At 44.0% G+C, this 72,089-nt stretch overlaps 3 protein-coding genes across 3 annotated transcripts in view; 2 read left to right on the top strand and 1 right to left on the bottom strand.

Moving 5' to 3' along the window:
- The window catches only part of si:dkey-27b3.2 (Golgi phosphoprotein 3), a 5,855-nt gene extending 5,800 nt beyond the window's left edge, over positions 1-55 (bottom strand). The window contains exon 1 of the mRNA XM_027030504.2: positions 1-55. This exon is cut by the window's left edge and continues 342 nt beyond it. The gene's annotated coding sequence lies outside the window, so the exon portion shown is untranslated.
- Positions 56-2,405: 2,350 nt separating this feature from the next.
- isl1l (islet1, like) lies at positions 2,406-4,715 on the top strand. The gene is made up of 5 exons (XM_035535747.1): positions 2,406-2,490; positions 2,690-2,879; positions 3,183-3,459; positions 3,949-4,152; positions 4,449-4,715. The coding sequence occupies exons 1-5, from the start codon at positions 2,475-2,477 to the stop codon at positions 4,713-4,715; spliced, it is 954 nt and encodes a 317-aa protein (XP_035391640.1). The 5' UTR covers positions 2,406-2,474.
- A 13,929-nt stretch (positions 4,716-18,644) lies between these two features.
- On the top strand, positions 18,645-55,629 carry itga1 (integrin, alpha 1). The gene is given in 32 exon segments (XM_035535879.1): positions 18,645-18,742; positions 31,113-31,233; positions 32,308-32,389; positions 32,391-32,434; positions 33,913-33,956; positions 33,959-34,002; positions 35,425-35,539; positions 37,209-37,330; positions 38,065-38,213; positions 38,720-38,870; positions 39,276-39,450; positions 39,740-39,813; positions 42,313-42,457; positions 43,149-43,291; positions 43,375-43,518; positions 43,596-43,856; positions 44,011-44,141; positions 45,060-45,226; positions 45,344-45,489; positions 46,688-46,795; positions 48,342-48,418; positions 48,960-49,086; positions 49,545-49,625; positions 49,714-49,790; positions 49,878-49,961; positions 51,435-51,543; positions 51,842-51,955; positions 52,039-52,143; positions 52,755-52,865; positions 53,060-53,155; positions 53,808-53,921; positions 54,306-55,629. Coding segments are annotated over 32 exon segments (3,564 nt in total). The 5' UTR covers positions 18,645-18,699; the 3' UTR covers positions 54,366-55,629.
- Positions 55,630-72,089: the final 16,460 nt, after the last annotated feature.

Here is a 72,089-nt window from a genome sequence, read left to right as displayed (position 1 = left end):
AAAGCCTCCTCTACTGCGCCTCCGTCAATATGGCGGAGAATGATGACGAAAGAGATGGCGCGGCTGACGTCAGAGGCGACGTCACAATGCCAATGTGAGCCTGGCTCTGATTGAAGTGTCTATAGCTCCGCCTCTTGCGCTTGGTGTGGTTTAGGCTTATGGTAAGGCTTGATTTTTTAAAATTTATTTATTTAAAAAAAAAAAAGATAAGATAAACGTAAAACATGGATTGGTATATAACCCACTGGTGGATTGCTATATAGCCCACTGGTGTGTTATTAGGACGACTCTGTATAATTCCAGTTTCAATAAGGCATGCTTAAGGAATGGTCCTTGATTTCATAATTTGTTCACTTGATTGAATAAATCACGTCCCAACTGGCGCTTGTCCTTAATTTTACTAGTGTCTCTTTTTATAACTACGTGACATTTCAGAAATATATGATATTTCTTGCATAGAAGACTGAACGACTGGCACAATACAGGATAGAGTACAATACCATTATACATTATTAATTATGCAACATTACAACATTAGTGCTTATTATTAGTTGATATATTTGACAAGCATTAAGCGCTCTGGGCCTAGTTTTGTTGATCAAATAGTGTAATAGTAACTGTATAGAACAAAAGGCCATCTCTAACATGTAGAAGTGAATTATTTCTGTCTACTATGATTCTGTAGATTGAGTAATTAATCTTCATCCCTAATAAATTCTAATAATAAATTCTACAGATGTGAATCTCATAACACACACAGGCCTACATTTGTAAGAAGATCCTTTCCGAACAAAGACCTTTTTGACTAAAAACAGTTTTCATTTAAAAGTCAGCAACAAAATGGGGCTTTGAATGATTAGGAGACATGGACTATTTTGGTCATTTTTTTGAATACTTCTGATTTTGCCTTTATATACCACCTTAAATTATGTTTACTGTACCAATGTTTGCAAATGTTTGCATATGTGCATATGTAAATGTAAAACTGAGGTAAAATGAAACTGTGTTAATGTATGTTGGCTCTACTTGGTTTCTCAGCAGCAAAAATAAAGAAAAAAGAAAGAAAGAAAAAGCGTTGAAAGTGTTTAAGCGTTGAAAGCGTTGAAAGTGTTGAAAGCGTGTGCTTTTTCCACAGCGTGACCGCAATGACTGTGTTTGTACGCTGTGACATCTTGAACCAGTCATGTGATTTGATCATGCCAGCATGATCGGCGCCTCCAGACGGCTGCACATAGAAAACTAACCAGGTCTGTAACACCACATTTTTTAGAATACACATTATACAGTAATTTATTTTTTTTTACATAAATATACTAATATGAACAACAATAACACAAAATAATGTGTGCATTTGCTCTTATTCAAAATATTAAAATTTACCATCTGGATGAATTATATAGCATTTTTTCTACTACTTGCATTATTTGTCTATAGGTAATTCTTTAATTAGCCCTGTTGCCTGGGTCTTGGGTCAATGACAGTGGGAACAGTGGAAACCCCAAACCCTCTTTTGTGTGCTTAATTTTCATGTTCAGGAGAAACAGCAGGTCTGATAAGAGATAAGAGAACTGATAAGCTGATAAGAGAACCTGCTGAACACCATCTCTCCTGCAGGTTGTTCACCCATACCCAGAAATTAATTCTCACCAGTAAACTGAGTTCAGACATTTTTTGCTTAATCTTAAACCACTCCTTAATCCCACATTTACATTTTTTACATTTGCAGCATTTAGCTGATGCTTTTATCCAAAGCAATGTACAGTTATGACTGAGTCATACTTGAGTAATTGAGGGTTAAGGGTCTTGCTCAGGGGCCCAACAGTGGCAACTTGAACCAGCAACATTCTGACTACAAGTTAAATACCTTAACCACTGAGCAACCACTGCCCCTAAACCTATTTCTAAACCTCTCCTTATTCTTATACCAGTCCTTCTGTTTGGTCCCTTTAGTGAGCTACTGAGGTCTAGAGCAACAGACTCATACATCAGGTGAAGCAAAATTATTCAAGCTGCCTTATAGTCAGTCAATCATTTAGTCAGTCAGTTTGTTGGTAGACAGGCAGCTCTCAGCAGCCGTTTAGTGTAGTTTTTGCAAATCCAGTTCATGAAATTCAGTTGTCTGCACAATTTAGATCTTCATACACAGTCTGCTGTTATCTGTGCAGAACCGTTGTAAGCAGTTATTTTAAAAACTCGCGCGGATACCTGAACAGTAATGGGCGTGGCAAAGTGGAGCATGGGCGGGGCTTCACTGGGCTTCACCTGCGCATGGCTCGCTCACACGGCAACGTCCCGGCCACTCACGGCGCCCTCGAGGGCGGGACGGCTCGGAATCTCGTGTCACGTCAATAGAGAAGCGCAGGAACTGCAAGAGTTTCACGAGCAGCACGGACTGAGGATACACGTCATGCACTCCCGAAGATGCTATTTGTTTGGGATTTGAACCGATACTCCAACTTTTTCTCTTGATAGCTATGGATTCACAGAAGCGTAAGTGGATTTATAAAAAACAACAACAAAAACCCAACTTGTTTAAAAAAAATACAATTTTGTTGTTGATGTTCTTGATACATAACTAAGATTAAATGAGAACTATTCTGTTAGAGTCCATTGCTTTTGCAACGCGATTATTGCATGTGTTTACGAATAGGTTGCTGGTTTTAGTAATGTGTGCTACTGTGCTCCGCAGGGACTCGGCTGGTTTCACTGTGCGCGGGCTGTGGCCATCAAATCCTTGATCGGTACATCCTGCGCGTTTCCCCAGACCTGGAGTGGCACGCGACCTGCCTGAAGTGCGTCGCGTGTCAGCGGAACTTGGACCAATCTAGCACCTGTTTCATCAAAGACGGAAAAACCTTGTGCAAAGACGACTACAGGAGGTACACGCCCTGTGCTGTGGATAGTTGTATGACTACTTAGATTTCCAGTTTTGAGGTTTTTCCCTTCACAAATCGCTAAACCGTTAAGTTTTCTTTAGGTACCATATGCGTAAGGCCATAAAATTGTCAAAAAAACATACGCAAGTTTCATAAATATAGATTTATGACAAATCTTTATATATTATTTAATGCATAATGCCAGAACATCCAAATTTAGCTAGTTAATAATATATGTAAAATGTAAAAAAAAAAAAAAGTTTGAAAAACAAATGCGTTTTCCTTTTCCCATTTTTTTCCTTTCAGATTATACGCCATTAAATGCGCAAAATGTCATAAACCCTTCACCAGTCTCGACCACGTCATGCGCGCTCAGTTTCATGTATATCATGCCCACTGTTTTCGGTGCGAGGGCTGCGATCGACAGCTGCTGACCGGAGACGAATTTACCTTTCGCGAGGGCTCTCTGTTCTGCACCGCCAGTCACGAACTCTCAGGTTTGCTAATGGCATCTTCAGGTCACGCACTGCACCGGACTCCCCCAGAGAAGTCTGCCAAAGAGGCCGGTAAGCACACTACAAGAGCATGTTTCAATGTTTCAATGTTTCACCTCACCAGGGCTCTGTGTGGTCGAAAACTACTCTTGTGTTTGAGCTACAAGTTAGTAGGTTGTTTAATACTCAGGGAACTTTTGTGAATTATGCTATAGTAAAACCATTTTAGTATCCACTAAAATGGTTGAAAAATATTGTGATAACACACACACACACACACACACACACACACACATATATATATATATATATAATATTATATATATATATATATATATATATATATATATATATATATATATATATATATATATATGGATATATATGTACACACAAAAAAAACAACATATAAATCTATAAATATAAATATTGTATATATAGTTTTATATGTTTTTGTATGTATATTTAAAAAAAAAATATATATATACACACACACACACACACACACACACACACACACACACACACTGCTCCATGTGTGAGTAGACAGAGCAGGTAAGGGTTGGTTGCTGGGAGAGCAGAGCAGACCTGCGAGGACGACCCGCGTGAGGACTGTCCTCAGTGAGTCCCAGCTGCACACGTTACAGGCCTGCTACAGCGCGAATCCTCGGCCTGATGCACTCGTAAAGGAGCAGCTGGTGGAGATGACCGGTCTGAGTCCGCGCGTCATCCGTGTGTGGTTCCAGAACAAGCGCTGTAAAGACAAAAAGAGAAGTGCTGTGGTGAGACACATGCAGGCAAGAGTCGAAACACATGGGCTCTTCCCAACAGCCCTTTAATTAGGGTAGCGTTATCAACTAAGATAACATTTTTATTGTTGTGATTTTAAAACAGACCATAGTTAGATGATAACATTAACACTGTCACCATTATTTATTGAACATACATTGCTTTGGTGCTCCTTCATACAGCTTGCTTTGGAAACCTAACATTCAAAAAAATTTGAATTTCTTAATACATGCAGGTTTTTCATATGAATTTGTTAAAATACGTGTTGTTCATATGAATTCCATGTCAGGTGGTGGAGGAGCTGTTTCCAGCTCTCAGCCCAGAGAGCCCAGGCGTGGATGTACTGATGAGTTCGCTGGATTTCCACAGTTTCTCTCCATGCTGGAAAATGCTAAGCAGTTTTTCTGTGTATTCGGATGCCGACTGCATGCAGGATCAGCACCTGGCCAGTGCAGCCCATGTCCAGAATTTTGGATGGGAAGATGCACCAGTTCCCAGCGAGCTGCCAGACACACCCTGCATCCTCACCAGCAATCCTGTACAGGGAAACAAATGAACTCTGATTCCATACATCTCATTCCGGAATGCTGATTCCGGAATTCTGACTCTGATTCTGGAAACCTTCAGCATCATTACAGATGTGTTCTGTGATCACTAACTGAATCCAAGCACCATTCTCAGTAGTGTTGTTATTTGTAATGAAACAGATAACACGATTAATTGATTGATGTGAGATGTGTTGATGTGCTTTTGTGCCATTTGAGACCTGCCTTGTGGCTGTTGTGTGTAATTCTCTTACAATACATTTTTTCCAGCTCCCTTTTAGTTGATTTTCAACACTTCCAAAGATGGAAGTTTTTTTAACTCTACACTTCTTTGAAGATTTTGGTGTTTGTGTCAGAAACGTTATTTACTGTTAATTATACTATGTTGTTCTTTATCTATGGCTATTTGTATAATATTGTTATTTATTTACATTTTACTTTAGACCAGAATAAGAATCTGTTTTGTCAAGCAAGGCATTAAACTCCAGATTTATGACTGAACTGTATTAGCAAAAAAAAAATGGTAAAACATGTTTAACTTATTCTGGAAATCGAGCACATATTCGTAGACATGTTCTGTAGTTATATTGAGCAGATATTCGTAGACATGTTCGGTAGTTATATCGAGCAGATATTCGTAGACATGTTCGGTAGTTATATCGAGCAGATATTCGTAGACATGTTCGGTAGTTATATCGAGCAGATATTCGTAGACATATTTGGTAGTTATATCACACAGACAGTCTGCATGATGCTACATGTGAGATCCATGCTAAGTGGATTCACATTGTGATGACAATTATTGACCAAACCCAGGACTGTGTCCCTCACAATATACAGAGAGCATGCCCAAATATAACAAGCCCCTGCAGCATCCCAAGATCCTCTTTAAATGTTCGAAAAGAATGTAAGTACATGGGACGTTTTTGCTCTGCACTTCAGCAAACTGAAATTAAGGAACTGTGACATTGAAATGTGTGATGTGGAACGATCACGAGGAGGACGTGTACGCTGAGAAACGCGAGATTTATTAAGGACAAATCCAGTCAGAATCGTTACAACAGTCCAGGGTCAGTGAGCCAACACGTAGAGTCCGCGAATACATAATAAACCAAACACACGATGACAAACAGGGACCAGGAATAACACAGGGAAGCTAGGAATCACAAAGGCTAGAATTAACACAATGTTAGGAATCACGAACAGGGCATGGATTACAGTAACCAGCAAACACACAGGCCGCAAGGTAGGGTTTACATACACAGGGTAATGAAGACTAACAACGCACAGGTGATACAAATGAATTGAAAACAAAAACAAGAACTGGACCAAGAATGGAGAAAATGAACCAAACGACATGAGACAGGGAAACCAATCAGAGCTCAGTGAGCATTCATTTCACCTGCTGGAGTCCCTGTCCAGTAGTAACGGAACACACAGTACTCTTCTCTGATCAACTTTGTTGTTGTGCCTTCTCAACAAAGATGCGTTAAATGAGGCTCAAGTACTCAAATGCCACCTGTTAGCACCCATAAGATAAGAACCATGCTGTTGTGTTGTAAAAGCACCCAAGAAAGTTTGTAAAATTTCTCTTTCTTATGGACTGGATTCTGAATTCTTATTATAGTGTTACGATCCTCTTAAATGAGAGAAAAAGAGAGAAAAATCTTAATCCATATATTTTAGGATTAGCTAAGCATGTGAAAATCACAAGATACTTGTAGCTGTTGTGATCCCCTCTGTTCTAGCTAACATCACAGAGACAGATTTTTATTTTTCTCCATAGAAATTAATGGGATAAACACTGCATTTTGTAGCAATAAATGGGGGTCCAGTAAAATTCAGCTCTGTTAGGTTAGCTTTCTTGTTAGTACGTTTCTACTATACTCGAATATAAATGTTTTTTGTTGACTTTAACTTTTCAAATGGATACTTTTACAGCATTACATATCCTCGTATTAGTTTCGTTGCTTCAAAAAAGTAAAAGAGGCAGTTACACGTCTTCTGGTCTCTGAAGCCTCACACACTCGGGTTACCACGGCTCCAATCAGCACACGCACACTGCGTGGTTGTTACCAGTATTATTGCAGATTTGTTTCACCCCTGACTGTTCACCTTCAGAGTCACTGAAGTAGGTTATGGGGGAAATACAGCAAACAAACAAAATAACAACAACAATAATATAATGAAACAACAACAATAATAACAGCAATAATAAGTATAACTTCACCAGAATTTTACAGTGGCCTGCAACGACCTGGCGATTCCACCACACCTTCATTTGGAGCAATGCTAGACAAACTGATCTCTTATTATAAACCTGTGATTAGGTAGAATCTTAATATGATCTCATCCAGCCTTTCTAGGGTTACCTTCTTAATTATTTATGTAATTTGCATGTAATTTTCCTCATGGGTTACTTTAGTTTTTAGCTACTTTAGAGTTATTTTTGATTAAGATTTATTTCCTTAAAAAGTAAGTGTTACTATTTAAGGTGTACACCTATTACCAGAGAATTGAAATAAATGGGTTAAGCAATTTAATTAATATTATTAATATTATTATTAAATACCTTGATGGAAGGAAAAATACCAAATCTTGTGTGTCCAAGTGCAGAAGTGTCTGTGCCTGAAACCTCCTGTTTCAGCTAGATGTAAAGTGTGTGCGCTATTTAGGGTCAACAGTGCCCCCTCCTGCACTGGTGCGTTAGTGCGGTGCACACACTCCGCGTGTAAAGATGGTTCCTCATTGTACTCTGCACAGCCCTTATTCACCAAGCTTTTGTCCTCCAAATCAAACAATGAAAGAGGCACAACACTTAATGACAGCAATTCATTCACACCAAAAGAGACTCATTAATTTCTCAAATCTCTGCTTTTTGCTCTGGTAGCGTTCATCTTTGAACTCTGCGACGGGGGTTGTGAAGTTGCTCTAAAGAGTGAGAAATACGCACCGTCGGGTTTAATTGTGTTCGCCTTTGACCAGGCGAGGGGTTTCGATTAAAATGGTGATTCAAAAGAACCTACATCTGGAGGATTATTAGCATGACACAAACAAACTCAGGGTCACCTGTTTCCAGGGTGATAGGCAGAGGGAAGAAAATACATACAGAACCTTCATAGCGAGAATTCTCTTACGCCTTTGTGCTAAAACCTTTAACATCTCTTTATATTTCGGCTGTAGGCTTCCAAAAAGTGGATACCCTTAAAAGGAGAAACAGTTGGTCAGTAAGAAAAGCAAGCAACACAATTTTCTCTAAAGCGTTTTTATCCTCTGTGGCATTGAATGAAGCTGTGCATTAGATGACTGAATATCTGAGGAACAGACAGTGAGACTGGACTGGTACAGGGAGAGGGCTCATCATAACCCATTGCTACTGAAGCTACTGACAACACAGGATAGAATGAAATTTGGTCTATAAATCTGTCATGGCCTAAAGAGTGTTTATTATATTATAAACCCCTAATCCAATTTAAGATGCAATAGTTTCATGCTTTTGCTCGAAGAAAATGTGGAATTGTCATTTCGACATATGTTTCAGAGCTTCATCTTCAGAGTATCTGTCACCTTTTTTGATTTGATGTCCGATGACAGGAACTGCGCAACATCGTGTTGTCATGGCGATAATATTCTTCCACATAAAAGACAGGTGGACCTGGTGCTATAGCACTTGTCCGTGATTTATATGTTAAACAGACCTTCATGCTTCTACACGTGGGGTGGGCTTAAATTCAAAGCGGACGGGAGCTTTTTAAAAGCGCCATGTTTTCAAACACCTCATTAGCATCTCTGCCTGTGTCCCTACGTCCTTTCAGATGGAAGACACTGGTCTGGAGGAGATGAGGGGGTCCTCCCCTCATGCCGGGAACTTGAGAAGCCTCTGTGGAGAGAGAGCCTCTTTGTCCTATCAATGGCTGACAGCGCCCAGGTGGAGAAAGGCAATACCCGTGAGGTCGTGTGGCAGAAAGGAGCGTCTTTATCTCCGTGGTGCTTCAGCGGAGGAGATGGCGAACGTGAATGTGAAAAGCCTCTCGAGTCTAAATGAACGCAACATGCTTGGAAGGGATGCTAATACTGGAGTATATGCTAATTCAGAAGGATATGCTAATATTGGAGTGTATGCTAATACGTGGGCTTCATTAAGGCCATAAGGTGGGGGAAATAAGGTCAATAGCCAATCATTAGCATCTTAGATAGCATCTTAAATGAGTTGATTCATGCATGAATTACAAGGGGTGTAGCTGTTATAGTGTCTGAACAAGGATTGTCTTAAGATGGTCTGGTGTCTTAAACTGTCTCAAATCGAGCACTATACGTTATTATTCCTACACTATAGACTACGTATCTGACTATATAATATATGAATTTTTGTAGGCTTGAAACATCTCAGATCAAATGCACCTTTTGGAAATTACAAATTACCACGGGGCACTTTTTATGGCAGTTCAACCTCACCCACAACAGCACCCACAGGGTCAACACCTCTGCCGTGGAGAAACACAGTTACATCGCACCCACATTTGCACTGTGGCACTGGCACGTTCACTCATTGCGTTGGCCATTTGGAACTCTGGTGGCCCCCTCTGGTGGCCCCGCATGTGTACTACGTAGAGCAGGCTATGACTACTGAGTGCAGAAGGTTTTCCACACTTCATCTTTCTAGCTAGAACATCAGGGGATGAACATGCACTGTGTCCTGCTGCAGTTCCCAGTGTGAACATGTTTTACTAAAAGTGGCTGGTGGAGTGTGGAAGCATGTGATTGTAGACACGCCTGATGTGCCGGTTGATTGGCAGTGTCTCAGTATATGTTTAGATGCTTTTTTTCTCTACCATTGTTGTGCATCTCGATAATCAACTTTCCAAACTAAGTTATAAATGCAATGTAAAAATTGTTTTTAGTATTTCATTGCAGTTAGATTTATATATATATATATATATATATATATATATATATATATATATATATATATATATATATATATATATATATATATATATATATATATATATATAATATTATATTACAGAACTTAGATATGTTCTGTAAGACATCTACTGCTGCTCAGCTTTGAAAATTTAATGTTTTGTTGCAGCTGCCAATCTATGCATAAATGGTTTGTTGTGCCCGTCTAAAATTTACTGGGCTAAATACTGTGTAATAAACAGCAGAGACCACTAGATGGCAGAGGAGAGGTTTGTAAATTCCATTCATTAGAAATTACTCATGTAAATACAGTGTTGAATATTTATATGGGCCAATTTCTGCTGATCTGCTGCCAGAGAGCCTTACATGGGTATCAGAGACATCAGAGATATCCATATCACACAAAGAATCACAAAGAAACAGTGAACACACTCTGCGTTTATAGTGCCTCAGCACTGAGGAGACAACAGAGGGAGAACAGAGAAAGAGATGCATTTTTTATATATCTGCTGACAGAATAACTGCAGAAACATTTGTAGCAGCATACATCACAGACTCGTCTGGGTATTCCCACAGTGGGTAAATAATCTCTGTCCGTGGGCCTCTTAAAGTCAACCCAGAACAATGAGAGCTCCTGCAGTTGTGTGAGAAAACGGTACAAATTCCCTCCAGTACAAAAATATACTGTGTCCAAGTTTTCCCATTCTGAATGTGTGAAATTCAGTGGAAGCTGTTCCTTGGCTGTTGAACAAGACGATGATGATGAAGATGAAGATGAAGAAGATGATGAGAAGAAGAAGAGGATGATGAAGATGAAGAAGATGATGATGATGAGGGTGGACTCTTTAAGGGTTGTTGATTTGCTTGAGTCATGATAAGTAATGAGTCTAACTGCAGAGCTGTTTGAAAGTCCCTAATGAGGGGTTTCAGAGCTCAATCTGATCTGCTCAAGGACCTGTGTACACGTGAGAGAAAAACAGAAAGAAAGAGAGAGAGAGAAAAGGAGGGATACAGAGAGAAAGAGAGAGAGAGAGAGAGAGAGAGAGAGAGGGGAGCGATAGAGAGAGATGCATGATCCCCTGAAGGTACTGAAATATGTGGTATGTAAACACAGTCCTACACACACACACACACACACACACACACACACACACACACACTTTGTCTCTGTGACCATTTTGGTAACATAGTTGTACACAATCCAAGTGAACGAGATACACAGATGTGTCTTCAAATGATTGAGACGTAAGGCACTTCCTGGACAAAATGCCCTTTAATCACGTGCCATTCTCAAACTGGTTGTAATTTAAACTCTTTAGTTCTCAGGTTTGCCACATTTGTTGTCCAAACAGCATCATATCATAACTGCTTTTTGATACTTGTTATACTGCATATTTGGGAGAGTGTGAGCGTGCTAATTAATAACTTTCTATTTAGTCATTTTAAGATAATAATTTATTTCCTGACAGCTTTACAGATACAAAAATGGAGTGATTGATGTGGATTTAGTCTCATTTGTTCTATGACCCTCAACAGTAGGTTAATATTCCCCCCCACTCATGTCCACACACACACACACACACACACACACACACACACACACACACACACACACACGCACCCACACACACACACACGCACCCACACACACACACACGCACACGCACACATGCACGCACGCACGCATGCACACACACACACATGCACGCACACACGCACCACACCACACACGCATGCACACACACACACACACACGCGCACGCACACACCCACGCACACACACACACACACGCATGCACGCACGCACCCACACACACACACACACGCACGCACACACCCACGCACACACACATACACACACACACGCGCACGCACACACCCACGCACACACACACACACACACACACGCATGCACGCACGCACCACACACACGCACGCACACACACACGCACACACACATACACACACACACGCGCACGCACACACCCACGCACACACACACACACACATGCACGCACGCATGCATGCATGCACGCATGCACGCACACACACACACACACGCACCCACGCACACACACACACACACACTCACACACACGTGCACACAATATATATAGGCTTGGGGTATATGGTAGGTATAGTCTTGGGGTATAGAGTTGGGGCATAGGACTGGATATAGGGTTAGGGTAGAGGGAAGGGGTATAGGGTTGGGGCATAGGATTGGATATAGGGTTAGGGTAGAGGGAAGGGGTATAGGGTTGGGGCATAGGATTGGATATAGGGTTAGGGTAGAGGGAAGGGGTATAGGGTTGGGGCATAGGGTTGGATATAGGGTTAGGGTAGAGGGAAGGGGTATAGGTTGGGGCATAGGATTGGATATAGGGTTAGGGTAGAGGGAAGGGGTATAGGGTTGGGGCATAGGGTGGGGGTATAGGGTGGCATATAGGGTTGGGGCATAGTGTTGGGGTATAGGGTTTATAATTAGGCATTAGCGATCAGGTATGGGATAGGCTATGTAATAAACACATAGCTAAATGTTGATTAAAGTTTTACACCACTGCCTGAACAGCTCATGCATGACATCCTCTTCACAGCCATTCAGACTTACACAAACTTCACTTCCTGTTTTAATCACCAAAAACGATATCCTGTCCATGGTGGTTAGCTGCATGTTAATTAAACATCCTCAGGAATAGCTGTACCGCCTGTACCACACACACTCCTAATACTGCAGTATCACAAACACACTCCTAATACTGCAAAACCACACACACACTCCTAATACTGCAGTATCACAAACACACTCCTAATACTGCAAAACCACACACACACTCCTAATACTGCAAAACCACACACACACTCCTAATACTGCAGTATCACAAACACACTCCTAATACTGCAAAACCACACACACACACTCCTAATACTGCAGTCTCACAAACACACTTCTAATACTGCAGTCTCACAAACACACTCTTCTCTGCGTGAGTACTGCAGGGCTGTGCAGAAGTAGGCCTGGGTGGTGCTCGGAGCAGCACATTTCAGGTTCTGTTGGACAATGGCTGGAAGTGCCGTCTGGTCGCTGCGCCTTTGAAACTACGCACAGTGACAACACCCTTGGGTCAGGACAACAGCATGACGCAACCTGACATGAACATGTCAGTGACAAAGATCACACCCCAGGAAGTCCACAGGAAGTGAGTCCAGTAGCACAGATCAGAAGACAACAACAGTTATGCTGTGCAGTAACCGACACACCTCACTCCCGTGACTGGCCCTTCTGTTAGCCAGCCTTTGATGAAGATGACACTTCCCGCTGCATTGTTTATATTCCACAGTGATGTATGGATGGTACCCTCCGTTCGTATCCGCAGTGTGATTCCCTGGGAGGGGGACATAGGGTGATATCAGTGTTTGAGCATATTGTTCTACACATCTGTAGCTGAAAATGAGTGTTAATGGTGTTTGCTTTAACTGGCCTGTTGGTGGGAAGGCAGGTCATTACCGAGAGATGCGAGATCCAAATACTCCAGTTCATCATCATGACTATGTTAGCAGCTGCTTATCCCAAATTCTAAATTCCCTTTTCCTGTCCAGCTGCCCTGTCTGATCCTGTGGCCCAGGTCAAAGCACAATGCAGGGTTTTTTCAGGAAGCGCACTTAACAATAGCATTGCATGCACTCCAAGCAAAAACTCTTAGGAGCGGCAGGGTCTGCTCAGTCCAGGAGCCATTCACTACATGGCATCCATTGTGCATCATGGCAAGGTGGAGGCACAGGGTGGAGGCACATTATGGCAGGGTGGAGGTGCATCATAGTAGGGTGGAGGTGGATTATGGTAGGACGGATGTGCATCATGGCAGGGTGGAGGTGCATTATGGCAGGGCGGAGGTGCACCATAGCAGGGTGGAGGCGCGTCACGGCAGAGTGGAGGTGCATTATGGCAGGGCGGATGTGCACCATAGCAGGGTGGATGTGCACCATGGCAGGGTGGAGGTGCGTCACGGCAGGGTGCAGGTGAGCTGGCGGGCTGACTGGGTTGAGCCACCTACCATGGGTCTAGCCCTACCATAGGTTCATCCCTAATTTGACCCTAGGAGAGGTCATGTTGAGTGAGTAACAAGAGTCATGAGTAAAATGAACCACATGGGCCCCAAGATGTGAAAGCAAAAATGTGTTGCATGGTGGCTGGTCAGGGGTGAAAGGTCAGCCATTAAGACCCACTGTGACCTGTGTTTATCACAGATGCTCAGAGAGATTAGTGTTAGTGTTTAAGTGGGGGTGGGCTGGATTGTCACCTGAGACACTGTGGAGGTCAGGGGGCAATGGAATGTGACCCGTGTCACAGGTCAGCATTTGTCAACCGACATGTCGATATTTGAGTCATGGCACAACCCAAACAGGGTCACGAGCTGAGAAAGGTTAACATTTAAAACTAGCTAGCCAGTGCTGGGACTTTAGTGCATGTTCACACAGTCATTTGGTAGAGACTGTCTCTGCTGGTTCTGCTCATAACTAGCCATCCAACCAACCTCAACTAGAGTACAATACAAGGAACAATCTGAAATATGGCACAGCATACTGTCAAATTTCACCCTGGACAAAAATGATCATATTTATAGTGTCTGTAGTGTGGATGCTCATCTGCTGTTTTCTTGGAACCACTGTATGTTCTGTGTTAAAATGATTTCCAATGGCAAGTTAGCAGTAAAACATGAATATCAAAAATGCGGCGTGAAAGCCAGAAGGGAGAGAACTCTTTAAGAGGCCTCTTCCCTCTGTCTTAGTCTTTGTCTGCTTCTGTCTCACTCCCTTCCTGTCATTCTCTCTTTTCTCATGTGATGAGAAAACATTCACATCCAGTATTACAGCAGAGCGTGGAGTGTCTCAGCAGTGGAGCCAGAGACGAGCCTGTATCAGGTTCACCTCCATCCCTTAGGATCCCATCACATACAAACACTCACACACAACACACACTCTCTCTCTCTCTCACACACACACACACACACACACACACACACGCACACAAAACACAACACACACACTCTCTCTCTCACACACCACACACACACACACACACACACGCACACACAAAACACACACTCTCTCTCTCTCACACACACACACACACACACACACACACACACACACTCACTCACACACATTCACTCACTTACACACTCACTCACTCACTCACTCACTCACTCACTCAGGCACCAGGGTCTCCCTGCAGACAGGCTTTCCATGTGCTTCTCATTCTCAGCGGAGATCTGTCAACAACAATCTGAGACTAAGAAATGGATACTTGACTTCTTGGATTTCCATCAGTGTGAGTGAAGGGCTACTGATGGCGAAACAGTAGAGTGGAGGTTTGTCAGAGTTTGCAGATGTACATCACAGACTGTTAGCCACCCCTGACACACCTTTAACTCTCACTGCTAGGGTTTCGGGCTTGTTTCTGGTTGGAGTTTCCATGGTCTCCCCGTGCCTGTGTGAGTTTACTTCCACAGTCCAAAAACATGGAGGTTAGAATGGATTGGACACGCTAAATTATCCAGTGATAGATGGCGCTCTGTGCTGGGGGTTTCCCTTTGTCCACCTGCCAGGGACCGATGCAGTCCTCGCAGGGACTGTGGTTTCTGGTTGAGGGTAACCCGGTGTGTGATTGGGGGTTGTTTCTTATCAGTGTGCGTGTGTGTTAACTGGATGTAAAAGCCAAGTGTTGATTGTAAAGCTTCCTTGTGTATGAAAAAGAAGCTATATAAGAGAATATATAAAATAATCAAGAACTAATTATAGTAAACAATAATAAACCAGCTGTGTTTATGTCACATCTCATTGTGTCATTCTCTCAAACACTGTTTCGATAAATCCGGTAGAATTCGATGATTTAAGTCAGCGATGTGCAGAAATGCAGTCACGTGTTGCAAATCAGTTGTATGGCAAAAACACAAAGACAAAACAAGCATGAGACATAAAAAAAGACAAGCAATGGGTGAACTGCACGTAGTCAAGTCACTCTGGATCACTGTTAGCACACGAGTGAATTATCCCCAAGACCAGCAGTGCTGCAACACTTTGGAACTTCAATTTCCCTTGAAATTACTATCACTATAGCCAGGCACATGCCAAATATTCCCAGATATTCCCACTATGCCGATGTGCAACAGCTTGGAGTGTTTTCATCCATATGTCAGCAGTTTGGTTCAGGAAGTTCAGAGAAAGCCGGTGGTAAGCCGAGCAGGACAGAACATTGCGGACACATGGATTCCGGATATCTGCCCAGGTGCTGGGTTACGGTGCACTAGCCGTAAGAAAAACCTCGACCCTATAAGCAACTTATTTGTGTTCATGTAAATGTATGGGACACCTGCAAGGCTGCTGGTGCATGCGTGCACATTCCAGGGTGGAATTAAACCCAATCAGACGTAACTGTCTGTGATTAACATGACCTGCGCAGGAGTTACATTTTTTCCACCTCTGCAGCGATACTCCCCTGTATTTTCACACCACGAGAGTCCCAGAGCATCACTCCGGCATGCCTCTGCATGGGGTGCACCTCTGCGACCTTTGTGACCTGTGCTGCTAGCTGCTATTTACCAGTCACTCAGACAAACAACAGACACACTAATGACAGACCTCCAGTGCTGGTGAAAAGTTCTCTTTTCCTCTGGTCTGGTATTTTTTTGTGGTTCCTCTCATTGTAGATAACTAAAGTTGATTCTTCCTAGATAGCAGATGGTTGTAGATTCATAAAAGTGGCATAAAAAAAATCAGGTGCGCTACGTTATGAGGATCTGTCTTATTCATTGCTGTTTAATTTCACTGCAGGCGCTGCAGAGGAGCATTACGACTAGGCACAGTGTGCATACAGGAAGTGTGTAGTGACACATTTGTCTGGGTAGATAATTAATTCCTTACAAAGGAGTTGACCTGTTCCTCAATGGTTGATTCTGTTTGTCAAGCAGACAATGTTGCTTAAGAGTCATGAGGAACATGAGAGAGAAACCAGAAGTGTTAGTCAGTTTCTTGCATAGGATACTATAAAAGTCAGATCAAATCTGTAATCCCAAGCGCGCCAGAGGAATGAGGGGACTCGTTTGCGTCACTCTGCTCTGACTTGCCCCAGACGTCTGGAGGGTGTGTTTGCGAGATGCACTTCCTCCTTACAGTGCCTGTGAGACCTACGGAATCGTGCAGGCCACAGCAGATGAGTGCTCAGGGAGAGGAAGACTTCCAGCTGGGTGTGGACAAAGAAAAGGATTGGCAGGGATGAGGGAGGAGGACTCTTTAATCAGGACTTCCTGAAGCGCAGTCCTGGGAGATGTGGAGCGTGGTGGACACAGGAAGGCCTGCTGTAAACTGTGTTTCTCTCACATAGAGACTGAGGGTGGTACCGTGTTGTATGCATGTTTGCCTCAAAGGCTCAGGAACAAACAAAAATCTAGTGTTTCATATATAGAATGTGAGTTATCAAATCAAATAATACAGACACTTTTTAAAAATGCACAATTACATATTTGCTTACATGTTTGCTTTCTCATCACATGACCACTGCTGACTGGTCTTTTGCTTGGTGGTCCAGTCTCAACACAGCACTAACACTGGTTCTGGTCTGCAGGCTGTGGTTTCGCCATGTCAGTACCACTGCTAGGTTAACAGAGTTATTCAGACCTTTGGTGAGAAACTGAATACTGATGAAGAACTAAAAGACAACTAAAGAAATTTGTGCGTGGAAACAGTTATGTATACTTACAAGGTAGCTATGATTAGTTACGACCGCAGTTACAGTTATGGTTACGGATGTTACGGTTATGGCAATTGTAATGAAAAATTGACATTATATACGAACGATTTGACATTCTGAACTTACCTAACGAAAACAAAGCATAAACACACTCAGACTAAAGGCTAAGTACACAGTAGCAATGCTTTCTTACACGTTGTTATTTAGCGTGCTACGCTGTAACGTATTAACTATAACCAGTAACACTGGTGGTGTAATGTGCCGTAGATTGTGTAATCGATTCAGTGAATCTGCTGTGTTTTGTATTTTCTTTTACACCTCCAACTGTGTCTCGTCGTGATCTCGTGATTACATTTAACACCTAATTAAGTAACCGCTGCCGCACATCTGACCGCGTGCTCTGTGTGACCCATTTGGCGATCGCGTGGGCGAGCTGCGCGCCGCGCGCAGAGAGCTCGAAATACACGACGTCGACGAGAGCACGCGACACCCTGCTAACGCGGCCTCCTCTGCCTGCGGGGATCGCGCACTAAACTGTGCGGCCTTATTATTGGATTGATCTAGAAAGGCCAGGCTTGTTGAAGTCAATGTTGTGTTACCACAGTTTTTCCACAAACCATTTAGCCAGAAGAAGCGCAATTTTTCTGAAAAGCCGCTAGTTTCTGAATATTCGCCCTGCGGCCCGTATAATGAGAGGACAGTCGGTTGGACCTTTGGCCGCACAACGGCTCACCGATATTTTTCTCGCCGTTTTCCGGCCGGTCCAATTGGGGTTCACATAATTGTGTTAGTGTATAATTGTGCTCGTTCTGTAATTAATGTCCTACGTGAGTGGCAAACCCTGTAAAAGCCAAAATATAACAGTTTTGCCTGTTCAGAGATTGAACTCGAGAACCTTCTCAACTTTGAGAATAATCGGTTGCATACACTACTAGTAAGAAGCCTGAAAATAAATGTTTTCAGGTTCATTGCAACATAATGATGTCGAGCCACTATCCTTAAGATTGCTTGGTCATATTGCCCCGTGTCTTTGCTGCTGTTACTCTTGCACATTTTCTGTTAGACTAAACAACACCACTTTCCTCCCCAAGCCGAAACGTTTATATGAATAAATGATGGAATAAGGTGTTAAACTACACTAAACCGCGGAACTTTCGCGCTTGTATTTACGTCAACAGCAACAGGACGTGCCAAGCTGAATTGTCGAGTACGTCAATCACCGCCTCGTCTCGAGCGCTGCAGCCTGCTCAGTCGGTCAGTTGCGCGCTTGACGGGAAACAGCTTTAGATGCGTGCTCGCGAGCCTGCTAGGAGTTATACGAGATGTGTCCTGGACTGCTGGCTTTAAGACTCGCGGCACTGTTCGGTAAGTGTATTTCAATGCTGCAGTTCTGTCACTTTATTTGCTGTACAAGATTTTGCACGGTCCGCGCGAAATCATTTCGAGTCCAGAACATGGACATGGTATAGTATGGTATTGTATTATTAATGAGTCAATCCCATTAAAGAGCATCCATTTAGTCACAAACCCCCTCTGAATGCTGTAGTGTTTTAGGACGGTATCGATTCGTAGTCAGAGATCTTCAAATCGTTGGATATTTAACGGTGCTGTCATAGGGCTTCTGGATGTACAGGCAACCGAAGACTTTGAGAGTCGGCACGGTTGGTGCTCGTCTGAGACACTCGTACCGTTTTCTTTCAGTCTTAGTAGGGACTTTTAATCTTTTTATTGGCTTCCTTTTCCGTATTTGTACTCAGGAATATAGCTGAAGGGCACTTGATAGGCAGCAGTGACTTATTATTACACATTCCGGTCTTATTCATGTACTCGTTTGTGACGGTAGACTGTGGATGATTTAAAATGTGTGTGTGTGTGTGTGTGTGTGTGTGTGTGTGTATATTCATTCTCTTCTCTCAGTATCTTTATGTTGTCATTTTCTCTTCCTCTTCCCACTCTTGAAACCCCATCTTCTTTTCTCTCTCTCTTTCTGACTCTGATTCTTGAACATAATGAAACTGGTTAGAGAATCAGGTCAGAGGTTGAGCTTGTCAGGTTTCTCAGAACTCACACACACACACACACACACACACACACACACACACACAGACAGACAGACAGACACACACACACACAGACAGACAGACAGACACACACACACACACACAGACAGACAGACAGACACACACACACACACACAGACAGACAGACAGACACACACACACACAGACAGACAGACAGACACACACACACACACACAGACAGACAGACAGACACACACACACCACACACAGACAGACAGACCAGACAGACAACACACACAGACAGACAGACAGACACCACACACACACACACAGACAGACAGACAGACACACACACACACACAGACAGACAGACAGACACACACACACACACACAGACAGACAGACAGACAGACACACACACACACACACACACAGACAGACAGACAGACAGACACACACACACACACACACACACACACACACACACACACACACACACACACACACACATGCTCCGCTGGCCTTCAGTGCCTCTGTATTCACACCACAACCATCGCCTTCTTTGATACTCTGAGCTTGAACTTTTCATACTGTTGACAAAAGTGTTACTATGAAGACAGCAGCACCTTCTCTGTTTGAGTGATGCCTAAACATTATCATTCTCTTTACTGCTTCCTGTACTTGGTCTCTGCGTGGGGTTTTCGTTTTTTCTTTATAGTTCCATAGCCGCGACTATGGGATGAGGCGGCGAGACCTGGAATGTTGCTGTGGTAAACGTTTCAACACTGAAATACAGATGTGGCTTTTGCTATAGTGATGCTCAAGGTGAAGGAGGTGCAGGTGTTTTTGGTTTGAGGGCAGAAAGCAGGCATCTGGCTTCAATCTGGCACATGCTACATGTTTGAACACACTCCCAAACACACACCGGGTGAGACTGAACACACAGAGTGGACGTGGGCAGCACTTTACCCATCTCTTTACCTTGCAGGTTGTTTGTGATTTATTTGTTTGAGATCTGCAATTCTGAAATACATTTCTTTAGGTTTTCATTATTACATGAGGACCATCATTCTGGTTCATAATATTTCAGTTGCATTCAGTAAAAGATTTCTATGTTACAGCTGAATTTTAGTGTATTTTTGTTCCACAGTGGCACATTGCAACAGTGCTAATGGCTAGCAAAAATTCAGACATTGCAAACTTACTAGATGCTAATGAAAATGTTCATTTGAAATTGTTTATTTGAAACTGATATAACTATATGTAAATGTGACATGTTAGACCCTTCAGGCACTAATGTTCTACTACATTTAGATGTTTACCTTTACATTTTTGGCATTTAACAGACACTCTTATTCAGAACGACTTAAAAAAGTGCTTTGTCATTTACTCATAGAATACATCATACTACAGTACAGTAGGTTAGAGTCCAAGATACCAATGAACTAGAAGTGCAAAACATATATAAGTTCTATAACAGACAACAATCAGTGCAATAAACAATAAGTACTAGAGTACTAGAGTTCTGGAGCAGTCAACATCAGTGTAATAAACAATACTCTACAATAAGTACATAGAGTTTCAGTTACTCAACACAGGAGCAGGGTCAGTGGTCATTTAAATATTTCACGAGTAGATGGATCTTCAATCTGCGTTTTGAAGACTGCAAGGGATTCTGCTGTCCAGACAGCAAGTGGCAGTCCGTTGCATCGTCTGGGAGCCAGGATGGAGAACAGTCTCCATGCTTGTCTTCCATTAGACTTGAAGCATGGTGTTTCAAGCCGAGCCATATTGAGGTTCAAAAGTATTGAGATACAGATCGGGCTTTGACCGTTGCCATCATGTATGGAGGGACTGGTCCATTTTGGCTTTGTAGGTGAGCATCAAGGTTTAAAATCTGAATCTAAACTATGAATCTAAACTGTGATTTCGTAATCTTGGATTAATCCTGCTTCTTCATAACTGTATGCGTGCCTAAACATGGCAGGGCTGAGATGATCTGTCCATCATACATCTGCTCTCTGTATGCGCTGCTTATCTCCAAGCCTGATAAAGTGTTCTTGTGTGTGTGTGCGCCGTGCGCACTGTGAAGAATGCTAGCTCTGGTTTGATTCAGCTGGCAAATGTAGATCCTGCTTAAGGATTCATTTCTATGGTGACAGAACAATGTCTTTTTAGCTATACCACCCCCACAGCCTTAGTGAATTTACAACTTCTCCAGTGTGAACTCACTGAACTCACTTATTTCGATCTCCTTCATTGAACTGATTCTTCTCTCGTCTCGTGGCTGCATTTACCTTTGGCTGGAGATTCACCATCATCTTTTATGGGTAATTTCATAATGCGATCCAGAAATAGAACAAGAAAGGGATGAGGAAGATGAGTGGAGAGAAAGAGAGAGAATGTCAGACACACCCCCCCTCCCTGCTCTGACATCAGAGCAGTCTCACTTAGAAATCTAGAACAGACTCTGGCAAATGCCCCAGCTCTCCCAGTAGACTTTCTCTTAAATGCCCCAGCTATCCCAGTAGACTTTCACTCAAATGCCCCAGCTCTCCCAGTAGACTTTCTCTCAAAATGCCCCATCTCTCCCAGTAGATTTTCACTCAAATGCCCCAGCTCTCCCAGTAGACTTTCTCTCAAAATGCCCCATCTCTCCCAGTAGATTTTCACTCAAATGCCCCATCTCTCCCGTAGAATTTTCACTGAAATGCCCCAACTCTCTCAGTAGACTTTCACACAAATGCCCCAGCTCTCCCAGTAGACTTTCACACAAATGCCCCAGCTCTCCCAGTAGACTTTCACCACAAATGCCCCAACTCTCCAGTAGACTTTCACACAAATGCCCCAGCTCTTCCAGTAGACGTTCACCTCAAATGCCCAACTCTCCCAGTAGACTTTCTCTCCTTCCATACGTGGATATTTATAAAGGCCATTCGGTAATAAACTGATGTTCTCCAGGACTCCGGGAAGAATCAGCCTGGCTTGTAATTACAGTCCATTAGCGTGAGATGGGTACGTCAGGGCACCATAATTGGGTTGCTATCGTATTAAGACCAGAGTACTTCCAGAACCAGAAAAGACTTTTGGTTTGCTATGGTTCATTGACTATGGTTCTCTAGGCATTAGGCAGCAGCTGGGTGCGTGCAGATTAGATGTAGCCTACCAGTGCACAGTATGTGTGTATGTAGGAGAGCGTAGCAGGAAACAGATCTGATAGCAGAACCAGGGTCAGCTCCACAGACTTCGGGTTGTGGAGTTGACACACTTCCAGTGATTCACTGCCTCATGAACAAACACAATGGAATTTAATTTATTTAATATAAAACTTTCGCCAAATACAGTACAAAACACACAAATACAGGATATATAGCCTCTGTGTGTGCACAGATACGCATATGTACACACACACACACACACACACTCTTTCTCTCTCTCTCTCTCTCTCTCTCTCTCTCTCTCCCTCTCTCTCACATTCTTACAGAGACATATACACAGAACACTAAATGAACAGTGTTAAGTCATATTGGGCCAACAGGCATGGAGATTAAAACATTGTTACAGTCATAACAAACTAAATTGCTTGACTTGTAGGGCTTTATCAGTTTTATTTTCAAACTTACAACAACAGTGCAAACAATTCTCAGTAAAAAAAATATTTATGCTGTAGTGTGATACATGGAATTCTGTTGTGATTACAAGTGGAGAGTTATTTTCATTCTTTGTAATGGCTTGATGACTTGAAATGGTTTTCAGCTCAAAATATGTTAAATATGTTTCCATTGGGGGGTGGGGGGTGGGGCCTCTCTGTTGCTCGCCCTGTGTACCAGCTGCCCGTCTGGCCTGGGAAAATAGTGCTGCTTGGTGTTTGGTAACGCACACTGTGGCTCAGTGGTTAAGGTGCTTGACAGAACATTGCTGGTTCAAGCTCCACCACTGCCAAGTTGTCACTGTTGGGCCCCTGAGCAAGACCCTTAATGCTCAAGTAGTACTCAGTCATGATTGTAAGTTGCTTTGAATAAAAGTGTCAGCTGAATGCGATAACTGTAAGCATGTGGATTGTGGGTTTACATAGCTGATGTGTGTGGTGTTCTTTGGGTCATTTGTATGGTTAAATGCTTTGAGATTTTAGTTTTGGGAAATATGCGTGATGTTTGGAGAAATAACCAATCAGAAAAACCTGTTTATGTTCTCTTCTATTACAATATAGACAGCAACTGTTAATGTTCATTCAAAACATAAAGACCATTCCCATTGAGTTTCACTGTACAGTGTGTTTGGACTGAATATGTATGTGATGCCTGCATTCTTGTGAATACAGGATGTTTATAGCAGGACTTGTACTGCTACGCCCTGCAAAACACAAGCTAATAGTTTTTTCAGTTTATCATATGAGTGTGTAGTTGGCATGTGGAAGAGCCATTCATTTCATATTTGTGTGTAGAGTTTTGAAAAATACCATTTTGACAAGAGTTGAAATAGTTTTGGATGAAGTGTTTGCTTTCTTGTGTGATGTTTTGCATGCTTCTTTTTTTGTGTGTGGCCTTGGGTTTTGTGTGTTAGGTTTTGACATTTTGACAAGCGTTGTTAAAAAAACTATTAATCATGATGGACTATAATAGACAAAAAATAAAATCAAATAGCTTTGCTTTCAAAATTAATATAATCTTTACTTTGACAGGAATGCACACAGAACACAGGAGGGGACGTCTAGTCTAACAACAAACAGAAGGTCCTTCAGACCTCCAGTCCAAGTTATCAGAGTCTTCTTTCCTTTTCTAGCTCATTATAGACCCATAAAACCACAGTGTGGTCATGAAACAATTAATTGTCTATCATGGTGTATGTGGGCTCTCAAGTTTTAAACATGAATAAATAACCGCTTAAAGGAAATAAACTGCTTGAAGCACTAATGTACGTGCACAGGAACTCTCACCCCAGAGGCAGATTCCGGGAGCTTTAAGGCACTTTCTGTGTAGTAGAGGACATGTGTGTTCTATGAGTAAATGACAAAGCACTTTTGTAAATCACTCTGGATAAGAGCGTCTGCTAAATGCCATAAATGTAAATGTAAATGTGTAGTGGTGTACATACACAGGGCACGGTTGATACTCTGACTGAAGTGCACTACAGGGGAACTTCTCAAAGGCCAAGAGTCTTCAGGAGTGTTCATCCGCTCCTCGTCTGGCCCAGTCAGTGTGAAATAGTTCAGTCTTATCTGGACAGCTCTGCAATGCAGGGTGGAAACAACTTCCCACGCATACTATCTGGCTTTCGCAAGGGGCATGTGGTGTTTAACAATGTCCTGCACTGTAAGTTCGACCTGTCCTGAACTGGGGGCTCGGTGGATCCAGTCTGACCAGGCAGAGGACTGAAGGCCTCTGAGTGAGGGAGACTCGAACTTCTTCAGTGAAAGGGGGAGGGAGGCTGAAATAAGGCGTGAAGTGAAATGTAACAGGAAAGAGCAGTTCTGCCATAAACCAGGGAGAATAAACCAGGGAGAATAAACCAGGGAGAATAAACCAGGGGGAATACTGAGGCCAAGCCTCGGAGGGGCATGGTTGGGCCATCCGTGGGGAGCCTACTCAAGTTATGAGCCCAGGGGCTTGACCTTTTCACCTCTTCCCCTAGTGTCATAAACCCAGACAGCTACACACACACACACACAGGGATGGAATAGATTCAGTATAAAGGAATAACTCGCTGAATATCACACTATAGACATACAGACAGACACAGGAATCTAGAGAAACACTATAAGAGAGAGACCAAAGAGAGAGAGATTGCTCAGGAAGGGATGGTTTCTATCTTATGACTAATCTGTGCAGAGTGTAGTTGTTTCTGGATAACTGGCATCTAACAATTAGCATTTTTACCACAGCACACAGAATTCTCTACAGCAGTAATACACTGTAATGGCCTTCAAAGTTTCACTAAAGTTTCTCACACAAGACTTCCTGTTTGTTACACTGGTGATTTTTTCTCTCTCTCTTTCTCACACACGCACACACACACACACACATACACACACACACACACACACACACACACTACAGAATTGCTGACTTTTGGGGTTTGGGGTCAGTCGTCCAGGGCATAGCAAAGTGGCATCATCTGCTGGCCAGACGGAGCAACCTTGTGCCCTCAACCCCAACCCCCCCCCCCCCCCCACAAACCCCACACCCCACCTGCACATCACGCCATCTCTTTTTCATTAGCGGTGTGTGTCTGGGGGTGGGGCTTGTGGTGGTTGGTGGCTAATGTTCTGAGGGAAAACCTTGTTTGGGTGATTTCATTGGCTTTTAGAGTAAACAGAGCTGTGGACCGCACAGCTGAGCCAGGAGCCATGAAGAAACAACGTTCCCAGTCTGACGTTATATTTAGCATGAACTTTGACCCCTACAGAGTTCTTTTCCCAGGACTTGTATGAAAATTTTACACAATGTTCTAAAATTCCAGCGTATGCACCACTACTGAATTGACAAAATTATCATGTAAAACTCTTAAATAGGTTAAAAGAAAAGCATATTTAAATATGTTAAAGGTGCCAATCTTCATAGTGCTAAGAAGGGGACAGATTTTAGGTCAGTGCATTTTTAGTGTGAACTTGTTCCTTCCTTTGAGACACACGATATAGGCCTGTTTGAACTTTGCATGTGACATGTCACTGAAAAACAAAGCTGGGAATATTGTGTGGGAATGTTGGGAATAATGTGTGGGAATGTCAAATGCCTGCGTTAGGAAGTGCACTGGGAAACGTGAGCCAAAGCACCAGCTCCTGCAGAGAAAAGTCAAACTTCCTCACTGAAATAAACCCATGTGACAGCAGTCAGCTGCAGGAGGAAGCTGTCTGTTCTCCACACACTCTGGCTATGCTTCCAGTATCCATGCAGATTGAAGACACATGTACACAGGAATGTATGTACATACTGCAGTTCTGATTTATTGCTACATGTGCAGTGTTATGGGAGAGACCTGGAAGGACAGCGGTACAGTGGCATTGGTTGTGGTACAGGTACAGGTTTGTGGCGTTCTGGTACAAACGAAGTGTCTGCTTCACCTAGTGAGGAGCTAGCTGGTGAGGGAATTAACTGTGCAGGTGAAGACTGTGCTAGAGCAGACTTGTGTAAAGGCAGACTGTGCTAAGACAGACTGTACTAAGACAGACTGTGCTAAGGCAGACTGTGTTAGAGCAGACTGTGCTAAGGCAGACTGTGTTAGAGCAGACTGTGTTGGGGCAGACTGTGTTAGAGCAGATTGTGCTAAGACAGACTGTGCTAAGACAGACTGTACTAAGATAGACTGTTAGAGCAGACTGTGCTAAGGCGCCCTATGTTGGGCCAGACTGTTAGAACAGACTGTACTAAGACAGACTGTGTCAGAGCTGACTGTGCTAAGGCAGACTGTGTTGTGGCAGACTGTGTTAGAACAGACTGTGCTAAGACAGACTGTGCTAAGGTGGCCTGTGCGTGTCCAGGATATCGATGGCCACTGGAGGTTTATCACCCCAGGCACACTTGTCCTGGTGTGGGAGGTCCTGCTGGATCTTACTGACCAGCACAATTATTATTATTATTATTATTATTATTTTTGGCACATGCCCATTTTCTGAGATCACCGTTTAGACACATCGTGAATTTTTTTTTCTTTTCCCATTGTAGGAGAGATTGCACAATGTGAAAGTGACTGTCATTCTTATGAGAGGATAGTGCTCACTAACCAATCCTTCCGGCCTGTCAGTGTGTCACCGCACATGCTCTGATATTTCCTTTGTTCACGACACAGGAAGTGCTCTACGTGAACGTGTATTTTTGGTCTCTGTGTGAGTTGGTCGTTTAATCACAGTCCCCCACAGTCATGTTTGTTCAAGTGTGTGTGTGTGTGTGTGTGTGGGATCAACACAGATGGGGAAGTGTCAGGGTGTGTATGTGTGTGTGAATTCGAGAGGTGGGCATTGACAGCAGGTCTTGTCTGCTTTCTGTGGAGGTTGCGTAGATGAAAGTGCCTTAAGCCGCAGGGGAGCATGATGTCATCGTCCTGTGGGTGGACCCCGACGTGTTTCCTAGGACCAGCGCAAAGCTGGGCCTGCAAGTATACATCCGGAAGTAGGAGCTCTGGGTTCGGTTACAGGCAGTCATGTTAGTGGGGAATGACAGAGACGCGAGCTTCTGAGATGACCTCCATGGGCCTTCCCGACAGCAATGCAGAAGTCTGTCTCCATCCATACACCCGAGTGTCCACACGTCTGAGTGTCTCCATCCACATACCTGAGTGTCCACACACCTGAGTGTCCCTATGTCCAAGTGTCTTCATCCACACACCTGAGTGTCCACACGTCCGAGAGTCTCCATCCACACACCTGAGTGTCCACATATCTGAGTGTCTCCATCCACACACCCGAGTGTCCACACGTCTGAGTGTCTCCATCCACACACCCGAGTGTCCACACGTCTGAGTGTCTCCATCCACACACCCGAGTGTCCACACGTCCAAGTGTCTCCATCCATACACATAAGTGTCCACACATCCATGTGTCTACACGTCCGAGTGTCTCCATTCACACACCTGAGTGTCCACACACCCAAGTGTCCATGCATCTGAGTGTCTCCATTCACACACCTGAGTGTCCGCACACCCAAGTGTCTCCATCCACACACCTGAGTGTCCACATGTCCGAGTGTCTCTATCCACACACCTGAGTGTCCACACGTCCGAGTGTCTCCATCCACACACCTGAGTGTCCACATGCCCGAGTGTCCACACGTCCGAGTGTTTCCATCCACACACCTGAGAGTCCACACGTCCGAGTGTCTGCATCCACACACCTGAGTGTGTCCATCCACACACCTGACTCTCCATCCACATACCCGAAGGTCTCCATCAATCGGACAAAGCCCTGCTCATCCTCCCGTCTTGCTCAATATCTTTATATCTACTGTACCCTGAGTTAGTGATCCATCAGATCACACACGCCCTCCCATGGAGCCATGCGAGGGACACATACTTGGTAACTTATTCTTCTGTTGCAGTGTGTATTCCATAGATGTAATAGGAATATACTGGACATAATTCATTACAGGAACTCTGCATGAGGTTTCTCTGTTGCTGATTCAAAATTGTGCTAAAGTTCTAAAAAGTATTTGTTTGTTGACACGTAGCAGAAAACAGCAAGCTGATCTGCCACGTCAGTCAGAGTTAAATGGAGAGAGAGAGCGAGAGAGAGAGAGAGAGAGAGAGAATGAGAGAGAGCAAGTGTAGGAAAGACACAAAAGGGAAAGACACATTTCAGATACTTCTATTAACTTGATTAGTCTGAAAGCTGCTTTGCCGTTGCGCGCACATGTGTGTGTTTGCGTAAGCCATGCATACCAGTGCTGCAGTGTCCTCTCTCACTCCCATTAGTGGAGTATTGCAGCTGTTCTGTCTGATTTGCATGAGTTGTAGCTGTGCTGACACTGGGCCACTTTAACACAACACTGTAAGTGCAGTTAAACACAGCACCAGCCTGCAGTGACAGTTGGCCAGTGTGACCCCTGTGCTGCCCTGTACTGATATTGGGTCAGTTTCAGAATTAGTTTTGTTTAGGACTGGATGACTGAAGGAACTGCCTGTTTGTGGACGAACGTGGTAAACATTTCCTTTACATCTGATCTTCTGAATGTGTTTCTCTGAAATAATTGTTTGAATTAAGGGTTAGTTTAAGCAGTTAAAGCAGAAGGGCAAAGTCTGGTCAGTGAGGTGTATGTGTAATTTCAGTATTATTTCAGTGGAGCTGATGTCATCTCTGTCTTCACAGTGAAGGAGTGGCCTGTGTTTGTGTACGTGATATTGTCTTTGGCTGCCTGGACAACCTCATTTTTTTTATCAATGTAAAGGGTTCTTTGGCTGGTGGCCATCCTGAATCAGCTTGGGGAGGTTGAGTTGCCTGGCCAGCGTTCCGACTTCTGCTGCTCCCCTCTGGATGAGACATCATCATCTGCAGCTGTTATGATTCAGAGTGAAAATAACCCTGGGCTCCAGCAGAGATCACGGCACGTTGGGATGTCATGGTGTGTTTAGGTTCAGGCGTCTTTTTCCATGTCCTGTTATTGCTCCCACGAGTCTCTGTCTTCAAATTATGTGTGTGTGTGTGTGTGTGTGTGTGTGTGTGTGTGTGTGTGTGTGTGTGTGTGTGTGTGTGTGTGCAGACACAGTCTCGCTACATGAGTGTAATCCTTTAATGCATTTGGGAAGAGTGTATTGTGTATTCACCTCTTGGACTTCATAGGAGTTTTGGATCTGCCTTCCATGCTGAAACTCACCAGAGGAGCTTATAGACACGCACTTCATTACGGGGAGATTAATAGTATGACGTGTGTGTGTGTGTGTGTGTGTGTATGTGTCTAAGGTAGGCCTACATTTGTGCCTCTAGTAATCTGTGTCTGTTTATAGGAGGAAGTTCAGTTTACCTAGGTCCCAAATCTGCCCAGAAAAGAGCTGCAGATCTTTCCCAGGCATGTTTTCATAGAACTTTTTAGACTCTCTATTGCCTCCTCCTCTGTAAAGACTCTTTGCTCATGTCTCTTCTCTCTCCTCCTCTGTAAAGACTCTGTTCATATCTCCACTGGCTCCTCCTCTGTAAAGACTCTTTGCTCATGTCTCTTCTCTCTCCTCCTCTGTAAACATTCTGTTCATATCTCCACTGGCTCCTCCTCTGTAAAGACTCTTTGCTCATATCTCCACTGTCTCCTCCTCTGTAAACACTCTTTGCTCATATCTTCACTGCCTTCTCCTCTGTAAACACTCTTTGCTCATATCTCCACTGTCTCCTCTGTAAAGACTCTACTCATATCTCCATTGTCTCTGTGCTGATTGCGTGGGCTCAGCACTAACGGTGTCCCACTGGACTCCCACTGCAGACCAGTCTTGCTCCACGCACACACAGCCATGCTCCGCACACACACAGCTCTGGTCTACACACACACACTCACAGCTCTGGTCTGCACACTTCCTCCGCTCAGACACAGTACAGAGGCCACTGGAGTTCACACTGAAGCTCCCCAGGCTATAATGAGCATGGATTAACCTCCTTTTTAGCGGCGAAATGTTTGCTGTGGTCAGTGTCGTCTGTGTTCTCTGTGTGGTCTTTCTGTTTGGAATTTTTTTCTGGACACCCTGGCACTTCTCAACATGTCTGAAATTGGTTAATGTTCACCACAGCTTTAGAAATACAGAAACTGAATAAATGATGAGTGGAACTCAACAGTGTGGTGTGTATGAAGAGGCTCTCTGTAACCTGTGCACAAAGACCCATTTAAACGTCATATTTAGTGTCCTTTTTGTCCACAGTGCTGGGGGACTGGCTGTGGTCCACTTGCTGAAGGATGCCTTGTCCAGGCTGGAAGCCAAGTGCGTGGCAAGGTCCAAGACCTTAGCATGGCTTTGTGAAATTCCTCTGGCACCCAAGCAGAAATTCCTCTCTGCAGAATTCCCATAATTTTCTGCTCTTATGCAGAAGTCGGATAAAATGGAGAAATTGTTTCCCTTAATGTTTTTAGTGTAAAAGACTTCTCATTTGTTCCCTTGTTTCGTCAGTAAAAAAATGTGTGATGTATTCCTAACAATGTATTAAAAAATGACTGTAAACTCTTTCCATCTGTACCCTTTCAGAGATGAATTACAGTATCGCTAGCTGACATTTTGACATTAAAGAGACATGTTCTTTGTTTTCCTAGTGCTGCTGCCCTGTTTGCTCTTCTTCAATGTGGACGAGAAGAACGGGATGTCCTTCACCGGCCCCGTGGACGACATGTTCGGCTACACTGTGCAGCAGTTTGAGAACAGTGAAGGGAAGTGGTGAGTTTCCCAGACGCGAAGTCCCGCACTGCTCCTGGCGTGACTGCGGGGCGCAGGGGAATCAGGCCCCTGACTTGCAGGACAGTCCCCAGTGCTTGCGTTGACGTGAACCTTTCTGATGAGTGAAATCAAGTGAAGCAGACATATCCTGGTCTGCACCTGTGTTTAGCTATCTGTAAAGCATCAGACTACCTTGTCTCTGTTCCTCCCCAACACACACACATACGCACGCACGCACACATGCACACACAAATTAACTCTTGTTTCAAGATTACATGCAGGACAGATACGAGAAAGAGAGTGATTCATAAAGAGGTTGGTATTTATTATTTAATTACTGCTACTGGTCTTGCCTGATGGCAGTATATTCTGTTTAGATTGTATCTTCAGATGAACAGACTGAAGTATACTGTACACTTGTGTATATGTGTAGTAGCAATAAATCTGAACTGAACTAAACTGAATTCATTTTAAACAGTGAGTTTGTTCTAAACCCAGACTGAGAATTTGTCTGATTTATATTTCTGAATCCTTTGCATGTAAGCTAAACTTAAATGAAGGCCAGTGCCCTTTGGCTGATGGTTAGAGATTTGCAGCCTCTGAGCAGAGCGCTAAAGAGGAAGTGTAGCGTGTGTCTGGACTCCAAGGCCTCGACTGAGCTCTGAATGTTAAAGACTTCTGAGCTGTTTACATGTTTTCAGTGTGATAGGGCAGTTTTAATGACAGTCAGAGATGGCAGCAACTGCCAGGTCTGATAGGTCAGAGAAAGCTAGCCTGCAGACCTTGGGAACTCACAGCCCTGGTGATGGGAGAAACACAAAAACAACAACAACAGCAGCAGCAAACAAACAAACAAAAATAAATCTCCTTGCTGACTTTAGCCTATAGAGTTACAAATTACATTAGTAACAACATTTTCAACAACATTTAGCACCATTAGTGTATAGAGCATTCAGCTGTGTGACATTTGCTTTTCATTTCAACTGGGAAAATAAAGAATCAATTAGGTCTACTTTGCATGGAATTTGAGTGGCATTTGAGTCAAATATGTGCATCTCTCCCCCCGCGCCGTAGGGTTCTGGATTGGTTCTCCTCTGAAGGGACAGCCGCCAGGCGGACTGGAGATGTCTACAAATGTCCAGTGGGTCATGGCAGTTTCTTCTGACTGTGTAAAATTAAATTTGCCAGGTGAGATCCTTGCGTTATTTCTTATATGTGTGTGTTTGTGTGTGCGTTTCGTGTTTTATGTTGATTATTTTTCAGAGTAGCTTTGTTATTTTGGTGGAATCGCGTGTGACTAGGGCAAGACTCTTTTTTCTTTCTACAGCTATTGTTTCAGCTTGCAAACCTCTCTGTATGTGCGTAGCACATGACATATTGTTGCCATGGTAACCCACTGATGACTGAAGGTCAGAAGGTTCCGAATGAATCTGAGTTCTAGAGGCTCAGTGCATGCGAGAACATCCTAGACGTGCAGTTAGTGGAAAGCTGCTGTAAACCCTTCCATGAAGAAGATGAAAAGGAAAAGGTTTAAAAGGTTTGTGTGTGTGTGTGGGTGTGTCCTGTGTGAGAGAGAGAGCGAGAGTAAGAGAGAGAGAGGCTTGACAGTGTTGGAGTGCTGACAGAACCAGATGTTCTTTCTACACAAACAGCACATTATGACTAATGACATCATGACACTGACATGTTGGTCCTAAGATCTCCAAATCATTCGCTGTTACCGGCACATCTGGTCTAGTATCCTCCTGGTACACGTTGCATTTGCCTGTGTCCTGGTTTCACACAGGACACTGTAGATGCCCAGTCTGGAGAAACTACACTGTTCTCTGGGTTTGCAGAAGGTCTCTCATTGCAGTTCTCAACCTGCCCTACAGATGCTGGGTAAAACACCTGCCTTATTGGCGCTGGGTAAAAACACGTGCCCTATTGGCGCTGAGTTAAAACACCTGCCCCACAGGCGCTGGGTTAAACACCTGCCCCACAGGCGCTGGGTTAAACATCTGCCCTATAGGTGCTGGGTAAAACACCTAATCTATAGGTACTGGGTAATCACCCTAACCTATAGTGTTGGGTTTTCAACCACCTAACCTGTATGTGTTGGGTTAAATGCCTGCCCTACAGGTGCTGGGTAAAACACCTAACCTAATGGTGCTGGGTAAAACACCTAACCTATAGGTGTTGGGTTAAACCCTAACCTATACGTGCTGGGTAAAACACCTGCCCTATATACATGTTTGGGTTAAACACCTGCCCTATAGGGCTGGGTTAAACACCTATCCTACAGGTGCTGGGTAAACATCTAACCTACAGGTGTTGGGTTAAACACCTAACCTATAGGTGCTGGGTAAAACACATGCCCTATAGGTGTTGGTTAAACACCTGCCCTATAGGTGCTGGGTAAAAACACCTGCCCTATAGGTGCTGGGTTAAAACACATGCCCTATAGGTGCTGGGTAAAACACATGCCCTATAGGTGCTGTAAAACACATGCCCTATAGGTGCTGGGTAAAACACCTGCCCTATTAGGGGCTGGGTTAAACACCTGCCCTATAGGTGCTGGGTAACAGGGTTTTTTGTTCCTTTTTCTTTTTTTGTTGTGGTTGTGGTTATTATTAATTGCTGGTATACTAGTTATTTTCATAAAACTGAGTTGATATCTATATTTATTCTTTCTCCCAGACCACACGACATTCCAGACATCCATGAAATCAAAGAAAACATGACCATGGAACGACGCTGGTCGCTAATCCGGATGGGAACGGATTCCTGGTATGAATATGCTGTGGCTGTCTTTAATCCTCAGTCACACTGCTTCACACACTCTGATCACACTAGAACCAGATTCTGGACCTTCTAAAGAGCTCCAGTCAGTTGTGTTTAGAAGCTGAATTATTGAAAGAGCAGATTTTCCACTCGTCCTTTGTAATTATGAAGCAGCAGGGTTTCTGGCTCAGCGTCTGTCTACTGTGCGGTATTTAAGGAGCTGTATTTATGACCCAAAGAATCTTTTAATACAGTACAAATGAGCACATTTTTCCATTACCTCTACTTAGGCCCTTCAGAGATCTCCTCCCTCTCCTCGTCTTCCCATCTCAGTCCCCCTTTCTCCCGGTCTCACTCTGTCTTTTACATCACTCCTTCTATCCCTCTTCTTCCCTGTCTCACTGCCTTTTCATCTCTCCTTCTCTCCCACCTTCCCCCTACTGTCCTCCACTCCTTCTATCCCTCTTCTTCCCTGTCTCACTGCCTTTTCATCTCTCCTATCTCTCCCACCTTCGCCTACTGTCTCACTCCTTCTATCCCTCTTCTTCCCTGTCTCACTGCCTTTTCATCTCTCCTTCTCTCCCACCCTTCCCCCTACTGTCTCACTCCTTCTATCCCTCTTCTTCCCTGTCTCACTGCCTTTCATCTCTCCTTCTCTCCCACCTTCCCCTACTGTCTCACTCCTTCTATCCCTCTCTCCCTGTCTCACTGCCTTTTCATCTCTCCTTCTCTCCCACCTTCCCCTACTGTCTCACTCCTTCTATCCCTCTTCTTCCCTGTCTCACTGCCTTTTCATCTCTCCTTCTCTCCCACCTTCCCCCCTTCTCCCTGGCTCACGTCTCCTCTCTCCCTCTTTCAATCTCTCCATCTCTGTCTCTTTTTTGCCCTGTCCCTATCAGTTCAGTAAGTTTTATTGTCATGAACATATGTAGTAACAGTTTTGCCAAAGCAGTATTAGAGTAAAACAACAAGAATGAACCTTTGCAATTAAGGAAATTAAGAATTCTGTGTTTGAATAATTAACTTGAAAGAAACTGTAATTGGTACAAAATAATATTTGGAAGAAGACAAGATGAGAAAGGTACAGAAGAAAATAACACATACGAACAGGGCAGGGTGTGTGTGTGTGTATGTTTGGGTGGGCTACTCTCTGTCCCTCATCTTATGGCAGGCAGACATGTATCGCCCAGCTAAAGCACTGCTTTCTTTTTTTTTCGCCCAATAGGATGGGCAGTTTGTATTAGGTATAGTTGGGGGGGGATCATCTCAAATTTTGTAAAGTAAATTTGACATATTTAGTCAAATGTTTCACATTCAGTGAAAATGTGCAGTTCTGTCTCTACTGGACAGCCATGATTTCTTATATCATCCCTCTCTTCTTCTCTTTCTCCATCACTTCCTCTCTCTCTCTCACTGTCTCTCCTGCAGGCATGTGGTCCCCAGTATGGCTACATGTGTGGAAAGTTGCAGTACACAACAGGCATCTGCTCCAATGTTAGTTCCTCCTTCAAAGTGCTGAACTCGATTGCCCCAACCATTCGAGGTACACATGCACACACGCACGCACGCACACACGCACACACACACAGACACACACACACACAGACACACTCACTCGCACACGTTGTACAGACGAGTGTGTATATTAACACATTCTGAAGCATGTAAACCACAGCCTGGCTGCCCTGTCTTGTATGCCCAATTTAGGACAGGGTTTAGCAGAGCTGACATTTCAGCCTCCCAGACGCACACGCACCAGTGACTCATCATAAATATTGAGTCTCTTCATTTTATACAAACTCATTCAAACACACACACACCTCTTTATGTAATATGCTTTTAGGGTGTTTCTGAGTCTCTGCCCCTCACACTGGATTTCTTCATACATACTGAAGATGTAGTCCAGAGAACACCTGGGATAGCTGAATACCATAGTCCAGAGAAAACCTGGGATAGCTGGATAGTGCAGTCCAGAGAAAACCTGGGATAGCTGGATACCATAGTCCAGAGAAACCTGGGATAGCTGGATACTATAGTCCAGCACACACTTGGGATAGCTGGATACTGTAGCTCTGAGACAACCTGGGATAGTGGGATATTGTAGTCCAGCGCACACTTGGGATAGCTGGATACTGTAGCTCTGAGAAAACCTGGGATAGCGGGATACTGTAGTCCAGCGCACACTTGGGATAGCTGGATACTGTAGCTCTGAGAAAACCTGGGATAGCGGGATACTGTAGTCCAGCGCACACTTGGGATAGCTGGATACTGTAGCTCTGAGAAAACCTGGGATAGCGGATACTGTAGTCCAGCGCACACTTGGGATAGCTGGATACTGTAGCTCTGAGAAAACCTGGGATAGCGGGATACTGTAGTCCAGCGCACACTTGGGATAGCTGGATACTGTAGCTCTGAGAAAACCTGGGATAGCGGGATACTGTAGTCCAGCGCACACTTGGGATAGCTGGATACTGTAGCTCTGAGAAAACCTGGGATAGCGGGATACTGTAGTCCAGCGCACACTTGGGATAGCTGGATACTGTAGCTCTGAGAAAACCTGGGATAGCGGGATACTGTAGTCCAGCGCACACTTGGGATAGCTGGATACTGTAGCTCTGAGAAAACCTGGGATAGCGGGATACTGTAGTCCAACACACACTTGGGATAGCTGGATACTGTAGCTCTGAGAAAACCTGGGATAGCGGGATACTGTAGCTCTGAGAAAACCTGGAATTGCGGGATACTGTATTCCAGCGCACACTTGGGATAGCTGGATACTGTAGCTCTGAGAAAACCTGGGATAGCGGGATACTGTAGTCACATACTTCACATCACATATAAAATTACAGCACAGACCCATATATGAAAATATGACAAGTGAAACTGCCTATATATGATAATGGAGTTTTGTTGTGTGGGGGTAGACATCAGTATGTCTACTGGAACTGCATAGTTCATGACTTTTTCATTTAATGTCCTGTGTACAATGGCTTCAGTTTGACATGCAACAGCTCACATTATATATATAAAGCACTATAACATCCTCTCGTGGACACAGCCTGTCTAAACTGATTCAGAGGACACAGATCTAAAGGATATATTCCAGAACATTAGAATATGTCATGTTAATATGTCATGAACTTGCATCACACATGCACGGGTTGAGTCTGAGGTCTGAGTGTGTGGTCTACTTTGCCTCTGTTCCTTTACAGAGTGCCAGCAGGAAATGGACGTTGTCATCGTTCTGGATGGGTCTAACAGCATTTACCCGTGGGAAGAAATCAGAAGATTTCTGGTCAAGTTTCTGAAGAACATCGAGATCCCCCCAGCAAGGGTTAGCATGCTCTTTGATTGAACCCTTCTGCTGATGAGCTGACGAGATGTGCTGGGATGAGTGCAGCAGGCATAGCAGTGCAGCCGGACTAATGTCTCAGCGGAAAGGACAGCGGTTTGCCATCTAAAAATATCCAGCTAAGAGCAGCGCCTGATATAATTACTAAAACTCCTACAGGAAAGTCCTTCCACAGTCAACTCTCCAGCCTGGCTTCAACAGGGTCCTTTAGGAGAGCTCCAGCCTGGCTTCAACAGGGTCCTATAGGAGATCTCCAGCCTGGCTTCAACAGGGTCCTTTAGGAGATCTCCAGCCTGGCTTCAACAGGGTCCTTTAGGAGATCTCCAGCCTGGCTTCAACAGGGTCCTATAGGAGATCTCCAGCCTAGCTTTACCAGGGTCCTTTAGGATATCTCCTGCGTGGCTTTACCAGGGTCCTTTAGGAGATCTCTAGCCTGGCTTCACCAAGGTCCTTTATGTGATCTGAAAACGTGATTGCCTTGAGGGAATTCCAGAGTGGGTCAGAGATGATGAAATCAGTTTTCGTGAAAGTGGCCCTGGAAATTGTGCAGTCCAGTGGACGACCATGTTACCCAGTGTTCAGAGAGTCTGTTCTGAACACATGACGTTACATAACTGTGTGACTCTTTCTGAGAAATATGTATGTTGGTGGGGTACAATGGACAATGGCAGTGTGTCTGTATGAATCTGTCGTGTCTCTTTTTTTTGCTTCCTCAGGTGGGAATTGTGTCATATGGAGATGATGTTGGCCATGAACTTAACCTTAGCCAATTCAGCAACACCCATGACCTCATTAAATTTGCAAGCTTAATTCCACAGAGAACTGGACAGAAAACCATGACTGCTCTTGGCATTGACACAGCACGGTACCTCAGCCTCACCTTTACTTCCCAGTTTCTATTTCAGCCACTGTCATTAAAGTTGTCACATTTATTAAAATTAAAATTAAACTGCTGCGAACTACTAAAACTGCACAACACATCCAACAAGGAAGAAACATACACACAATGAGAGTCATGTAATTCTCTTTCATAACTGCAGACTCTCACTCACTTTCACTCTGAGTGAGGCAGAGAGAGCGAGTGTATATCTGATTTGACTAATTAACTCTTTAATGTTAATGGTAAGTAACATTAACATGGTAATGAATAAATTACAAAATGAACCTTCAAGTAATTGAGTGAACACGAACTCAATTAATGAAAAACATCTCTTAAATCACTTTAAAGATATTAATTACATGCTCTCTCTAAAGTGATTTTAGAAACATTTCAGAGACAATGAGACATGTGATAACATACAGACGTGTCACTTCTCGGCTCTGACTTCTGACCTGATAAAAACTCTTGATTGGCTGTGTGGTCACTGACAGGAGGGAAGCTTTTACCACGGAGCGAGGGGCGAGACCAGGGGTGAAAAAGGTCATGGTGATTGTTACAGATGGAGAGTCACATGACCACTACAACCTGAAGAGTGTCATTAATGAGTGTGAGAAAGATGGCATCGAGAGATTTGCCATTGCTGTGAGTCTGCCTCTCTTGTTTGTTGGTTTCTCCTTTAGTTTGGTGGGTTGTGCTCCTCACACTCATGTTTAACTCTGTAATCCACTGCTGTAGCTAAAATGCTGAATAAATGTTATGAATAATTATATTTGAAAAAAACAAATATTTTTGCTGTCAGCTTTATGTAGTGTATTACCATCCATTTAGTATTGTAGAGACCGGCTCTGCAATATTGGACAGGCAGGCTTTACATTATTGGACAGGCAGGTTTTGCAGTATTAGACAGGCAGGTTTTGCAGTATTAGACACGCAGGTTTTGCAGTATTAGACAGACAGGTTTTGCAGTATTAGACAGGCAGGTTTTGCAGTATTAGACAGGCAGGTTTTGCAGTATTAGACAGACTCTGAGTTTGTGTTCCTTGGCAGGTGCTTGGTGATTATAACCGACAGAATAAAAGTGCTCAACAAGTTCAGAATTTCATTAACGAAATCAAGCTCATCGCAAGTGAGAAAAAAGAAGATCACTTCTTCAATGTGGAAGATGAGCTGGCCTTGGTGAACATTTCGGACACACTTGGAAGAAAGATCTTTGCATTAGAGGGTAAAAAATCTTTTCAAAATGACCCCAGAGCTTTCTTAAGGACATTATATTACTTTGTGAAGCCAAAGTTCCTTCTGTCTGCATTAGGAAGAATGTGATATGTTGTAACTGGAGATGTTGAAATTATCTGAGATCATAAAAACTTTCTTACAGTACAGATTATGATATAAACAGTCAGAATTCATAGCATGGTTTACACTGAAAACAAATACATTTATATATATTACCAGCATAATTGAAACACTATATCACAAACAGAAATCTCACTCTGTGTTTTGTTTCTTAACAGCTACCTCTGGGAATCACACCTATTCATTTGAGATGGAGATGTCTCAGGCAGGCTTCAGTGCTCACACATCTAGAGTAAGTGCTTTACAGTCCTAAAGATCTAGAGTAGGCACTTTACAGTCCTAAAGAACTAGAGTAAGTCCTTCACAGTCCTAAAGATCTAGAGTAAGTCATTCACAGTCCTAAAGATCTAGAGTAAGTCCTTCACAGTCCTAAAGCTCTAGAGCAAGTCCTTCACAGTCCTAAAGCTCTAGAGCAAGTCCTTCACAGTCCTAAAGATCTAGAGTAAGTCCTTCACAGTCCTAAAGATCTAGAGTAAGTCCTTCACAGTCCTAATGATCTAGAGTAGGTACTTTACAGTCCTAAAGATCTAGAGTAAGTTCTTAACAGTCTTAAAGATCCAGAGTAAGTCCTTCATAGTCCTAAAGATCTAGAGAAAGTCCTTCACAGTCCTAAAGATCTAGAGCAAGTCCTTCATAGTCCTAAAGATCTAGAGCAAGTCCTTCATAGTCCTAAAGATCTAGAGCAAGTCCTTCATAGTCCTAAAGATCTAGAGTAAGTCCTTCACAGTCCTAAAGATCTAGAGAAAGTCCTTCACAGTCCTAAAGATCTAGAGCAAGTCCTTCATAGTCCTAAAGATCTAGAGTAAGTCCTTCATAGTCCTAAAGATCTAGAGTAAGTCCTTCACAGTCCTAAAGATCTAGAGTAAGTCCTTCACAGTCCTAAAGAACTAAAGTAGGTATGTTACAGTCTTAAATGTCTAGAGTAGGTACTTTAATATCTAACATGTTAACATTGCTAGAGAAAGACTGCTGTCTAAGATAAAATAATGTATCTATAGTTGTATTTTACTTAATGTACAAATGCCTCACATGGATGAATATGCCATGACTACATAAAGAATAAACTGTATAGACCTGCTGACTGATTTTCATCCAGTGAACAAACAGCTACACAGTAAGTTACAATAAGCGGAACTACCATCATCAAGTGTAAGAAGACTGAGGGCTTTAGAGCTGGAGGCAGAGATCGTGGGAGATGAAGAGGGCAGGGCAGAGGGTACGGTGAGGATGGGAAGCCCTGGCCTAGTCCTGAAATTCAGTCGACACTGTAGTTTTGACTACGACAGTAGGGTTAATATGTGCAGTCAAGTTTGTGATGCTTTACTGTAGCCTCTGACATCTGAGGGTATACACATGAAAATGGCTACATTTATTCAGTGGCTTAGGCAGGAATTCATTTTAAACGGGATGAGTAAAATACTAAATGAAACCGCAAGCAATTTCTTGTTGACCACAAAATGATGGATTCAGTTATATTTCTCAGTTCCCGCCTGTTTTCCTCAACCTGATATTTTCTCATTTTTGCTCTACAGAATTGCCTTGAATTGTTCAGTTTGAACAGTATGAATCAGTGTAGTCCTTTTACTTCTATGATCTCTGCTGTCAGACTGAAAGTTGCAGTTTTTCTTACATGTATGTGACTGACCTCCTATTGCAGTAGCTAGCAATAGAAAAAAGAAACAAACCAGAAGCATGGTCCTTATTGGTTAATCCTTCTCACCCTAGCACCTGGTAGCCAATAAAGTGTGACCAAACTAACTTTTATGAACATCACTGTAAGCAATCACTGCATAAACCATGTTTATTTGACACAAATACAGTACCAGCTGTACTTCCACCATTTAGAAACGTCATTTAATATATATCAGACAGAGTTTATAGTAGTGGATAGAGGTGGTCTCTCCTGGCTATGCCACTCTGGTAAATGGAACCTGAGTCCTAATTTTGGACATGTTTTACCATGAGTCATGAAATTTTACTGGTACCCAACCGAATATTTTTCCCTCTTGAAAGGTCTATGACCATAACCCTTATTAGTGATGTTACTTCAAGTCCTCTTTCGGTTAAATAATTGCATCCTGTTCTGGGCAAAACCGGCCGAGCAGATTAGAAAATGGTACTGACTACTGCTGGACTCACAGGGTCATAAGTTGGGACATTAATTTTTACTGCATCATAAAGAACTGTAACTTTTGAAAGCGGTAGCAGCTGTGCAGTAACATGCACATATATTTGTGCACATAACTGGAGGAGTTTCTGACTGTGGTTCCGACGTCTACCATATTAGGACACCCTCTGTCATAGCCAATACACAGAAGTCACTTCTCAGACTGCACATGCAGCACGCAACTATACACAGCATGATGAATTCATACAGTGTCTGAGATATGAATAAGTCACAACCCATCTTTAAATAATACATCAAATAATTGCACACTTTCGGATCATTCTCTTCTCTCTGTATTCACCAAAGATGCAGAATATAGCTATTGATGTTATACTGGTGCATTGTTTGTTATAGACATTCATATTCAAGTGGGTCTGGTATTTTGATGTCAGTATTTAATTTTGAGGTGAATGTTTATGGTTTGAAGAGAGGGATTCTTTTTGCTCGCAATCTCCAAGTGTTCTTAAAAAGTGTGTAACATTCTTGGAAATGTGTTCAGGTCTGTTTCCCGGAATGTTCTCAGGCAGACGAGGAAAACTAACAAAACTCCCTGGCGTTCTGCAGGACGGAGTGATGCTGGGTGCTGTGGGGGCTTATGACTGGAATGGAACCGTTGTCATGACGACAGGGAGCGAGGTCGTGGTTCCTGGCAAGAACACCTTCCACGACCCGCAGAAGCAGAAGTACGAGGGCATGGCAGCATACGTGGGTACGCAGTGGGCCTACCTGCCTACTGGTGGCGCTGTTTCCCTGAGCAGGGCTGCCTCTGCTCTGCTTGTGGTAACGGTGGCAAGCTCCCCTGGTCACCAGACATGGCATCATGTATCTGACCTTCTCGACCCTTCGGGCGAGTAACTGATGCTGGAACATGTCTGCGTGAACAGCGAGGTCTTTGTGATTATTATCCAGACAGGGCAGTTGTTGTGTGTTTTGGAGTCTCAGTCTAAACACTGTAGCAGATTCCGTTGTATTTGCGTGTCCTGCGAACCAACGCGGCCCAAATTTCTGCACATCCCCTTTTAAGGTGCCTAGCGCCGCTCAGCACAAGGAACATGTCAGTGAGGTGCTGAGATGAGCTGCACTTGGAGTTGCAGCGGGGGGGGGGGGGGGGGGGGGGGGGGGGGGGGGGGGGGGGGGGGGGGGGGGGGGGGGGGGGGGGGGGGTTGGCTTATGAAGAGAGGTTGATGTTAATAAGAGGCCAATAATGGGACACTGCTTCTGTAATGAAATGATGTCCACTGTGTGAAATGTGTGTGTTTGTATTGCGCATGTTTTTGCTGAATCGTGCTTATTTTATTTTGCTGTAACTTTGTCATCTGTCTTGTGATTATATTGTGGGTGATGGGTTTCTCGTGTTTGTTACGATCGCATTGTTTTCGATGTGTCGTGTTTGGCTGCAGGTTACGATGTACAGTCAGCGTACACACCTTCGGGAGTTCTGTACATCACTGGAGCGCCACGGTTTAACCACAGTGGCCGTGTCACTGTGTACCAGCTCCATGACAAAAGCATCAGTGTTACACAGAACCTGAATGGAGAGCAGGTACCCTGCTGCTGACTGACGCTATTGCTGCTGTAGGCCATGCTACAGGTGAACGTGCTGACCTGCAGTTTTCTGTCGGTCAGATTGGCTCCTACTTTGGCAGCGTTCTCCAGACACTCGATGTTAACGGTGACTCCTACACAGACCTCCTGCTCGTGGGGGCTCCTATGTACATGGGGCCAGAGAGGGATGAACAGGGACAAGTCTACGTGTACAAGCTTAATACGGTACAGTATGTGTGTGTGTGTGTGTGTGTGTGTGGGACTGGTGTTTGTAACTAATGCAGTACCGCACATGTCCACAGGAGGGCGTGTTTGACCATCACATGACACTGAAGCCGGTGAATCAGTCATGTTGCCGAGCGCATTCCCACGGTTCCTGTACAAGCGAGAACGTAAACGAGCCGTGTGGTGCTCGCTTTGGCACGGCCATCGCAGCTGTTCCTGACCTCAACCTGGACGGTTTCAACGACGTGGTGATTGGCGCACCGCTGGAGAACGACCACCGCGGGGCGGTGTATATCTACCATGGCACGCAGGATACAATACGGGACAAATATGCTCAAGTAAACACAAGACATTCTCAGTGGAACATTTATAAAATCTTGGAGTTGTAGACTATGTTGGAAAACAAATGAAAAGAACAGGGACTCACCTACATTGCCTGTGTGTGTGTGTGTGTGTGTGTGTGTGTGTGTGTGTGTGTGTGTGTGTGTGTAGCGCATAGCAGCTGGAGGAGACGGTAAAAGGATGAAGTTCTTTGGCCAGTCCATTCATGGGGTCATGGACCTGAATGATGATGGCATTGTAGACATCACTATTGGAGGCATAGGAGGGGCTGCGCTGTACTGGTGAGTGTGTGTGTGCGCGCGCGTGTGCAGTCATCCCAGATTGTCCAGTGTGAAGAGGAGAGGATCATGTCTGCAAGGATGATGTATCGTTACATGTGTCTACCTGGGTTATTTGGCAGAAAACAGAAGAACAACACTGACATTGTTAAAACAATCACCAATATTGAGAAATCTGTGATACTCTTCAAAATTAGTGATTTTTGAAACAGTATGTGTGTGTTTCTGTTTTACTCCATTGTTAATCATCTGCATAGCCTTCAGTCTTCTGTTTTAGTGCCAAATTCACTTGCAGTTTTAGTATTGTGTTATATTTGTCACTGTTTGGTCCTGTGTTCGGTTGTTCCAATTCACCTTACAGACTCATATTCACATGTAAACACAAGTGAGCTTGCACAGGGACTTAACCCTGCAGCTCTGGGAGAGTGAGCACGTCTTCTCGGCTCCTGTAGAGGAGCGTTTTAACCCTGCAGCCCTGGGAGAGTCAGGGGAATGCCAGGCGAATGTCTGGATGGGAGTGTAGCTGCTTTTGGCCTGAAACCAGCTTCAGATCTGCAGTTGCTGTTACATTATGCAACACATCAGAGCCTCTCAGTCAGTGTGTAAATAATGTAGCGTTGTGCTCTCTCTTATCCAGCAGCGTCCTGTTGGTCTTAGAGCTCCAGATACATTAATTGACTGCATACAGATCTTGGTAATTCAATTGAGGTCAATTCAATACAATTCAGTTAATTCAGTGCAGTTCATATGGACGTCACTAAACACAAAATAACTTAACCAAAGTCCTTTTAATGCCTCTGGCTTCACAGAGCTCCGAGGGAGCACGCACCTAATTAGCAAGACAATGTTAATTAACTAATTAGCTAATGTACTGAATTAGTTGTGTTACAGGTCTGGGTGTTACAGTTCTGGGTGTTACAGGTCTCGGGATGTTGCAGAGCTCCATGCAACTATGACCTTCAATGTTACTAAGATCAACCTCCAGCAGCCGTCTTGTGAGATACGGGGGAAAACCACAGTGTGTGTGCATGTCACAGTGTGTTTCACATACAATATCAAGTCTGAAAAAGAGACACAGCCAGAGACTGGTGAGCCCCTGCAGTTCCCTGCTGCTGCATATTAAAATGCCTTTGAACTGTTAGAACAGGAGCATGCTTTTGTCATCAATGGTTAAAGGGGCACAACTCTCCCCCCTTTCTGTCCAGTGATTAGCTACAATTTGACTCTGGACTCCTTGAGGGTGATCGCAAGAGGAAGGTTTGTGAAAACAGATGAAAAGAGAATCCAGCGCAACTCCACCATCACAGATCACCTGTGCACCGAACACGAAGACCTTGCCTTCTACATGTCGGCAAGTAAATTAATTCTCTCTCTCACGCACACACACACATATATATACACAGTATAAACATTGCATAGAATGTATATACATGTATTATATTCACATTGTACAAATACAGGTGCACAGTACACACACACACACAAACACACACACACCTACCTATCTGTCTGTCTGTGTCTCTATCTATTTATATATAAATACACACACACACACACCCACACACACACACCTACCTATCTGTCTGTCTGTCTCTATCTATTTATATATAAATACACACAAACACACACACACACACACACACACACACACCTACCTATCTGTCTGTCTGTCTGTCTCTATCTATTTATATATAAATACACACACACACACACACACACACACACACACAGAGAGAATATTTTAATTTAACTTGGATAACTTTGTAACTTGTAGTGACGTCCACAGTTAAAACTTGGACTGAATTACTCTCTGGATTATCTATTGAAAAGTTCTTTAATGTTCAAACTACACATCACTGGTTCTGGGAAATAACTCTGGACATGTTCTTTTACGTTTAGCCCATGCCAATTAAGCCCAAACATCCGTATTTATGCCACATTAACTGATGCTACAAAGGTGTGGATGTTCTGACTCCAAAACCTATTTTCACAACAGGTAGCATCATATGAATGTCTGAGGTCAGAATACAGAAGCAGGTGTAATTCAGGTGTAATATGAAACAGAGAGCATGGCTCAAAATCAGGGCAGTATGCATGGGGGTTTCCGTGAAATTAAACACAGCTCATTTAAAGAAAATAGCAAGCTAGTTTTGTGGACATCCCAGAAACCCAGGGCACGTTTAACTCAGCGTCAGCATGGTGGACTGGCGAACACATGCTGTCCATGAGATACAGTGGCCAAGCACAGAAGCAGACTAGACTGTTCCACAGAACCACACGGTGGAGGGCAGATAGACAAGACAAGTCCAGATGGAAGAGGCTAGGTACAGTCAAGATTACAGCAAGCCCAGATCAGTGTAAATATGCACAGATGCTGTCAGTGTGGCAGGTCTGTACACACACACACACACACACACACACACACACACAAGAAAGGATGTGCAGCCTGTGGTTGGGAGAGAATGGCAAGTGTTTGTCAGGACGTTAGAGGTCTGTGGGTAAGGCTAGGACCTGACACATTTGGCTGATTTGTTGTGATCCACCTGTAGGACAAACTGGACTTCAGGGACCCACTCATGGTGTTGCTGGAGTTTGGACTGGTGGATGACAGTGGCCCGGTGCTGGACGGGGATCTACCGACATCAGTCAATAAGACGGTGAGCCCAGGCCTGTGTCTTGCTCCAGCGCCTAAAGCCTCAAAGAGCATCTTCAGGGTTCAGCCCATGCAAGCGCATGCAACATTGGTGTCAATGAAATCTCGCTTCACGGTTTTCCTTATTTATGCTCAGTTAAGCTCGTGTTTAAAGCTCAGATCTTCAGTGTTCATTTTTAACCAAACAGCGATACAATAAAATACAGTAAATGTAGTTAATATGCCACAGTCCCTCATTCAGGAATGTTTCTGGTAGATATCAGGTGTTTTGTAGCCTCTTATGTGTTCCGAAGTTCTCTGGGCTGGAGTAGAAGTTAAACTACACTAACTCCAAAGCGTTATAAGTGGCCCACAGGTTGTGAACAGGTTGTGTGTGATGAAATTACAGCATGAGTTGTTCCATCACAGGAGCTTCACCGCACTAACATGGTGACATGTAAAAGGATTGGTTTTTTCATAGTGACTTTCCATGATGATAGTAAAGCCCACCCACCCCCACATGTACACGTCCAAAAAATTTACATTTACATTAATGGCATTTGGCAAACGTTCTTATCAAGGGACTTAAAAAAGTGCTTTGTCATTTCCTCATAGAACACATCCTAGTACAGTACAGTAGGTTAGAGTCCAACATACCAATGAACTAGAACACTGTAGAATACAGGGATCAGTGGTGATACCTAGAAGTACAAAATACGCACACACACACGCGCACACACACACACACAGACACGCGCACACACGCGCACACACGCACACACACGCACACACACGCACACACAGACACACACACACAGACACACGCACACAGACACACACACACAGACACACACACAGACACACACACAGACACGCACGCGCACGCACACACGCACACACACACAGACACACACACACACAGACACACACAGACACACACAGACACACACACACACACACACAGACACACACAGACACACACAGACACACACAGACACACACACACACACACACACAGACACACACACACACACACACACACACACACGCACACACACGCACACACACCCAATGGAGAGACGACCATGCAGGTCCAATAAGGTTATCATCAGGAATTTTCCTGGTGTCCCATTCCCTCCAGGTCCTTCATTTGTCTCTTTACCAGCCCTTTCCCTGCTTTTTCTTTCTCTCTCTCTTGGTCTGTTGATCTTGTCCATTCTGTGGAACAGCTCCCAGCCCAGACCCTAGAGGACAGAGGAGTTTAGGACTCCTGAAATACTCTTGGAGTACTCCTTGCTTCTCAGGATGCTTAAATGTTTAGATGAAGCATCAGTGGTCTGTTACAGACATCACATGATGTCAGGACTTTCTGCTGATTGGTTAATGTGCAAACGGTATTAGACCTTTGGAGGGTTTTTTGGAGTAGAGGGCTGACATGGGAGGACTCCCCTCTGCTGCACTGGAGAAGCTAAGGCTGAAACTGCACATGTGATTCCATGTGCAGGTCCGTATTTGCACATGCTAACAGTACTGCGGACCTGTTTTTTGTTTCTTCATTTTTTTTGCACCAGATTGCTTTGGTCGATTGCGGAAGCCATGATAAGTGCATCGCTGATTTACGGCTCAGAGCAGAGGCCAACATCAGCAGGTAAATACACTTTCATTCCACTGTACAAGGCAGCAGATGGAAATATTAATGCCCACCTCTCCACCTGGTAGACCACACCACTACACCACAGTGCAGTTCCAACACATCTTACTGGTATCAGCATGTAATAATAATGTTGAATTATAATGGAATGTTGAAACCCTTTAGGTCTTAATTCAGGTGTGACAGAGATAGCATAAAACATTAGTCCTACTTATAGCAGCAGTCCACAGTGTTCTTCCCTGCTCTGCCCCCTTGTGTTTAGCTTTGGTCAGTACAGTTTTACAATAATTTTATTTATTTATTTATTTTAAAAATGTAAGAATTTCTTAACCTCTCAACTAACTTATGATAATGCAGAACAAAACATACTAAAAGTGCTTTTAAAAACTAAAACTAAACTAATAAATGTTCTGTAAAGGCATCTGGGTGTTCAGAAGTGGTCTATATTTAGGGCCAGTTTAGGCTCATTATTATAGCAACAGTGAGTTCTTGTAAAGGCCTTTTTCTTTAAAGGCTGAGTCCTTCTCTGCTGTTACAGCCTGGTCATCAAGGCCAGCCAGGAGAAGTTCCACATCAGCATAAGTGTGGAGAACAGAGGAGACAGTGCCTACAACACCAAGGTCGTGCTGAGCCCCACAGAGAACATCAACTATGTCAAAGTGGAGGTCAGTTGCAAGCTTGTGCAGAGGTGGAGGGGTTGCATGAAGCACCAGGCTTTGGCAGGAGGGGCATCTGAGGCTACTGTGCTGGTGCTGCATGGGACCAGCAGGCACCTGGGCACTGCACAGTCCACACACACGCCTGACTCGGCTCACATGCTAGTGATCAAGGCCTTCACAATCGAGTGTGCTGTGATGGAGCAGAGAACACCTGGGAGTACTGCAGCAGTTGGAGGGGACCTGCTGAATCACACACACAGGATGTTGAAGAAATATGGTCACATACATGCACACGTGTGCATGCACAAACATACTGTTGAGGACACATTGAATCGTGTGGTGCTTTAGGTCCCTCAGGTCAGAAACTCTCACTTAGACATTCTCACTAGCAGGATAAGCCTGAGTGATGAAATCGTCTAGCAGCAGTATTTTTTCTTCCAGTCTTAAAGCATCTTTCTCTCTAGTCTAAAGATAAAGAGTGTGAGCCAGACAGCACGAGGGTGGTGTGTGCTGTGGGATATCCATTCCTCAAATCGAATGCCAAGGTACGTTTAAATCCCACCTTTCATGCTGCTGGTGTCATCGAGCTGACCAGTGTTCAGCTGTTTCCTCATACACCTGTCCACCTTACAGGAAAACTTCAGTGTAATCTTTGAGGTCAATCCTATGCACTTTCGTAAAGATATTGTCATCAACATCACTTCGAGCAGGTGAGGCACGTACTCCCACGGGTTACTGTTAACAGCTGAGCTCCGTGGTGCAAGAAAGTGACACTTTGGTTTTTTTATGTACTGCAGTGACAGTGAGGAGTTTGAACTCAGTGATAATTCTGAGCACATCTCAATCCCTGTGAAGTATGAGACCAGACTGAAGTTCACTGTGTGAGTCCAGTTTCCTGTCACAACCATCGCATCCATCATATCCATATATCCATCACTTTACATATCATTTTTGCACAGTAAAAATGCAAATAGACATGGAATACTCATATGAATTATACAGTAATCTCGAAAAATATTAGCCTTTCAAATGTAATCAAAGATGATTGTATGTATATACATACATATATGCACATCACATATGTGTGTATATAACTTTATATATATATATATATATATATATATATATATATATATATATATATATATATATAAAACACAGTTAACAGAAAAAGTGATGTGCATTTTATGTAAGAAACATTGTTATTTATTTATTATTATTATTATTATGTAAGGTATTAATCTACTCACCCTGTTTCACATGTGCAGTTTCCATTAGGATATGGTTCTTTTGCTTATATATGGTCACCCAAGCGTCATACACCTGAACATTATTTGTCATTTTTAACTTCCTTTTACTGTATTCCTTTTGTAGTATCACACCTAAACATAAAATTATTTGAGTTTCTGTATCACATCAACATTGCTATTAAATCTGAGGCCTGATATTCTACCTTGTTTACAAGTATGAGTTAACCTTAGCTGCCGTCAGTTAGCCAAGGCTGCTAGCTAACTTAAAGTAGCAGGCATTTCAAACAAATTTCGTATTAAAATAGCAACCATTTGTTGTTTATTAATTATTTTACCATTTTAAAGAAAGAAATCCAAGCTGTACTGACATTTATATACTGTTCACCTGCAACTGTCGTCGCCGAACCATCTATGCTATCTGCCATTTTTTTCAAAATTCTCCAGATGCCAGTAGCTCCTCCTTTTCCGTTTTGCATTGCATTATGGGACACCAGTGTCCATTCAAACCATACTCGAATACGAGTTCTGACTATCCATCTTGGATTTGTCAATGCACTCAAATGTAACAATTTTGATTATACTGAGTACTATTTACTCAAAAATGAGTTAGTATTAGTAAATCATATGCAATTGAGACGCACCTCTTGTCTTCGACTGAGTAGAACATATGACTTCAAGATGCAAAATTCTGGATTTATGCCATATCTGACATTTTGTACATGACCACAGAACACAATTAATTTGAGTCACATAGGGACCTTTATTTTGAAGGACCCTATTAAATTGAAATGCCTGTTTATATGAATCATTGCATAAGGATAAGAGTGCCGGAGTGCTTTGACACACATATATTTTTTAATTGATTGATTTGGCTTTTAAAGAAATGGGATCAACACTTGACTGGTGGCACACTTCCGTTGCCAACATTTGCATGTATCTTTCTGGTTACACTGCTCCTGAAACCCTCCATTCCCGAGTTCCATATTCCACCTGCTTGCTTAAAAATTGAAATGGTATCAAAAATGCATTTGAATTGTATTCTATTGTATTTCTAAAATGTTATATTTATGAGGTTTTCACACAGCCTTTTCTTGATTTTGTTAGTCATAAGATGATGAAAGAGGACCACATAATCGTGAAGGAGGGGGATACCTGGCCCAGAGTAATCAGCAACACCAGTGCTATTGGAGATGAGATGAACATTAGCTACATGGTGAGAGTTAGATGGGTGAAGGGTGAGCTTCATATTCAGTTATGTGGAAAGCATAAGGAGGTGTTGGACATAGGCCCTGAATTCAAGTAGAGAGACTTTCAGGTACCATGTTAAACTCTGAGTCTCTATTTGTCTCTAAAGTCTCTAATTGCTTTAATTATACTGTAACTGCTTGTAAACAGTTATAGTTTTTAACAGATCATATGCTTAGGTATGAATCTAGGTTTGTCTGCAGTCAGTCTCACACAACATTCTGGAACTCACGCTAATTCCAGATGAATTTTTACATGTTTTGTAGATAGAGCAGGACACTGAGGTTTGGCAGTCACCCTTGCAGTTGACTGTGACATTCCCGTACATCACACCCAGCAACAACAAGCTTCTCTATCTCACGCATGTCGCCTCCACTACCGTGAGTGTTTGCGTCTGTTAGCATTATGATCTGGTTTCCACCACGGGCTCTCTCTCACTGCTGGGTTCTCTCCTCCCTCTCAGAACATCATCTGTCAAACACACAACCTGGTCAACCAACTGAACATCAGCCCACAGAACCCTATGACTGACACACCTAAAGCAGAGACCCTTAGCAACTTCCTTGTGGTGAGATTGCATTTAATCAGACAGTGTTGTGCATTTATGTCTCTCTTAATCCATCTCTCTGAATATCTCTCTTAATCTGTCTCAGTCTGTCAGTCTCAACCAGTCTCTCTTAATCCATCTCTCTGAATATCTCTCTTAATCTGTCTCAGTCTGTCAGTCTCAACCAGTCTCTCTTGATCCATCTCTCTGAATATCTCTCTTAATCTGTCTCAATCTGTCAGTCTCAACCAGTCTCTCTTAATCCATCTCTCCAAATATCTCTCTTAATATGTCTCAATCTCAGTCTCAACCAGTCTCTCTTAATCCATCTCTCCAAATATCTCTCTTAATCTGTCAGTCTCAACCAGTCTCTCTTAATCCATCTCTCCAAATATCTCTCTTAATCTGTCTCAATCTGTCAGTCTCAACCAGTCTCTCTTAATCCATCTCTCCAAATATCTCTCTTAATCTGTCTCAATCTGTCAGTCTCAACCAGTCTCTCTTAATACATCTCTCTGAATTCCTCTTAATCTGTTTATTTGACTTTGTCTCAATCTCTTTCTCAATCTGTCTTAATCCATCTCTCTAAATCTCTCTCTCTCAATATGTCTATCTCGATCTTTCTCTCTCAGAGCTGTCAAGAGAAGGCGAACCCTTGTAAATCGTTTAGCTGTTTCATTCCTCCTAACAAGTTCAACCAAATTAATGCAACCTTCAGAGTGTGGAAGTCGACATTCATCAAAGTAAGATTTACAGAGCATTTGGATTCTTCAGTCCTCTGTTAGGGATCAGTGTCAGCCAAGCAAGTCTGTTATACTACAAGACAATACATTTTCAAGTAACATCAGATCACTATAAAATGTATGTAATATACTGCCTAAGGCAGTCAGTGATTGGTTACAGGCTGTGCATGATGTTATCCGCTTGTATTCTGTAGGGAGAGTTTTCCCAATTCAATCTGACCGTTCACGCAAAGCTGGAAAGCAAAGATACAGACCTCTTCCAGCTAAGCAGAGGGGATGAGTATAGAGAGGTGGGACTTCATCTTTGAATCTACATCGTGATTCAGAATTAAAAGAGATTTTACATTACATATAATGATAGAGGTTTTTCTAGTGTTTATTTTCTGAAATATTAACTAACATTTAACTTAAGGACCTAATGAGCCAAGCATTTTAAGATTTTGATAGGAAAGGATAAATTTGTAATTTTTTTTCAGCGATTCTTCTTGACATAATGAAATAGCCTTTATATTGACAACTAGTGGTTTCAGAGATTCTGTAATAAATCTATTTTAAACATGGCCGTTAGACTGTGGATACATAAACTGGTTCATTTGAGGACTACAAAGCAATCATCTCATGTGAGCTGCACATTCTAGAACAAATGTAAAAAAAAAATCACTTTCATTAATATTTTCTACTGTTTGGTGGTAAACATGACTTATTGCACCTTTAAATATGATAATCAGTTACCTGATGCTTTTATCCAAAGCAACTAGAGTAATTGAGGGCTAAGGGTCTTGCTCAGGGGTCCAACAGAGGCAACTTGGCAGCATTGGGGCTTGAACTGGCAACCTTCTGATTACTAGTCAAGTACCTCAACCACTGAGCTAACAAAGGAGATAATTATTAATATCATAATTTAATGGGGTTGTCAGTGCCATCTGAATTGTGTTGTTGCAGGTCCGTGTTGAGATCTTGAAAGAGTTACGGAGTGGAATTCCACTCTGGATTATTATTCTGAGTATTCTCATAGGACTTTTGATTCTGGCACTGGTCATCTTCGCCCTTTGGATGGTGAGCACCACACAGTTACATACAGCAGCCCACAACACACCCACATCCTGATGGTGCTGTAGACAGTGTGCTTTGAGATTCCGATTCAGTTAAGTATAGACAAAGGTCACACATATCCAAAGCTTTGATATACTGAATGTTTGAGTACATACACTGACAAATATGGTTTAAAAAGTTAAAAAGAGGTGATATTGGAGCCTTTGCAGTGTATAAATTGTGTTTCCAGGTGTGGTAGAGAATAAAAAAAATGTAATCAGGTATTAAAACTCATCATTTGTAGGATTCAGTACTTGATTAATCTAGTTCTGAATTAATCTTAAATCAGATATTCAGTTGCATGCGCAGCACTGTAGAGTGTAACCCTCATTATTCCTTCATCTCTAGGCTGGATTCTTTAAGAGAAAATCAGTGGAAGAGATGAAAGAGGACATGAAAGATGAGTAAGCATTATAGTCAGTAGGTCTGCAACCCAGAACCCTCAGGTCGAACTTGCACTTACCCCCAGAGACTACAGAGGGCACTGTCTAGCAGCATGGCTGTGATGCATGAGTGTCCCTCACACACACCTGACAATCAGGGCCCGGAATGTCTAGTATTCCGTAATGTCTCCAGAAACACTTCTACTCCAGGACTACTCCTAAGGCGTGTTGCAAACACCAAACTGTTGCAAACACCAAAGTCACATAACTGAACTGATCTCTGTGGTTGGCCCTGACCACTGTCAAAGGATCAACAGGCCCGCAGAGTATATTACTCAACCGTGAAAAGTCTTCAGTGCTGGTATCTCCAGTCTACCAGGGCTAGACACCAAGGTTTGTGCATAAAAACTAAACAGAACCTGAAACCACACACCACCACAGCTGAGGAGAACGCACCACCATTTAAAAGCATGACCTTTATGAAATGCCCCTAATGCCCTGTGGCTGTGCACTGATAACTCCACCTCCATACACACACCCTCAATGACCCCACCACCGCTCACACATTCGTGTAGGTAGCAGTCACCATGCAAATGGAGGCTTTCACAAAAATGAACTGCATGTTTTAAAGGTTGTTGTTTTTTTAACCCACTGTAAATTCGTTCTTTGAGCTCATTATATATAATTTGTTTTCTTTATTTTTAAGATAACTTCGAGCACATCCTTTGGTGGTATGAAAAGTTTTTTACACAGTTATTCCTCGTCTCAGTTATGAGGAATGTAATTGATCGTACTGTAAATGTATATAAAGCTAAAGGTGTATAGAGCAGAGTTTACAATAATGCTTGTCATTTAAAGCTTTTTTCAAAATGAGTAATACAGCCGCAACCACTATTTCTTGTTTGGAAAAGACTTCCATTGCTGTGAGGTTACTTGGTGTTTAAGGTAATTTATCTCAAAACATATTTTCTTAAAATTGATTGAAAAGCAAATGTTAAATCATTTGTTTGGTGAAATTTTAACCCTAACATTTTTAGTTCCTCTTCTTTGTGTTTCACTGTTTCTTTTTTGTCTGTTGTATTATCATAACATCTAGACAATGTCTAGTTTTAACTGTATAAATAATGCAAGATAAAGTATGATAATGTTGGTTTTGGGGAATTAAATTTTGCCTGGTGCAGACATGGTATTTACAAAATGCAATTTTGACAAATTTTGACAAATTAAGTCAAGTTGAATTAATTTAATACTCTCTCAATGATCTGAATAAATATTTATATTATTAGTTATATTATTAGTAAATGGATAATTTAATTAATTACAAGTAGGGTGGCACAGTGGTTAACATATTTTGTGTGTGTGTGTGCATATATGTGGATGCATGTGTGTATGCAGGCATGTGTGCATCTATGTGCATTTATGTGTGTGTCCAAACATGTGCATGCATTTGCATCTGTATGCATGTGTGTGTGTGCATGAGTGTGTGTGCGTGTATATGTCTGTGTATATGTTTGTGTCTGCATATGTATGCATATATGTGCATGCATGTGTGTATGCAGGTATGTGTGCATCTGTGCATGTGAGTGTGCATTTGTATTTGTGTCTGCATGTGTGTGTGTGTGTGTGTGTGTGTGTGTGTGTGTGTGTGTGTGTGTGAGAGAGACTGACAAACACAACCTGATGTGTCCAGGGTTGGTCCTTGCTTTGTGTCCTGTTCTTCCAGAATAGGCTTAATGATCCAGACTTGGATTAAGTTGTTTAGATGAATGAATAAATAGAGTTAATTCAGTTATTAGCCTTATTAGTGCTCACCCACCCAGCATTCACTGCTTACAGTGAAACTCTCCTAGACAGAACAACCTGTATCTTAGTACTTCTTAAAAATTTCATTCAAGTTGATGCTGGCATGAAATATCTCATTATTTAACAGTGACAAAAAATGCCTAATTGCTTGCAGACTGGTACAAGAAGTGATGTCTTCGATTTCATTTTAGTTTGGATGTTGTGCTTTATTGATGTGTCTAGACTACACAGAGTAGGTTCCCCAATAAAATAATTTTTGCTTAAAAACTAGTCTTGGATTTAAATGTGATTTGAAAATGTTAATCCATTACATAATTTTTTAACCTATTTTTTAAATTTAGTGTCAATCGACATATGTTTACATGCAAAAACAGTTTGTCCTTTATCAGGTATATCTAAACATTGTTCATATTGAATTTTACACAATAAATAGCCAACCAATAAGTGAATTTGATTTAAAGGTTTTGAAAGATGCAATGAACAATTTTATCTAGAGAAAATAAGTCTTTAGTAGATCATCTTGGGATAACCATGATACAAATTAAGGTACAAATTAAGTTTGTCATAACTGCATTATTTCCTGCATTATTTTATTTTTTATTTATCCAGCACTCTTTCTTTTGAAAATACATGTTCTTCTAGCTTGTGAAACTATATTGCTTGTAAAATAAATTCTCAATTTACTGTCAGCACTGCACTGCAGAAAGCACATGAGTTAAAAAAAAAAAAAAGATAAAAGCTCCTCACATCAGAGTACTGGGTGTTAGGAACTGAAGCTGTTAAAATCACTGCTGTGAAGTATCCATCTAATGCACTGGTTTTGTCCAACTGTACATATCTTCTTTTCTGCATGAGTTTAAAACATTGCACATGCTGTCCAAAAAAACAAATGAAGCATAAATAAATATTGGTTCTGTAATGAACTCATGGATGAGTGAGAAGCTTGTCATGTTTGTGTGTCATGAGAATGTTTGCCTCTCAGTGGAATCACTAAACAATGAGTGCACTTCAGCATAGGAATTCAAATATGGACCCCCATTCCACAATCCTTGTAGTTGTTTAACTGATTAACATAACTGGTTGGCTACTTTGATGTCATACCTGATTCCCAGGTATAGGGTGGGTAGAGAAGCTATTGAACATAGATCTTGAGGACTGTGATTTGTATGTGTGATATATGGCTTCCTAAACTGACAGACGCTTTAGCCATGAGCCAGCTCAAATTTTAAAATGACAAAGGCCAATTCTCTCCCAGCCATCAGGACAGACTGCCCAATCCCAGATGGGGCTTCTGGTGTGACCTCCAACAGCCAGAATATCAGTATTCATCACCTAGCAACACTGACTCAAACTCATTGCTGAGCTTTTTCTTTGGATAATGCTCCCTCTAAAATAATGCACATTTCAAAAAGGGTTATTTGTTTAAATAAATGGAACTTTAATGGAAAAAAAAAAACTTCATTAAACAGGGTAACCATTGAGAAAGGCCAATATCAAATTCAGCACATCACATCCAGACACTATAAGACATACTCTTAATGACTGAACCTCTGGCTTAACCGGGCAGGGTGCTATTGGGTTTTACTCTGGTGGAAATTGGCCCAAGCAGATACTGCCAGTTATGGATTCCTGGCCCCACCCACTAGACTATCTGCTCAGATGCACTTTGGACAAACCATATATACTGGAAGAGGTTGAATACTGGGCTGAATTTATTGGCAGTGTTGGCATGCATGTTCAGCATGATTTTGGACATGCTATAGGACAGACAGGTAGTGCCTCCACCCTGGGAATACAATTGTTCATAATAGCTGCTGCTTTTTTGTGCAGAGTCACTTATAGTCAGCTGGTCGTCACCATCCGAAGCTGCCCATTCCCAAATGTGGGCTTCTGGCGTGACCTCTACTAGTCGTCGGTCTGAAGGGAATGATGCACAGACAAGCCACAGGTTTCCTGGCTATCTGGATTCTCATGTGCCCCAAATCCAGGGCTCAGGACAGGCTGCACGTTCCTCGAGCACTGTCCAGGGCTCAGGACAGGCTGCCCATTCCCAAATGTGGGCTTCTGGCGTGACCTCTACTAGTCGTTGGTCTGAAGGGAATGATGCACAGACAAGCCACAGGTTTCCTGGCTATCTGGATTTTCATGTACCCCAAATCCAGGGCTCAGGACAGGCTGCCCCTTCCCAAATGTGGGCTTCTGGCGTGACCTCTACTAGTCGTCAGTTTGAAGGGAATGATGCACAGACAAGCCACAGGTTTCCAGGCTATCTGGGTTCTCATGTTGTACCCCAAATCCAGGGCTCAGGACAGGCTGCACGTTCCTCGAGCACTGTCCATGGCTCAGGACAGGCTGCCCGTTCCCAAACGTGGGCTTCTGGCGTGACCTCTACCAGTGTTCAGACTGAAGGGGGTGCTGCGCTTGAAAGGCAACAGTTTCCTGGACCTCTGAATTCCCATGATGTCTCAAAAGGCCATTTCTCCAGCCGCTAACAGCTTTGAGTACAGGCTGCCCAATCCTAGATGCAGAAGGTCCGTCTCCTCACAAATCCAATGTTCTACTGGGTTTTAGAGGTTGATCAAACCTCATCCAGCATATGGATTGACAAAGGGCTCTTCAGCATTTACTCCAGTGGGTGGGACAAGGATTCCTTATTGGATGCAAATATAGAACCACCAGCATCTGTTCCAATTTGAGGCTGTTTGATGCAATCTTTTAGATGGGATACTGAGTGTAATGGTCTTTCTCAAAATGGTTCTGCTTTGGTTACTTTCTTGAATAAAATGTTTCTAATGTCTGCTTCAATTGTCTGGGTTACTTGCAGTCTGAAGGGGCACAAGGGTCAGCATGAATTCAATCTAGCTTTGCAAGGTGATAAAAGCGGTGATTCTTTGGGTGTGGTGACAAGCCCTGCCACACAACTTCTCTGCTGAGAGCCATGATTCTTTATTTGATGGGTATTTGGCACAATTTTCACAGGCTCTTTTATGGTCCAGCAATGGTGGTGTTGGCCTCATTTTCACAGCTACCCACAGTCTCTGGAAGGAAGCTGAGGGGGAGTGGGGGGGCTTGTGGGTGGCAAGCCCACACCAGCCATCTATCCTAACCTCTTTCTACAGCAGGGTGAGGCTTTGGACCATGGCTCCAGCCCCTCAAATTTCTGCTCTGTTCATGGTACTGGGTGAGAAACTGTGTAGTTATGCCTCCTAACATGACTGATATAAAAAATATTTGTGATGGTTTACCTGATCTGACTAAGGTTCATGCATTTTTGGATGCTTTAGAGGGATGCACCAAATATGATCAATTAACAGGACCTGATTTCTGGTGTGGTGTTTAAAGCACAGGTTTACTGAGGAGGAGCTGGTTAGCAATGACACCCTCCCAAATTCAAATAGTGATGGAGCCAATGTTTATTACTGGGCTTAGCACACTAATGTTGACACATCTCGGAAGGATATGGCCCTGATGAGCCATGCTCAGTGCTTCTCTCCTGTTTTACTAAGGACTGGGATCAACCTCTGAGTCAGAAAGGAACCTGTTTGTACCAACTTGTCAGCAAAATATGAATCCCCAACCTGCACAAACTCTGCAGTATAACACAGAGAACCTCTTTAGTAAATCCCTATGAGGCTCGACTCAAGCTTGAGCTGTTTACTGTAAACAGTATCCACTATCTCCTGAAAAAGAAGCAGGTCTGTCACCTCTCATTGACTCCCTGCTTGACCAAGGCATCATCATTCCCACTGTGTCACCCTACAATACACCTGTAAACCAGGTGGTGAGGGATGGAGATTGACACAAGATCTCAAGCGCATTAATGGCATAGTAGTTCCTATAGCCCCGCTGGTGCCTGATGTGTCTGCCATTTTAACCACTATACCTGCACACCATCACTATTTTTCTGTTGTTATTTGCTCTGCCTTTTTCTCTGTACCAGTCCACCCGGACAGCCAACCACTTTTCGCATTTACATTTCAGGATAGGCATTACGTGTGGTGCCGGCTCCCCCAGGGCTTCCTGGACTCCCCGGCTGTGTTCTCCGCTGTTGTAAGAGACGCATTGGCGTCCTGGGCCCCTCCAGAGGGCTGTGTTATTATCAGTTACGCAGACGACATCCTCTTGTCATCACCAACGGAGGAGCGCTGCGTGATTGGGTCTCGTTCACTACTGAAACATCTGGCTTCATGCGGTTTTAAGGATTCACCATCTAAGCTCCAGTGGTGCAAGCTGTCTGTCACGTATCTGGGGTTCCTGCTGTCTGCTGGTGGACGCCGCCTCTCTGAAGATCGTCGGGTCATATGTGACATCCCTCCGCCCTACACGAAGCAAGCCACGCTGAGTTTCCTGGGTGTGGTTAACTACTGCCGCCAGTGGGTGCCCGATTGTTCCATTCATGATAAAGTCCTCGGGCAGGGCTGTGGAAAAGACTGTCCTGACACATTGGTCTGGACTGAAACCATGCATCAGTCATTTAGGACTCTGAAATCGGCCTTGTGCTCTGCTCCAGCGCTTGGCCTGCCGAACTATAATCTGCCCTTCCACCTTTACGAGCACGGTGGCAGTTATGGCCCTGTGGCCTACCTTTCCAAAACTTTTGATTCGGTCGTTCAAGCAGGCCGGCGTGCTTACGCGCCAGGGCTGCCTCGGCCCTGCTAGTCACTGACGCTGAGAAATTGGCACTGTCTCATAGCATGGTTCTTCACACTTCACATCAAGTTATTACTATTCTGAATAACATTCAGACACAGCACATGATGGCGCAGCGACGTTCGGGCTATGAGGCCATCCTTTGCGCCACTCAGAACTTAACCATTAAATCACACACATCCCTGAGTTCATCTGCTAGCCTGTTACAATCGCTTTTGACATCGCTAAATCATTCTGCTGACTCTGTGCCCCACGACCGCATGGAGGCTATCCTTGAGTCCTTGAGTATGCGCTCTGATCTGGCTAGCACGCCGCTCGAATGCGACTATCACATTTTTGTAGATGCCTCATGTTTTACACAATGTCCGACTGCGTATTCCCTTGTGGATATTCTGTCTGCCCTTACAGGTCTGCTCACCAGCTGAACTGATGGCATTGACCAGGGCCTGTCATCTATTCCGGGATCAGGTTGTCACCATGTATACTGATTCCCGTCATGCGTTTGGGGTTGCTCATGACTTCGGTAAAATTTGGCACCCCAGGGGGTTCTGCACCTCGGATGGTAAGCCCATTTCTAATTCAGGACTAGTGTCTGCAATTTTGTCTGCATGTACACTACCAGCTCCGGTGACTGTCGAAAAGGTCAGGGGTCATGACACGACCTCTGGATCTGACACGGCCACTGGCAACGGCTTGGCGGACGAGGTTGCATGTTGGGCAGTTGTTAATGCCCCCTCGTGCCCATACGCTGTATCGTCGACATGTTTTCTCATTGCTTGGTGCCTACTGATATCGATCTGCGTTTCATACAGACTCAGGGTACACGAAAGGACTGCTTTCATTGGGCTGATCAAGGATGTAGTCCTGATAAAAGTGGTCTAATTCGTGACCCGGAGGGGCGTATCGCCCTTCCTATATCTGTTTTGCCATTTCTTGTGCGTCAGTTTCACAGGATTTCACATATCGCACAAAGGGGGGGTGACAGCTAACATTGAAAAGCAGTTTGGTATACCTGAAACACGCAAAACTGTAAAATCTTTCCTAGATAGCTGTTTAACCTGTGCTAGAAGCAACCAGGGTAAAACACAAGCCAAACATGATGCCTTGCTGGCTCCTGAATATCCCTTTCAGTGACTACAGATAGACTTTATGCACATGCCACCTTGTGGTCAGTTGAAGTATCTGCTAGAGATTGTATACAGGTTTTCCAAGTGGACTGAGGCGTTTCCTTGTTCTAAGGAAGACGCCGCGCTGTGGTTAAAATCCGAGCCAAGGAGATAATACTGAGGTATGGTGTGCTTCGGGTAATAGATTCAGATCAGGGACCCTGTTTCATTTCTAAGGTAACTCAGAAACTATGCACCTGCCTAACTCTTGACTGGAAGTTTCACATCCCTTATCATCCTCAGTCATCTGGCATTGTTGAAAGAATTAATCATTCATTGAAAGAAATGTTAACAAAGGCTATGATGGAAACAGGAAAGAAATGGATCGATCTACTGCCAGCAGTGTTTCGTCAGATCAGAATGATGCCCACTGCCACCACCAAATTGTCACCATTTGAGGTCATTTTTACTGGATAATTTACCAGCCCATGGGTCAGAGGTAACCCAGGTGTTTCTCATTCAGGTGACATGGACGTGATCCTGGCGGACTACACCCAAATGTTGATTGCGAAATTGAACAGTGTGCGTGGTAATGTCTCTTGTGCTCTCCCTCTTCCCACAGACAGGCCTGCTCATCCATTGATTCCAGGTGACACTGTTTTGGTCAAGTCATTGAACCCTCGGAAAGATGGTGAAGCTGCGTACGGCCCCCCAACAAACGTGATCGCAGTGACCCGAACCGCTGTGCTAACATCGGGATCGGCACAGTGGATACACGCCAGCCCGCCGAAGGAATTACCAGTAGCTGACGCGTCCGCCAAGCCAAATGCACCTTAACACATTCACATATGATACAAAATTTGTTATATGATTTCATGCTGGGGGACTGCCCCTCGGCTGCACCACACACCGAGGAAGTACTCCTTGGCCCTGTTGATATCAATACACTTTTGCATTGGTATTATAATTTGAGAGCTATCCTATCTGCCTATTAACATCCTTTGCAGACTCTCCTTGTTTTCCTGATAATTGTATGCAAAACCTTACTGTAGGAATAATGGGCCCCATCTGTGTGATAATATTGGCATTACGTTCAGTCTCGACGGGTACAAAAGGGGGATGGAGTGCTTTCAGAGTCATCAACAGCAACGTAATGGTAATTTAGCCTGTGTGGTCTGCCTGGTAGTGGCAGGAGAGGTAGTGCCAGGGAAGGATTGTCTGGTATGTCAGGCATTCCATACACCCTGGGTACCGGTCTCGGTAGATGATGTTACCGCCAGGGCAGGGCTAAAAGGTCTGTAATTCCCAGCACCCCTAATAGGTATGATGGGACCGTACTGGCCAACCGATGGACTAACCCCGGAGCGAACTTGGTTTGGAGTTTGTTCCTGGGAGGAGGAACTACTGCAGCACTTAACAAAAATGAATGGTTTGGCGTGGCAGGTGCTCACTTTAGTCAATAGGACTGAAAACGCCCTGGCATTGTTCAATGATGAAGTAGATCAAATCCGAACCGCTGTCATGCAAAACCGGCTGCTAGGTCATTAACGAAACGTGTTGCTTCGACATCCCTAGTTACTATACCAACATTACTGACATCATTTCGCACATGAAGGCCGCTACTGCTGAGCCTCCACCTGCTGATGATACTTGGTCAAGTTGGCTGACGGACCTTGTTGGCCCTTGGGGATCTTGGTTTATAAACACATGTTCTCCCGTAATCTTGATTATTGTGTTGATTCTTGTTTGTTGCCCCTGTTTATTGTCACTGTTGTCTTCTTTCATCACCCGCACCTCTACCACTGTGATTAATCATGCAAATGTTGCCTTGGTGCCTGCGTGTGAGAAAGGTCTATATAATGATATATGGTTCCTCTTGGAATCAAAGGGGGGAGTGTTAGACACTGGAGCCTTTCTGTCTTCAGGCACCCAACGCAAGGTCTCTGCTTATCAGCCATGACATGACGGCTTGACCGCGAGCTGGTCTCCCGAGGTCATCCGCTCCCTCTTCTTGTCTCCTTTACCCCTCCCTTTCTCTCTCAGCACAGGGGTAGCTAATGGCTGGTACGGGAACAGCTCGTGCTTGTTCATGCAGCGAACATCTAATCTTTACTAACCTTGCTTCTTTGCTTTCTACGTAGACCCTTAGAACATGTCTCACTTTTCCCCGTCATCCTGTAGATTAGATAGTAGCTATAAGACACGTGCATACTTTGTGCTTTCCTCAATAAAGTGGAACTCTCTTGATTCACCCTGGTGTCAGTGTCTCTTGACTTCCCCGGATTGATGCGGCTACAGAGGACGGAGGGCAGAGGGTAACCTGAGGAGATCGAACCCGAAGTACCGGTCACTTTGAACCAGTTTCTAAAAGTGTGTAAATCATATAGTCCAACGTTATGGGTTTACTCACCATGTTGCTTACAAAGCAGTGCCATTTAGAAATGCCTGACGAGCTCAGAAAAAGTGCTTATTAGACTTAAGTACAGTTATCGTTCACAAAAAAAAACTGAGTTCACGGAACGTTTGAATCACAAAATGAGACTTTGAATAAAAATAGGTAGAGGAGCAAGTTGAGAGGTGGATGTCCAGAGTTGTTGCACAGTACCGGTCATGTGATCCTCCTTTTGAAATGTAATTCAGAAGAGAAATACACAGGTCTTCATCACAGAGGTAGGCGAGTTAAGAAGTTCTAAAAAAGAAAAAAAGGTTCATTCCCAAAGTTGAAATTGTTTATTTTAGTAAATTACTAAATGAGATCAGTAAGAACATGTAAACTGGTCCTTTTGCTCAGCAAAAGTGTAGGTTAGTTGCTACTGCAACATATGCTGTGAAGCTAACCTGCTATGCAGCAAGTTTCCTGGAGCTAAACTAGAGCCAAATGCCAGAACATCGGTCAAATCTGGAATGTGAATGTTCTTAAAAGTGCATCCAGAAGATTTATTAATGATGTGATTCAAATGATTATAATTTGATAGAATTACTCAGTGTAATGAAAGAGTGATTATACATTGTTTCAACATTTTTGATGACTTTCATTCACATATTTTTCACCAGTGCATTTCATATGATTACAGGATTGTGGATTCACACTTGGTTTACCTACAAATTAGAATTCTGGATGTTTTTTAATAGTTGTTGGTTTTTTATTTTTATTTTATTTTATTTACAGAGGGCAGGGAATCAATAAATGTGGCTTTGTCCAGAATTTCTTGAGAAACCTAGATAGATATAAAAATGTTACCATGATTTACAATTATATACCAATTTAATCAAGATGTGCAAAAAGATAGGCATTGGCACCAAACCTTTCAAACAAACAAATTTAAAACTGTAGAACAGAAATAAACAATTAAAATTTGGATGATAAGCTTAGAAAAGGACATTTGACCAAATAAAATACGCACCAGACATAAACAAAGAGAAGTGAAATTGGCACTCAATTACCCATGTGACAAGCAAACAAATGAATTGCACATTAACACTTGTACAATCAAAGCAGCCTCTAGTACTAAAACAATATTACTGTTATACTTGAATATCACCAACTATTTTTCAGTGGCAGTCATGCATCAGTTCCTATAACTGGTTCTATAACAGGTGAAAAGAGTTTGACCAGGTGATCCTTATCAGGTAACTTTAATGAGAGGCTTAAGAGGAACGCAAGTAGATAGGGAAGTCTCTGTTTGCCTGTGATTCTCGGAAGGAGACAAAGGTGCCGCTACACCCTGGGTTTGGGGTTATCCCATCTAGAGGCATGATGTGGTGGCGCAGGAGGTAAACATATGATGTGGACCACTTGTGGTGTTATTTTGTCTAACTTTGACAGAGAGTTGCCTTCATGAACAAATGCTCTTTTGTCTTGTAGGTTTTGGTTACTTCTCACTACAATCTCTTTAGTAAAAGACGCAGAGGGATATAGAGGTATGAGACTGGAGACAGATATTGGTTCTTTTGTGCTTGCTCAAATGTTCTGAATGTAATCTTACTTTTTCTCCTTTGTCCTACAAGTGTGGAACAACAATCCTTTGGGTCAGCCTGAAAATGCCACTCATCTGGGAGCCTTGACTTCCAGTGTTGCATCCATGGAAAGTAGCTCCCCGTTCTTTCAGGAAGACCTGGACTCCAGGCAGAATGAAGCTGTTGAGTCTAGGTGGGCTTCCAGCAGTGAAAAGGGTTTTTCAGAAGATGTGACTGCAATTGGGACTACAGGATATTACCAGTCGGTTTTCCAAAGTGGCCAGAAGCTTCCTGAAACTGTATCCCAAACCGAGTTGCTGGGTCCCTCTTCCCATGAAAGCTCGGATGGTAATGTGGCAATAAATACTCCTCTGTCCAGTCGCCCTTTTGCGCAAAGACGTCTGTACCGTGGGTCTTCTGATGGTGTAGACACTGTATCCAGTGCTCAAGGTTTTCCAAGTCCATACACTTCAGACAGCCAGCAGACTGCTAGGAGGGCTCAACAAAGTAGCAGCAGGCACCCATATGGGACCATTGCTTCTCAGCTGGCAAAGAAAGGGAAGATGTCCAGCCTCCAGAGTGCGGTATGGTCACCAGAATCCCAGATATGGGGTTCTGGTGTAACGTCCATAAGCCATCAACCTGTCGGGCAGTATGAATGCAAAAGCCACAGTCGTTACGGACATCTAGGTTCCCAAGATGGCCACCCCGGCAGCCCCTACCAGCCCTCGGGCCAGGCAGGCCACCCCGGCAGCCCCTACCAGCCCTCGGGCCAGGCAGGCCACCCCGGCAGCCCCTACCAGCCCTCGGGCCAGGCAGGCCACCCCGGCGGCCCCTACCAGCCCTCGGGCCAGGCAGGCCACCCCGGCGGCCCCTACCAGCCCTCGGGCCAGGCAGGCCACCCCGGCGGCCCCTACCAGCCCTCGGGCCAGGCAGGCCACCCCGGCGGCCCCTACCAGCCCTCGGGCCAGGCAGGCCACCCCGGCGGCCCCTACCAGCCCTCGGGCCAGGCAGGCCACCCCGGCGGCCCCTACCAGCCCTCGGGCCAGGCAGGCCACCCCGGCGGCCCCTACCAGCCCTCGGGCCAGGCAGGCCACCCCGGCGGCCCCTACCAGCCCTCGGGCCAGGCAGGCCACCCCGGCGGCCCCTACCAGCCCTCGGGCCAGGCAGGCCACCCCGGCGGCCCCTACCAGCCCTCGGGCCAGGCAGGCCACCCCGGCGGCCCCTACCAGCCCTCGGGCCAGGCAGGCCACCCCGGCAGCCCCTACCAGCCCTCAGATCAGAAAACTGTATCTCAATTGTGGCCTCCTGGCTTGGTTTCCACAGTCCATGAATCTGATGGGATGGTTTCTTGTAAGACCAGCAATCTATATTCCCATGATGTGCCCACTGCCCATTCATTGTGCCCCATCCAGGTGTCTGGACAGGCTGCCCATTCCTCATGGCCTGTCCAGGCATGGGGACAGGCTGCCCAGCCATCGGTTCAGGTTAGCCATTCCCCCAGCCCCTTCCAGGGATCTGTTCAGGCTGCCCAGCTGTCAGGACAGGCTGCCCATTCCTCAAGCCCCATGCAGCCGTCAGGACAGGCTGCCCATTCCCAAATGTGGGCGTCTGGCGTGACCTCTACTAGTCGTCAGTCTGAAGGGAACGATGCACAGACAAGCCACAGGTTTCCTGGCTATCTGGATTCTCATGTGCCCCAAATCCAGGGCTCAGGACAGGCTGCACGTACCTCGAGCACTGTCCAGGGCTCAGGACAGGCTGACCGTTCCCAAACGTGGGCTTCTGGCGTGACCTCTACTAGTCGTCGGTCTGAAGGGAATGACGCACAGACAAGCCACAGGTTTCCTGGCTATCTGGATTCTCATGTGCCCCAAATCCAGGGCTCAGGACAGGCTGCACGTACCTCGAGCACTGTCCAGGGCTCAGGACAGGCTGACCGTTCCCAAACGTGGGCTTCTGGCATGACCTCTACTAGTCGTCGGTCTGAAGGGAATGACGCACAGACAAGCCACAGGTTTCCTGGCTATCTGGATTCTCATGTGCCCCAAATCCAGGGCTCAGGACAGGCTGCACGTTCCTCGAGCACTGTCCAGGGCTCAGGACAGGCTGACCGTTCCCAAACGTGGGCTTCTGGCGTGACCTCTACTAGTCGTCGGTCTGAAGGGAATGACGCACAGACAAGCCACAGGTTTCCTGGCTATCTGGATTCTCATGTGCCCCAAATCCAGGGCTCAGGACAGGCTGCACGTACCTCGAGCACTGTCCAGGGCTCAGGACAGGCTGACCGTTCCCAAACGTGGGCTTCTGGCGTGACCTCTACTAGTCGTCGGTCTGAAGGGAATGACGCACAGACAAGCCACAGGTTTCCTGGCTATCTGGATTCTCATGTGCCCCAAATCCAGGGCTCAGGACAGGCTGCACGTACCTCGAGCACTGTCCAGGGCTCAGGACAGGCTGACCGTTCCCAAACGTGGGCTTCTGGCGTGACCTCTACCAGTGTTCAGACTGAAGGGGGTGCTGCACTTGAAAGGCAACAGTTTCCTGGACCTCTGAATTCCCATGATGTCTCAAAAGGCCATTTCTCCAGCCGCTAACAGCTTTGAGTACAGGCTGCCCAATCCTAGATGCAGAAGGTCCGTCTCCTCACAAATCCAATGTTCTACTGGGTTTTAGAGGTTGATCAAACCTCATCCAGCATATGGATTGACAAAGGGCTCTTCAGCATGTACTCCAGTGGGTGGGACAAGGATTCCTTATTGGATGCAAATATAGAACCACCAGCATCTGTTCCAATTTGAGGCTGTTTAATGCAATCTTTTAGATGGGATACTGAGTGTAATGGTCTTTCTCAAAATGGTTCTGCTTTTGTTACTTTCTTGAATAAAATGTTTCTAATGTCTGCTTCAATTGTCTGGGTTATTTGCAGTCTGAAGGGGCACAAGGTCAGCATGAATTCAATCTAGCTTTGCAAGGTGATGAAAGTGGTGATTGTTTGTGTGTGGTGACAAGCCCTGCCACACAACTTCTCTGCTGAGAGCCATGATTCTTTATTTGATGGGTATTTGGCACAATTTTCACAGGCTCTTTTATGGTCCAGCAATGGTGGTGTTGGCCTCATTTTCACAGCTACCCACAGTCTCTGGAAGGAAGCTGAGGGGGGGTGGGGGGGCTTGTGGGTGGCAAGCCCACACCAGCCCTCTATCCTAACCTCCTCTTTCTACAGCAGGGTGAGGCTTTGGACCATGGCTCCAGCCCCTCAAATTTCTGCTCTGTTCATGGTACTGGGTGAGAAACTGTGTAGTTATGCCTCCTAACATGACTGATATAAAAAATATTTGTGATGGTTTACCTGATCTGACTAAGGTTCATGCATTTTTGGATGCTTTAGAAGGATGCACCAAATATGCTCAATTAACAGGACCTGATTTCTGGTGTGGTGTTTAAAGCACAGGTTTACTGAGGAGGAGCTGGTTAGCAATGACACCCTCCCAAATTCAAATAGTGATGGAGCCAATGTTTATTACTGGGCTTAGCACACTAATGTTGACACATCTCGGAAGGATATGGCCCTGATGAGCCATGCTCAGTGCTTCTCTCCTGTTTTACTAAGGACTGGGATCAACCTCTGAGTCAGAAAGGAACCTGTTTGTACCAACTTGTCAGCAAAATATGAATCCCCAACCTGCACAAACTCTGCAGTATAACACAGAGAACCTCTTTAGTAAATCCCTATGAGGCTCAACTCAAGCTTGAGCTGTTTACTGTAAACAGTATCCACTATCTCCTGAAAAAGAAGCAGGTCTGTCACCTCTCATTGACTCCCTGCTTGACCAAGGCATCATTCCCACTGTGTCACCCTACAATACACCTGTAAACCAGGTGGTGCGGGATGGAGATTGACACAAGATCTCAAGCGCATTAATGGCATAGTAGTTCCTATAGCCCCGCTGGTGCCTGATGTGTCTGCCATTTTAACCACTATACCTGCACACCATCACTATTTTTCTGTTGTTATTTGCTCTGCCTTTTTCTCTGTACCAGTCCACCCGGACAGCCAACCACTTTTCGCATTTACATTTCAGGATAGGCATTACGTGTGGTGCCGGCTCCCCCAGGGCTTCCTGGACTCCCCGGCTGTGTTCTCCGCTGTTGTAAGAGACGCATTGGCGTCCTGGGCCCCTCCAGAGGGCTGTGTTATTATCAGTTACGCAGACGACATCCTCTTGTCATCACCAACGGAGGAGCGCTGCGTGATGGGGTCTCGTTCACTACTGAAACATCTGGCTTCATGCGGTTTTAAGGATTCACCATCTAAGCTCCAGTGGTGCAAGCTGTCTGTCACGTATCTGGGGTTCCTGCTGTCTGCTGGTGGACGCCGCCTCTCTGAAGACCGTCGGGTCATATGTGACATCCCTCCGCCCTACACGAAGCAAGCCACGCTGAGTTTCCTGGGTCTGGTTAACTACTGCCGCCAGTGGGTGCCCGATTGTTCCATTCATGATAAAGTCCTCGGGCAGGGCTGTGGAAAAGACTGTCCTGACACATTGGTCTGGACTGAAACCATGCATCAGTCATTTAGGACTCTGAAATCGGCCTTGTGCTCTGCTCCAGCGCTTGGCCTGCCGAACTATAATCTGCCCTTCCACCTTTACGAGCACGGTGGCAGTTATGGTCCTGTGGCCTACCTTTCCAAAACTTTTGATTCGGTCGTTCAAGCAGGCCGGCGTGCTTACGCGCCAGGGCTGCCTCGGCCCTGCTAGTCACTGACGCTGAGACATTGGCACTGTCTCATAGCATGGTTCTTCACACTTCACATCAAGTTATTACTATTCTGAATAACATTCAGACACAGCACATGATGGCGCAGCGACGTTCGGGCTATGAGGCCATCCTTTGCGCCACTCAGAACTTAACCATTAAATCACACACATCCCTGAGTTCATCTGCTAGCCTGTTACAATCGCTTTTGACATCGCTAAATCATTCTGCTGACTCTGTGCCCCACGACCGCATGGAGGCTATCCTTGAGTCCTTGAGTATGCGCTCTGATCTGGCTAGCACGCCGCTCGAATGCGACTATCACATTTTTGTAGATGCCTAATGTTTTACACAATGTCCGACTGCGTATTCCCTTGTGGATATTCTGTCTGCCCTTACAGGTCTGCTCACCAGCTGAACTGATGGCATTGACCAGGGCCTGTCATCTATTCCGGGATCAGGTTGTCACCATGTATACTGATTCCCGTCATGCGTTTGGGGTTGCTCATGACTTCGGTAAAATTTGGCACCCCAGGGGGTTCTGCACCTCGGATGGTAAGCCCATTTCTAATTCAGGACTAGTGTCTGCAATTTTGTCTGCATGTACACTACCAGCTCCGGTGACTGTCGAAAAGGTCAGGGGTCATGACACGACCTCTGGATCTGACACGGCCACTGGCAACGGCTTGGCGGACGAGGTTGCATGTTGGGCAGTTGTTAATGCCCCCTCGTGCCCATACGCTGTATCGTCGACATGTTTTCTCATTGCTTGGTGCCTACTGATATCGATCTGCGTTTCATACAGACTCAGGGTACACGAAAGGACTGCTTTCATTGGGCTGATCAAGGATGTAGTCCTGATAAAAGTGGTCTAATTCGTGACCCGGAGGGGCGTATCGCCCTTCCTATATCTGTTTTGCCATTTCTTGTGCGTCAGTTTCACAGGATTTCACATATCGCACAAAGGGGGGGTGACAGCTAACATTGAAAAGCAGTTTGGTATACCTGAAACACGCAAAACTGTAAAATCTTTCCTAGATAGCTGTTTAACCTGTGCTAGAAGCAACCAGGGTAAAACACAAGCCAAACATGATGCCTTGCTGGCTCCTGAATATCCCTTTCAGTGACTACAGATAGACTTTATGCACATGCCACCTTGTGGTCAGTTGAAGTATCTGCTAGAGATTGTATACAGGTTTTCCAAGTGGACTGAGGCGTTTCCTTGTTCTAAGGAAGACGCCGCGCTGTGGTTAAAATCCGAGCCAAGGAGATAATACTGAGGTATGGTGTGCCTCGGGTAATAGATTCAGATCAGGGACCCTGTTTCATTTCTAAGGTAACTCAGAAACTATGCACCTGCCTAACTCTTGACTGGAAGTTTCACATCCCTTATCATCCTCAGTCATCTGGCATTGTTGAAAGAATGAATCATTCATTGAAAGAAATGTTAACAAAGGCTATGATGGAAACAG

The sequence above is a fragment of the Electrophorus electricus genome, chromosome 17, assembly GCF_013358815.1.
Source record: "Electrophorus electricus isolate fEleEle1 chromosome 17, fEleEle1.pri, whole genome shotgun sequence".
Lineage (NCBI taxonomy): Eukaryota > Metazoa > Chordata > Actinopteri > Gymnotiformes > Gymnotidae > Electrophorus > Electrophorus electricus.
Note: the sequence above shows the minus strand (reverse complement) of the source record. Positions and strands in the feature narration are given on the sequence as shown.

Excerpts from the sequence above, each read along its gene's own strand:
- isl1l (XM_035535747.1), top strand. Across the intron at positions 2,880-3,182 it reads TGCAAAGACGACTACAGGAG|ATTATACGCCATTAAATGCG; the intron begins GTACACGCCCTG and ends TTTTCCTTTCAG. Across the intron at positions 4,153-4,448 it reads ACAAAAAGAGAAGTGCTGTG|GTGGTGGAGGAGCTGTTTCC; the intron begins GTGAGACACATG and ends ATTCCATGTCAG.